The 60948-nt window shown below is 32.5% G+C and overlaps 4 protein-coding genes, 1 long non-coding RNA gene and 1 pseudogene across 16 annotated transcripts; 4 read left to right on the top strand and 2 right to left on the bottom strand.

Annotated features, from left to right (window-relative positions):
• The first annotated feature begins 6698 nt into the window (after positions 1-6698).
• LOC112275455 (vacuolar protein sorting-associated protein 2 homolog 3) lies at positions 6699-11166 on the top strand. 3 transcript variants are annotated; one of them, XM_024505780.2, is made up of 12 exons: positions 6699-7106; positions 7413-7528; positions 8090-8134; positions 8510-8544; positions 8717-8767; positions 9158-9262; positions 9399-9470; positions 9667-9738; positions 9939-10019; positions 10153-10188; positions 10426-10484; positions 10645-11166. In XM_024505780.2, exons 2-12 carry the CDS (start codon positions 7495-7497, stop codon positions 10694-10696), a joined length of 642 nt encoding a protein of 213 aa, XP_024361548.1. In that variant the 5' UTR covers positions 6699-7106; positions 7413-7494; the 3' UTR covers positions 10697-11166. The 3 variants fall into 3 exon arrangements, with proteins under 3 accessions (XP_024361548.1, XP_024361549.1, XP_073386818.1); XM_024505781.3 differs by having other exon boundaries at positions 6709-7005; XM_073530717.2 differs by having other exon boundaries at positions 6710-7106; positions 7420-7528.
• A 6829-nt stretch (positions 11167-17995) lies between these two features.
• LOC112275806 (germin-like protein 9-3) lies at positions 17996-19677 on the top strand. The gene is made up of 2 exons (XM_024506461.2): positions 17996-18136; positions 18681-19677. Exon 2 carries the CDS (start codon positions 18694-18696, stop codon positions 19309-19311), a length of 618 nt encoding a protein of 205 aa, XP_024362229.1. The 5' UTR covers positions 17996-18136; positions 18681-18693; the 3' UTR covers positions 19312-19677.
• A 1854-nt stretch (positions 19678-21531) lies between these two features.
• Positions 21532-23157, bottom strand: LOC149986527 (uncharacterized). The gene is made up of 2 exons (XR_016500179.1): positions 22637-23157; positions 21532-22214 (listed from the first exon to the last, which is right to left on the bottom strand). It is a non-coding gene; the product is annotated as an uncharacterized LOC149986527 (long non-coding RNA).
• A 163-nt stretch (positions 23158-23320) lies between these two features.
• LOC112275807 (uncharacterized) lies at positions 23321-25369 on the top strand. Of its 4 annotated transcripts, none has more exons than XM_024506464.3 (4): positions 23321-24321; positions 24434-24540; positions 24916-25044; positions 25233-25369. In XM_024506464.3, exons 1-4 carry the CDS (start codon positions 24318-24320, stop codon positions 25296-25298), a joined length of 306 nt encoding a protein of 101 aa, XP_024362232.1. In that variant the 5' UTR covers positions 23321-24317; the 3' UTR covers positions 25299-25369. The 4 variants fall into 4 exon arrangements, with proteins under 4 accessions (XP_024362232.1, XP_024362233.1, XP_073386619.1 ...); XM_024506465.3 differs by having other exon boundaries at positions 24916-25049; XM_073530518.2 differs by having other exon boundaries at positions 23338-23474; positions 24709-25044.
• Positions 25370-26821: 1452 nt separating this feature from the next.
• On the bottom strand, positions 26822-31411 carry LOC112275804 (lipid phosphate phosphatase 2). 6 transcript variants are annotated; one of them, XM_024506455.3, is made up of 9 exons: positions 31018-31411; positions 30164-30279; positions 29374-29681; positions 29079-29166; positions 28764-28879; positions 28440-28533; positions 28082-28270; positions 27564-27623; positions 26822-27252 (listed from the first exon to the last, which is right to left on the bottom strand). In XM_024506455.3, the coding sequence occupies exons 1-9, from the start codon at positions 31113-31115 to the stop codon at positions 27077-27079; spliced, it is 1245 nt and encodes a 414-aa protein (XP_024362223.1). In that variant the 5' UTR covers positions 31116-31411; the 3' UTR covers positions 26822-27076. The 6 variants fall into 6 exon arrangements, with proteins under 6 accessions (XP_024362223.1, XP_024362225.1, XP_024362227.1 ...); XM_024506457.3 differs by having other exon boundaries at positions 29374-29742; positions 31018-31400; XM_024506459.3 differs by having other exon boundaries at positions 29374-29742; positions 30884-31018.
• LOC149986526 (ABC transporter G family member 35 pseudogene) lies at positions 31360-32669 on the top strand (annotated as a pseudogene). Its single transcript, XR_016500274.1, has 3 exons — positions 31360-31439; positions 31654-32334; positions 32477-32669. The product of XR_016500274.1 is annotated as an ABC transporter G family member 35 pseudogene (transcript).
• The last annotated feature ends 28279 nt before the right edge of the window (positions 32670-60948 follow it).

Below are 60948 nucleotides of genomic sequence, written 5' to 3'. Positions count from 1 at the left end.
GATATGTGGTCCAATCGTCTTGCTGATAGTTGATGCTGCATCGTAAGTATTGTTTCAAGACTTGGTTCATCCGTTTCGTTTGGCCGTCAGTTTGAGGATAAAAAGCCGAAGAAAGCATGATATCCACCTTCAATATCTCAAAGAGAGATCTCCAAAACTTTGATAAGAACTGGGTTCCTCGATCTGATAGGATATCATCTGGTAGTCCATGATATCGATACACATTATCAAAAAAGAGCCTTGCTGTGACTTCACTGGACGATGTCTTCTTGCAAGGGACAAAGTGTGCCATCTTTGTAAGCCGATCTACCACGACAAAGATGCTGTCAAATGAGTTCGATGATGGCAGGTACGTGATGAAGTCCATGGAAACTGAAGACCATGGTCGACGTGGAATCGACAATGGCTGTAGGAGTCCATAACGGCGATGCCGAGGGTTCTTGAATCTTAAACAGATGTCGCAGGAGAGGACAAAATCTTTCACATCCTTCCACATTTGGGGCCACCAAAAATCTTGAGAAATAAGCTCCAAGGTCTTGTTGAATCCAAAATATCCCGCAGCTGAAAAATCGTGGCGAGATTGAAGAACTCGGAGTTGTGCTGGTCCTTTTGGGATATACAACCATTCCTCAAAGTATAAAAGTTGTCCTTCCACCTTGAACTTGTCGTCATTGGTACGCTGCTTGATATTAATGGCTACTGAATCTTCAATGGTCACGGCACGTACCTGATTTAGAAAGTTAGCATCAATTGGTACAATAATAGTGCAAAGCCAAAAGTGCTCTGGCTTCAACAACGTCGTACATTGTTGATCAAACGCTGCTTCTCCAGCCTTTGGTACAAGATACGATCTCCTCGATAAGGCATCAGATAGTCCTTGCTGCTTTCCAGGTCGATAGGTGATAACAAAATCGAACCTAGATAACGACATATTCCACCGAGCTTGATGTTGATTTAGAACTTGAGCCGACATGAAATACTCCAAATTCTTGTGATCTGTGTATACGGTCACTAGATGTGCAGCTCCTTCAAGAAAGTGATGCCATTCTTGGAAAGAATCCACTATAGCAAGAAGTTTCTTATCGTGGATCTCATAATTGATTTCAATAGCAGAGAACTTTTGAGAATAGAATGCAACCGGATGGAGCTTCTTGTCTTCTCCCATTTGTGAAAGTATAACTCTCAAAGCAAAATCCGAAGCATCAGTTTCTAAATAAAAGGCCTTTGTAAAGTCTGGATGTACCAAGATTGGAGCTGTAGTAAATGCGATTTTCAGGTCTTGAAATGCCTTCTCTGCTAGAGGTCCCCATTCCAGCTTATCTTTGCATGTCAACCGAGTGACAGGAGAAGCAACTTGAGAGTAATTCTTGATAAAGATCCGATAGAAGTTGGCAAAACCAAGAAAGCATTGTACGTCTCTAACCGTCTTCAGAACCTCCCAGGACACGATTGCTTCCACTTTCATGGGGTCCATCTTCAAGCCTTCCATAGTCGCAACGAACCCCAAAAACTCCATCTCTATTTGGTGAAATAAATACTTCTCCAACTTGGCATATAGTCCTCGCTCGCGTAGTTTCTCCAAGACCAAACGAACGTACTTTTTATGCTCTTCCTCGTTTTTGGAGAATATCAAAATATCATCCAAATAGATGACAACAAAATCATCAAGGTGCTCTCGGAAAATATCATTCATCATATGTTGAAAGATCGCTGGAGCATTGGTAAGACCAAAGGGCATGACATTATACTCAAAATGGCCATACCTTGTACGGAACGCTGTCTTCCACTCATCTCCTTCTTTGATTTGTATGAGGTTTTAAGCTCCCCTTAGATCAATTTTTGTAAAGATCTTTGCACGTCCAAGTTGTTCTAAGAGACCAGAAATCAAAGGTAATGGGTAACGATTCTTCTTTGTTATCTTGTTGAGGCCTCGATAGTCTACGCTCATCCGCAACGAGCCACCTTTCTTCTTCACAAATAAGATGGGTGCTCCAATTGACGATATTGAATGACGGATGAAGTTCTTGGCTAGATTCTTGTCAATGTACTTTTGCAACTCCGCCAACTCCGTCTGCGATAGATTATAGATTGGGCCAAAAGGTGGTTGTGCTCCTTCTTGCAAGTCTATGGCGCAATCACATGGTCGGTGTTCCAGTAGCATGTCGGTATTCTTCTTTTGAAACACGTCTTTAAAATCCTTATATTGCTTAGGTATACTTGCTATCGAGATCTTCTCTCCGATAGTTGGAGCCGCATAAATGACAAACGGTGTGCCTTCCTTGGACGATCTTATAAATGCTCTTGCTCCAATGAATAAGGATTTCTCTATTCGGGGTTTTTTACTAGGCTTGCTCTTGGGTGGTTTTGTGGAAAAGGTCATCTTCTGCAACCTCCAATCTATAGATGGGTTATGCTTTTCCAACCAGGAAAGACCAAGAATAACAAGATTTGATGGGGTTCTAATAATATTGAAAATAATATGACTACTATGGCCCTTAAACGTCACTTCTATAGGTTTTGATTCATGGGTGACACTACCAGACAATAAAGGTCGCCCATCTATGACCTCAACATGAACAGGTTTGGATTTTTGTACTAAAGGGATCTTATGATGCTTCGCAAATTCTTCGTCTAAGAAACAAGCAAATGCTCCTGAATCTAATAATGCTAAGATTCTCAGTTTTTGAGGGCCAATAAGCAAAGGGATTGTAAAGCAAAGGGCAGGTTGAGCGGAAAGAAAAGAACCTGGTTGTTGTTGCGATATTTCACTGTCCAGGCGCACAGTTCTTATTGTGGCTGGGCATCCTCGTTTTCCTGAACAAATGCGCCCCTAGTCTTGACAATACGTCGATTTTGCTTCTTGGGGCAGTTTCCAACTTTATGGCCTTCTTTACTGCAATACAAGCATAGACCTTCCTCCATACGCCGCTTTTTTTCTTCTAGAGTAAGGGATTTGACACGTACCGCATCAATTTATATGTCTTCTACATCTAAATGTGAATTCACACTGCTTGCCGACATAGTTGGGACGTGGCAAACCGTATGTTGTCTTGAACGTTGGTCTTGGCGGCGTTAGAATAGGCGGTTATCGCACTTCACAGCTTAGCTAATAGCTTTGTTGAGCGTTTGCGGATCAGGAAGAGTTAACAGCAAATCCTTCACATTGTCCCTTAAATCCCAATAGAATTGACTCATCAATGCTTCTTCATCTCAATTGATGTCGCATGCTAATTGCCTGAAGTTCGATGCATAGATTGATGAAGAACGCATCCCTTGTTGTAGTGAACGGATCTTTGTTGTAGCCCATCGAACCTTGTCATGTTCACCAAATGCTTTCGCAAACGCCTCCAAAAAGATTTCAAAGTTGTTTAATATGGATGATCGTTTCTCAAACAAAAGAGCAAACCATGATAGAGCTTGCCCTGTAAGTAAGGTTCCAACAAGCCCAATACGTGACTCCTCCGTTGGATAGCGTTCGGGCTGTAAAATTGTTATCAACTTGATTTGGTTGACGAATCCTTGAAACTTGGAACGCGTACCATCGAACTTGTCTGGAAGGCTAACTCGAGGCTCCTTATGTTGTAGAACCAGCGGTGCTTGTCAAACATGAGGCAAAGTTGCTTCTCCAAGTGCAAAATTTTGAGGCTGGTGCAACCTACATTGTGCCATCCCAGATGCTCCATTATTATGAAGCCTTGCCACGACTCCTTCAATCTCTGTAATTCTTTGCGATAACGTAGCGAGGGCATTCATGATAGCATCCAACTTGGACTCCGAACTTTCCGTCATACTAATGTCTTGGCCTCCGACCATTCTAAGAGAAGGACATAAATGACTGTACAAGAAGACAATATTGGTTCAGAGGAGGGTATTCCGCAACCTCTAAAATGCCTTAAGAGCTTCAAGAAAAGGGGTAATCCACTCTCTCTAAGAAGAATAAGACTCCAATATTGTAACAAAAGAAGTATCAGTTTAGAGGAGGGTAATCCGCAACCTCTAAAATGCTAGTACACTTCCAAGCAGAGGGGTAATCTACACTCTAACGAGGAAGAAACTAGCTCTGATATCTGAGGTGAGTGAAGTCTCAACAAACTGTCACGGACACAAAAATACAGACTCGAGATCTAACAAGAAGTTCAAGAAGAACTAGCAAGAACTAGATTAATCCGATGAATACAAGAACAACACCAGAGAGATGAGCTAGAGCTCCAAGAGATGTATTGTCGAGACTAAAGAACTCTTCAGCCTCGATTCCAATATATACTCCTATTTAGGAAGCTTCTCAAGTGACTTCTACCAACTAGGAAGCTTCTAGAAGGTTTGAGAGACTTGCTTGTAGAAGATTCTAGAAACTTGTCTCTAGAAGGTTCTAAGGACTATGTCCCTAATATCTTCTATCAATTAGGAAGCTTCTAGAAGATTCCAGAGACTTGCTTCCAGAAGGTTCTAGAAACTTATCTCTAGAAGGTTCTAAGGACTATGTCCCTAACACTCTATCTTATTTGGTATCATCAAATTAATTATGTGAAATAACATGTGGACTTAAATATTATACCTAGAAATCTAAACTTCACTATCACTTCTATTTCTTGGACTATCACATTGTGTATCACTTGAGCCGTCATCAATAGGATCTTCTTCTTGATTAAAGAAGCCACTATCTTCATATGTACTTGATAATAAATCCAACAAATATGGATATATTTTTTTTTAACAATCCATCTTATAATCTACATGTATACATATGAAACCATAATTATTAAATTTACACCAATTGCAAGATAAATTAAAAATATACCATTTTATTAAAAAAATCTTAGTTTTTAAGGATAATTTCAATGTGGCATGTATTAAGAACTTCCAAATTTGATAATTAATCTTATTTTTATCATTTAACAAACTACTTTGTTATTTATTCTTAAATAGTATCTTTATTGGTAATACAAAATAAAAATAAAATTTACATTTCTAATCTTACTACACTGGAGTACATCCCAACATATAGTAAAATATTCTATTGATTGATCTTAAATGTTGAGTCTACAATCCATGACAAGTTTGACATAATATCTTTTGATCTTTTAAATATGTCTTTTATTTGCATTACCAATACAAATGGTTATTTCTTTGCTATTGGATTCTTTAGATCATAAGTTTAGTAATTTTTTTTATTTTTTTATTTTCTATCTATTTAGGAACCATTTTTCTTATCTTTTCATAGTTTTCTTCATTTCAACTTTCTATAAAAAGGTAAGAAAAATTTATAATAGATTTGATGCTTCTTTTATATCTAAAAAGAAACAGATTATTTGATGCTTATGCAATAGAATTTTTTGTTTTAAAATATCTTTGAATCTTCTAAAATAAACAAAGAAAAATTTGATGTTATTAAGATTATCTAACATCTCAACTTAATTATTAATTGTACTTTGATGAACATGTAAAAAAAATAGTACTCCTTTGATCTATGATCATGGCTATTATAACTTGCATTGACATAAACTTTAATATCTTCTCCTTCATCTTTAAAATATCTAATTTTTAAAAAGTACTTATATCCCTTATGTCTTTTAGAAGATCATTGTTTATGCTTACCAATATTGCTGACTAAATCAAAAGCCTAGTCGCAAATGTTTTGTCTTCAATAGCATACAAAGACTATCAACTTTAAAGTATAAAGTAATTTTTGGTGGCGTTGATGGATTAACTTTAATAACAATACATGTTGGGCCTTTAACTTATTTATAAATTCTTTTTCTTCAATACAAGGAATTGTGTGATGTTGGATGTATAGTCAAAATTTATAACTTTATAGACAAATCACTCCTTCAAATTTAAGTTTTTCAAACTCATAGTTAGTACAAGTCTTTATGGCTTTAGTGATGTAAGTCCTCAAAGTCCTATATTTGTTTCTTTCTACCATTCATTTCAAATTATAAAGGCTTGAAAGCATTTTTGCCTATATAAGATAAAGCCCTCCTCTCCAATGTTCATTCCAAACTATTGATGCATATTTGTCAATGTATAGAATAATAAATTCCTAATATAACTTATGTAGGCTTTTAATTATATGATTGAAACTGCAATCATCAAAAACAGAGATAAAAGTAGAAAAGAGGTCAATTTAATTTTCTTTATTTAATTATTTAAGAATCAATATTCAATATTTAAAATTTAGTTTTTTTATTTGTTATTTTTGTGAATTTATTTCCTTTTCTTTTATTCATAATAATTAGAAAATTTTAAAGTTTTACAAAATCTATGTAGAAAGAGCGTATATAAAACATGATTAAAAATGTAATTTTTTTCTATGTGATTAAAAACATTTAAACTTTGCAAAATCATCTTTATATATATATCTATATATATATATATATATGTTTTCAAAAACAAATTGCTATGTAAACTAAATTCACATTAAATAATACATACTTCCAAACTTCATGTTTCTCTTTAAGCTCTCAACTCCTCCTCCATTACCCATTCAACACACCCTCAACCGCGAAAAGTGAAAGTATATCTTTGAAGGAATGCATGTCGCTAGGAACCTAATCCACATGACGATTATCATATTGATACAGAAACTGCGGCGATTCGAACCCAAGATCAATCAATAGAGTCTGCAGGAGCGATCAGCAGTCGGGGACCAGAGGAGAGGGAAACCTAATGTTATGGGTTGCGGGGGGGGGGGGGGGTCAGTTACTGAAGCAGCGACGCGCCTTACAGTGTTGGATCCGCGCTATCGCCGAAGTTTTTCTGGCCTCGGTGAAGTGCGGGTGACCACCGGGACCAGTCGTGAGGTGTTGGATCTCTCGATTTGGTGCTGTGTGTGAGGAGATCGAATCGGTTCCGGGATTTGGAGCTGTACCCAGCAGTCGGTTTTGCTTCAGTGTATCTGCAACGGAACGGGAGTGCTGCTGCTGCCTGGGAGGCGATCGATCTGTGTCTTGGGAGGAGGAGGGGGAGGAGGAGGAGTCAATCGGATACCTATTTGTGATATTTGTGGTGAATTTGGATAATCTGACCGAAATTCACTTGATCGATGTTGTGGAGTTGTCTCTTTTGAACGCAAGGATTCATGTGGTTGAGCTGTCGGTAGCGCATCGGTGAGCCTTGGGCCGAGTGTAGGGTCGGGATGTAGCTGCTTCGTTGTTGTTTGCAGGTTGAAATTGCTAATGGAGCAGAGAGAATGAGAAATTGTTGTGGGTTGAGCTTGGTTTTGTGGATATTTGATGTTTTTGTGGAAGTGTTAGGAGATTCACTCGACGTTGCCCGTGGCAAGAGAACCAACTGCCTTGAGCGACATAGCTTGCTTCTATTATCTGTCTTGATGTATTTGTTTCATGCCGTAATTATATTTCAGGTTTTTTGATGCTTCTGCCTTTGTCCTTTCTGAATTTCGCTTTGTTCAGGTACCAGAGGTAAGAAATCACGTCAGTGGAAGTGTGCCAAGAGGGGTGACTTAAGAATTGAAGTGCCAGAGCCTCTTCGAAGATGAATATTTTTAAGAAGAAGCCGGACCCAAAAGGTTTGTAGATTGTAGACACTAGTCCTTTTTTGTGTTCCTTTTGATTCCAAACTTGCAACTACAACGGAGGAAGAATATGAGCATCAAAAAAAGCACAGGCATCTATATATATTTATTTACACACACCCACACACGTTATTTCCTTCTTCTGTTTTCGGTTTGTCATGCCCAGTAGTAACTAGTGTAGAGGATAACTGTAGCGATGTACACAGGGTTTTGTAAGTTTTGGCATTATTAACATGTTGCCTACATCTTTAGCGAGCTCGACAAGTTCACATTATTCAAATTTGGGATTAAATATCTTGGGAGAGGTTTCAATCAGTTTCTTTGCTTCTTATAAGTGCCATTTAATGCAATCAGCAACATTTGCACCTTGTATCAGTTGCAAAGTCATAATTTTGTACTCATTTGTCTGGTCCTTCCAGTCTAGGTTACAATCTTTTGAGAGATCGTATGAATGTCTACAATGAGTGATGCAAGCACTTCCTGGGTAGGGGTGGAATTGTCGAGCATGTGACATTTGTCTTGATATATTTACTTCACGCTGATTGTTGCCAACAGAGGTGCTCCGAGCCAGTAAACGTGAGATGTCCGTTGCCACGAGAGGTATATTGTCACATTTAATTGTTTTCAGTGTGTCCATTATACAAGCTGTGCCCTACTTATACAAGTGTATCATGCAGAGTTTGAATGATTGAAGATGGCTCGTCTTAGGATTGCTCCAACCGGATTCTGTACTTGAACTGTCTAGTTTAGCATAATGCAGGATCCCTTGTACTTGTTTTTTCTCCGTGGAACTCGCTTCGCCGTTTTGTCATGACTTGTCGTTCCTGTTTTTTTCAGTTCAGTCTTCTGCTTGGTGTTCTTCTTTAAGTCTAGTTCTTCTGGTGAACGACGACTTTCTGTTTTTCATAATTTGGGTGTGGCTGACTATTTTAAGACCTGACTGCATTGTTCGGGAATCGTTTGATTGATCATTAGGTTTTGACCGAGAGATTGGTGCTTTGCAGATTGAGGTATGGAACATCCTCACTTTGAGAAGTTTGTGAAGTAGACAGCCTTCATTTATGCTGGTATAACATGTGTTTTATAGACTGTTTCATGTTGGGGCTTTTGATTCGTCAAAGTTTTCGTTTTGCAACACTGAAGTCACTTCCTAGGAGTAACACAGGATTTTTCCGGATGCAGGAAAAGAAGCTAGTAGCTGAGATAAAAAAGACTGCAAAAACTGGAAATGATGTGAGTAAATTTTTGCCCAAGTGTAGTTAATGCTGACATCCGTTTGCATTGTGTTCCTGCAAGGGTTGTGAGATGTTGAGCTCAATCAAAACCGTTCTAAGCACTACAAATTTTAAACCAAATATCGGCTTCTGCAGTGCTTCTGAAAATTTAAGAAATTTTATGTCAGGAAGCACGTTTTTTCTTAGAATGTCATTGTAGGCATGGAGTGATTAGTTTGCTGTGGTTGCTTATTTTAGGGACGATCAAATTTCTTGGTGCTAGGATGTGAACATTTCACAGAAAGTGAGAAAAAAACTTGTTTCCTGGGTCTGGTGATGGTTTGGTATACAATTGTGTGTTTGTTTTTATAACGAGCCTGGCGTTCCCCTCCCATGCTGGTTCATGCAGGCAGCAACGAAGATTTTGGCTCGCCAATTAATTCGGCTGAGGCAGCAGATAGCTAAGCTGCAAGGCAGCAAGGCGCAACTGCGTGGTGTTGCCACTCATACACAGGTTGGACTGAGGGTTGTTTGTTACACGATGTTTATTACTTTTCTTGTTGTTTCTATGCCTGCTTACTTGAGGATCACGAATACCTTCGCATGAATTCAGTGGTCCTAAGCATGCATTTTCTTGTTGAAACTATCAGGCTATGCATGCAAATACGGCCGTGGCAGGTGCCATGAAGGGGGCGACCAAGGCTATGGCCAGTATGAACAAGGTAAAACAAACATTATTTCTCATATGTAGTATCATATGTTGCAGTGCGTTGAAGATATTTTTGCTGGATCTATACTTGTATTGTGTATCACAGCCGGAACCTAGTATCAACTATGACATTTGATTTCCAATCCAGCCCGTATGACTTGATTTGTGCGTTTTCATAACGATCTCACATTGTGGTTTCCATTGCACAGCAAATGGACCCTGCGAAGCAAGCTAAAATCATGCAGGAGTTTCAGCGGCAGTCAGCTCAAATGGATATGACGGTGAGTTTCGTGCTGGATTTTGCGACAATATCAATTTGTCGGATTAATTCAACAAAAAGATATATCATGAGTCTTCTTTACTCAATGTCCTCTAAACCTAAACTTGTTTTGGTGCTACGTACATGTATTTTTATGGGTTGGTATCTTTGAATAAAAATAGTCACTTAATGGAGAGACTCATTCATCTCATCATGTGACAGACGGAAATGATGTCGGATTCAATCGACGATGCTTTGGATGATGATGAAGCTGAGGAAGAGACTGAGGAGCTTACCAACCAGGTATACTTATGCTGAATTTCTGGTGAATCACTTCTGTAATTTTGTAAATCTTTGTTGGACCTAGCTGATTTTCTTGAAAATGCGGAATTTTTTTGATTGTTCTAACGTTTATGTTTACTTTTTCTTAATCCAGATCTTGGATGAAATCGGTGTTGACATCTCAGCCCAGGTATGCACTTGAAATGATGTGCTTTTTCTTCACTTTTTTTAGTGAACTTTTGTTTCTTGTGATTTGAAAGGAATGAAAATATGTGTTATCCTCTCAAACCTGACATTTGGTCACATTTTGCAAATGATTGTTAAGGTGTCGTTGCATTTGTAAAAGCGTCATTTGTTTCGCGGCTGTTCATATCTCTGGGAATCATTTTTGATCAAACTTGAGTTGTATTTCGAACTTTTTCTGTAGATGTCCGCTGCACCGAAGGGAGGACTTGCAAGCAAATCAGGAACTAAAGCGGCCAGCAGGTATGTGTAGCCCTGTATACTTTTTTGTCGTTTGTGGGTGCTGATTGTTGCCAGCCAACCACGATACTTACACCAGTATTTTACTTCCCACCTTACATTCATATCAATGTACACTACTTTCAATCTAACCAACATGTGGCATTCATATGCTAAAATGCAGCTCGAATATTGATGATCTGGAGTCGAGGTTAGCTGCTTTACGAAGTGGCTGAGGAGCAAATGTACCTCCAGTTTTGTGTGTATAACTGAAGCTGGTGCTGATAATTGTGCTCCATTTTGGGCAGTTGTATAAATTATCCAGCACATATGCAGATTGATTCTTGGGCCTCCTTTTGCTGCCTGAGTGTTGCAATTCAATTGCTAACTGTCTCTGTCCAACTCTTTCGTGGATCTGATCCTGCCCAAGCTGTGGTGTGCTGTGTTGGAGCAAAGGTTGCTGGTGTGCTGATTGGAGCTCTCAAACGGGTGTGGTTCTTGTAATATGATATTAGCAACTAAAACAGGTAATGAAGATGTATCAACCAAGTCGATCTGACTTCAAACATCAAGGTCTCTTTGGACTCGATCAACATAGGTCTTATTTAATTTTTATTAAATTTGTGTTTCACACAAAATTTATTTTATTTAGCTATTTTAATATTTTGTGTCTGTTTATTTATAATATATATATTTTTTAAGAGAATTGCTAGATGGACACTTCTTTTTAATTTGTGAACACCCCCCCCCTTCATGCCACATACCTTAACATATACATAATAAAATTCTTATTTATACTAAAAAAATTATAAAAAATTTATTTCTTGAATGTTTTTACTTTTGAAAAATAAGTAATTTTGTAATTCAACTTAAGTTGTTTTAATTTTCGTTTTCTTTTAACTACATCATATAAATATGTTTAACTTGTTAAAGAATCAAAATCTAGCAAAATGTATTTTTTATAAAATTTTAAAATTAATCATTACTTTTGGCATCAAAAAAAATAGTTGATTCAGTATTCAAGGACCAAATGAGTTAATCTATAAGATAGAATATTCTTATTAATAAAATTTTATTACTACTTATTGTAAAAAATAACTTAAGTATTATACAAAGAAACGAAGAAGTGTTTTCATTGGCCATGAAGAGAGTACAAAGAATGCAAGACATCAAGAAACAAATGAATTCTAAGAATGTAACAAATATAAGAGTAGAGAAACACAATGTGGTTGGAATCCTAAATATCTCTTTTGCATATTAGACACTCAAACATTTATCATAGAGTACAATCAATTCTTTGATTGAAAACTATTTGTGGGCATTTAATTGTCAATTTTTATCTTTTCAGAATCATTTGTTGCTATCTTGTATATGAACATCTTTGAATTAGAATAAAATTCACTACCACTTTGACATCTATTCCAACCATCATGCACATCCATACTATGATAGCACTATCTTGGTGATGATAATTACAAATATTTTTCTTTAATTCACATATTTTACCTTAAATTCTAAACCTTCTTATTCCATCATCATGATTTCAATCAATTCTATGATACATAGAGATGGAAGGATGGGAGGAGAAAAAGTGAGCAATGCACAAAGAACATTCTTTCTTTATTTTTTTTCAAACTTTTGGACCAATGCATTGATTTTGTTAAATTTTCCTATTTTGGAAATTTATCATTTTGGTTTTGTTTTCACATGCATATAGAGTAGAATAATAGAAATTATTTGAAGCATTTTTGAATGGATAATAAATGCCAAGAATTTTTAGTCAATGTATTGTAAGTGGATTTTGGAGATTTAGAGTTATGTATTAGGTGTTGGTAGGAATTGATCACAATTTAAACTATGATGTGGTTTTGAATTGATAATTTTTTTATAAGTAGAGAAGCACACAATAGCCTTGATGTAGCCTACTCTTAATCAAGCAACACATACTTTCATGGATCCCAAATATATATATAGTAATTGATTTTTTTCTTTGATTTACAATCTATCAATGCAAAGAGTGAAACTAATGATAGTAGAATTTAACCTTCTCTTCATTGCCTTATATGTTTATATTAGAAGTGCATATTGGATTTTTTTTTTTAAAAAAAAACTCTTCTTCTTTCTAAACTATTGTCTCAAAACTTATTCTATCACCATCTTACACCATTCAATACTTTTAGACATTGGAACTCAATTTAAAGTAGATGATAAGCAAAGAAATCCAAGCATAGAAACAACACTATATTTTAGTATAAATTAGCTAGCCTTTTTTTGCATACTTAGTACTTTACTAGAGCTTGAGAATTTGCAAACCTTTTATAGATACACAACATATGTTCTCACTTGTGTATTTGTAGTATCTTTGCCCTCAATGTAAGTAGTTATTAGTTGAAAATAATTTTTCAAAAAGCATTACATGATTATATTCATCTTGAAATAAAATCTATATTTCATTTATTATCACTGTTACTATTAAAAGATATTATCCAATAATTAAAAAAAACAAGTTTTTACATTTAATTCTATTATGAATTTAGGGCATGAAAAAGAAAAGCAAACTATTTAGAATAAAATTAGTAGATTTTTTTTTAAAAGAAAGACATAACAAAGAATGATGGACCAATTAATTGCAATCATAGAAACCTTTTCAAAAGCAATCTCAAGGCTATAGATAATCAAGCTATTTGACAAAAAAGACAAAGAGCTCATGAACATGTTGAGCAACATATGCATATAGATGAAGAACAAGGGAAGAGAGGATTATAAGTTTTAAATGAAGAAATAAATAATTTGAATAGTGTTGCCTCTATATGCAATCATTGTACAATTGGACAACTAAGATAGAAGACACGTGAATATACTAAAGAAAAAATGAATAAGAAGTAGAAGAACATGATATTATAATTAATCAAAATAATAGTAATGATAAAAACATTATTCAACCTATGAATCTTCAAAAAAATTGACAACAAAGGCAAAAGGAACAAAAAAAAACAACCTTATGTGTACAACATCAAGAAGAAGCAAAAGAATCTAATAGAGTTGAAGAAATTTGTGAACAAGTTGAACAATTTGCTTTCAAATATTAAAATGAAAGAGAAGAATTCAATGGTTGTAATAAAATTGGAAATATGAATGTTTAATGCTCATATAGCAATACACTCTATTGAATGGATGAACAAATCATACCATTATCAAAAAAAATCTGTGATTTGGTACATGTTGTCTTAATAAAAAAGTTGAGCTTTTCCTTATTAAAGATTCCATGTTGTTAATTAGATAGCTATTTAATGGAAAAAATGGAAAAAAAATAAAAATAAAAATAAAAAATAATTTAGAAGACTATTTGATAATATAATATAATACATGTATTTAAATTTCTTAGTATAAAAGTTGATATAACTTTCTTGCATGGATATGATTTGTGTAGCTTTTACATACTTAGAAAACTTTGGTATCAAATAGGTAGTTTTTTATTAGAATAAGATATTAAAAAAAATCTAATACAACTTTACATTTATAATCTCAACATTGTACATGAAGCAAGGATGGCACACAATCTCAATTTGTCAACTTAGATAATGTAGGAGCTTTCAAACATCTAAGAAAGCATCACGTATTTTTGCCATTTTATCAACAAGTCCATGAAATATCATCTAAAGTAAGAGAAAGAAGAGAGAGTGGTAATGATATATATATGTATATCTTTACTTTACTAAAGATCTTGACAAAAGACATTACAATCTTTCAACTTCTAATAAGATTGGTATTATTTCTAAAAATAGAAAAAAACTAAAAAAATAAAAGATATAGTTGTTTAACACAAAAAAATCCATTGCAATAAATTCATAAATAAAAGCTTGTATATTTGCCACTCTATAATATTGTTGTTGTTATTGTTGTTGTTGTTGTTGTTGTTATTTTTTTTATTTTTTTTTTATTTTTTTTATTTTTTTTTATAGAGAACAAAAATAGCATGACCAAATGAAACATTAAGATATAAATGCCAATGAAGATGGAAGTATAAATATGCAACTTGCACATATTATTTAAATGGTGTTTTATTTGTATTGATTTTTTTTTTAATATTACGAGTATTTAACCATCTTACAATATATGAAGTTGCCACAAGAATTTATTGTGGATGCTTGATTATTAACAAAGAAAAATCAGTTGAAATAATTGAATATGAATAAAAATAAGTAATGTGCAGATTTATATCAAAGACTTGCAAATTTTATTAGAGATGTGTAAAACCAAGAAGTTGACATACAAAATCTATTGCAAAAGATAATTCTCTCATCATCTTATATTGGATCTTTAAAGAATATGTGAACATTACTTGATACTTTCAACATCTAAATATATTTATAATCATAATTGCAAATCCTTTGTTGCCAAAAATATCAACTGCATTCTTTTAGGACAAAGACCTAAAGATTGTGCCAACTTTATATCAAGAATATTCGAACTCAAGCATTGCACATTAATTGATGGATATGTTATTTTGTGTGTTCCTTCATTTGAAATTGCACCACAATTTTAAAGTAGTAGACAGATTGTACTCTCTATGTTTAAATTTTGTTCAAATTCTATGAAGATTTGTTTTACAATTTTGCAAATTACTTACCATATCAGATGTATTAAAAAAATGATTATTATCATCTAAGATGAGATATCAATTCAACATTACCATTGCATTGAGGCAACTAATAAAATTTTCTAAAACACAATTAAAATTGACAAGATATTTGATAAAATAATTATAGACTTTGGTAGAGATTTTCAATATATTCCTCATGTTGTTGTTAAAGGCTTTCAAAAAGAGACTATTGATGCTTTTTTGCAAAAATCAAAGATTTGGGCTTATATTAAAATATATAAGTTGACCAAAAATATGTATTTGAAAGGTAAATTTGATGAAAATCAATTATTTTTTAGAAAGCTCTTAAAAATATGCATTATACATGTTTTTATTTTTAAGATTTTTTTTAATATTATAATGTTTATATTTAATATATCTTAGAAAGATTTTATTAGTAGATCGAAAATAGATAAACAATTGTAGATCCACTAAAAAGTATAGTGATTCTTCCAAAACATATGAAAGTAGGTTCAATATCAAATGATTTGATTTAAACTATCTATTTGGGACTAAATAAAGATGGGATATTTAAAAATGGATATTTCATTGACATATCAATTTTATTTGCATAAAATTATGATGTCAATGATCTAAACTTGTATATTATAGAGATATTTTAAAGTTTTACATGTTTATTTTAATATAGATATAGCAATTATAGGAGATGGTGCTATCAATGATAATTTTTATTTGGTCAAGTATTTAAATAGATTTAATTCCACTTGGATTGTCACCATTTAATTTGGAGCTAAAAGTTGGATATTCAATTATGTTATTACAAAAAATTGCTTTATATTAAAGACTTTGTAATGGATCACACTTGGTTATTATGCAATTGGCTGATTGGATTATGGATAAAGACTATTATTTGAGGGCTACAAGAAATAGTTGGTTTTTCTTCCAAAGATCATATTATGTCTATTATTTGCAAAGATTCCATTTAAGTTGTAGCAAAGGCAGTTTTTAATAAATATAGCATTGGCAATGATCATTAACAAATTTCAAAGATAATAATTAAAGAATGTAGGAATAGATCTTAGAACTCTCATATTTGCATATAAATAGTTGTATTTTATCCTTTCACAATGCATTTTTAAAAATATAATCAAGATCTTTTATCCTAAAAATAATGAAGGCAAAAGCACTATTATAAATATAATTTATCTCTTCTTCTTTTATTTTATTTTTTTATTTTATTTTTTTGTGATCAACATTTCTTCAGGAGTTGTTAATTTACAACCGAGAAACTACAAATTAAAATTTTATAACTTATCTATATTCAATGCCACATATTTCCACTAGTATGCAATATAGCTTTATTTATTTTTTATTGTTTGATGAACGAGTCATATTTGAATCTTGTTTTAATCAATAAAAGGCCATTGCATGCCTCTTTAAATGCAATAGGAACATGTCTAAATTCTTTTGTAATTCAAGATATATTAAAAATCAATACAACTCTTAGAAAGACCCTTATCATTTATATATGGTTTTCTACATAATTACGTTGGCTAATTAAAATAATTTCTAAATAAATATTTATCATAACCATGGATTGTTTTTGAACCATATAAATGTCAAGGTGTAATCCACAACAACGACAACAACAAGGAAGTTCATTTGCAACAGAATCAAACAACTCAAACACCACACTGCCCCCAAAACCATGTTGCAACATTACACATAAAACTTGACATGTTTAATGTTGCAACCAACAACAAAACAACATCCATTCTATTACTTTTTTAACTGATACACAAAGTTCCCCATCGCATAGTAAAACTGTTAAATGCAAATTCATTACAACCATTTATACTGTGAGCAGTCAAACTAGGCTTTTATAATAACAAAAACCCCAACACCAACACTGCAAAAGTGGAAACAAATGCAGTGAAAATTGTACGTCAGTGTCGAAACGATTGGATCAGAAAACGGCGATCGACGCCAGATTTTAACGCCAGGTGTTAGAGCTAGAATAACGTTAGATGCGATGCGATGAATGTGAGGGATGCGATGGATCCGTGTCGGAGTTCCGGAGGGATCGGCGAAGCAGGATCGCGTGGCGGAGTGTGTCGGAGTGTGGGCTTTGCGAGTGCAGCAGCGCAGAAGAAGCTGTTTTCTAGGTGAGAGCACATGCTAGATTCGTGCACCAGCGTGCTTGCGGTTGCGGATCGCCCTGCTGGGCCATAGAGCACCAGTGCGTGATCGTCTCTGCATGCGGTGTGCGCATGCGCCTCCTCGATGGCTCAATGGGTGCTGTTGCTGCTGCTTCACAACCCAACCTTGGCTACGTCACTGTGGACCTGGTGACGTGCTGCGGTGCGTGATTCACTCGCTTTCCTTTGTGTCTCCACCTGAAGCCTGTGCGCCGCATTTGACGCGTTCCGTTACGTGAATCGGAATGTGAGTATCACTGTGATGTAGGTTCCGATCGAGCTGAATGCCTGGCCGTGGATGTACAGACCTCTGAGGCTATTTGGGGTCGCAACGCAGACCAGACTTGGGTTGTCTTGCAGGAAGACGAGATTCTTTCAAAGGTCGTCGCCACAGCTTCTAAGTAACCTCTGCATAGCAGCCTTGTGCTGCATAGCAAACTTTTTTCCACTCATCGACGTACTTACTCGGATCCTGTTCGGGGGGATAAAAGTTTCTCTTACTTTGTAGAACCGAGGAAATGACTCTCGGTACTTGATATCTATTCATTTGTGGAAATGGGGAAAAAGAAATTATCGCACTGCAGCGAAAAATCTATTGTTATGCTCGAAAGTGACGTTGTAGATGCATGAAGCATTTCACCCAAGGGCGACGAGGGAATATTTCTTGAACGTGGAGAGTGAACATGGGGTCATCCATGCTGGTATTAAACCCATGATATCTATAGTTGGTCTGGATTGTAAGCGCTTTTCCTTGCCGCCAAATGTTAGAGGCGAGCTCAGTGAAGAGTATTTATTAGCCCCTTGGCCTCAACAAGGTCCAGCAGAACATCCCACACAATTCCATCCACCTTCTCCAAGTTGCCTTGTGACGTCAGGTACGATATTCCACCGCTCCTTTTCAGCTTAGCAGATGTCAAGGTAAGGAAGCGTACGATTGCATTTGAGGTTTTCTGAAACGAGACCTAGTAGGTAGGGTTTAACGTTTTTTCTTATATAATTTCGATTGATGAACGAAGCGCTGAGGGCAGCCGTGAAGATTCTTCTCCGGTGATCAGAAGAAGCATTAGTGACTGAGTGTTACTAGCTCAGGACCGAACATTGATTTTTCTCATGGCAATCCAAACACTAACAGTTTCAAGCAACATGTAGTCGTGGGTTTTCAAACATCAATATCTTCTAGTTAGAAATTTGTGTTTGCTAGAATTGCCACAAAGCTACTGCGATGTAATGTTAGGATACCAAGTGAATCCGTCCAAACACAGCACTTGACGACAAATTTGGTCACGCAAATCCGACAGTTGTGAGCTAGTTTCAACAATAATCAATTTGAATGCCGACTCGGAACGACGTCAAGATTGTTAAATCAAGTGTGGCTCATGTCATCTGATACTAACAGAACTAGCTCTTTCTCATGGGCAGAAGCTCCTGCAAGATGGCAATTCCTATAGCTCTCGTCACCGTGACCACTTTGGCTGCAATGATCCTCACACAGGCATCTGACCCTGAGCTCACCACCGATTACTACGTCAACAGCACTACCGACAAGACCACTGTCACCAGTGATTACTTCACCTCCGAGGTATTTCGGGGAGGTATTACCATCCCAGAAGGTGCTACGGTGTTCACGAAGAGGATAACTTCGGAGCCTGACAGCCTTCCTTCGCTCACTGGCCTGGGAGTGTCGGTTGCTATGATCAAGTACCTGCCCGGCGGCACCAACCCCCACCACACGCACCCCAGAGGCACCGAGGTTCTGTACGTGATGGAAGGGAAGCTCACTGTGGGGCTGGTGGACACCACCAACAAGCTCTTCACCCAGGTGCTTAGCGTCGGCGATGTGTTCGTGTTTCCCAAGGGACTGGTGCACTACCAGATCAACCTGGGCAGTAAGCCTGTGGTGGCTTACATCTCCTTCAGCAGCTCTAATCCTGGCACTGTGTCACTTCCAGCGACCTTGTTCGGCAGCGGCATCCCCGACAAAGTGCACAAGGTCGCATTCAAGGTGGATGGACATGTGGTGGACAAGCTACAAGAGCCATTCAACATGTAGGTCGGGTGTTCATGACACTAGGAAGATATTTCTTTATGGACTGGAGCATATCCTAGACTGGTTGAGATAATTACAGAAATAAACTGAAATCTCTATCAGCCCACTATGGAGGTCTCCATTCTGGGTTTGAACTCTTGCTGTGCTGAGTGGACGATTGTCACTCATTTGATTTCGAGCATCGCACTTTCAACTGTCAACTGTAGGATTCGTCTTGATATCGACGATGAAGTAGGTCTTGTTTTAGTCGATGCTTGCAGTTGAACCCACATTCTCTGTTAATGTGGTTGTGGACAAAGTTGAGAAAACGTCCATCGATGAAGGAGTTTGTATTCAGAAGAGCCCTATCCACACTCATTTTCTCTTTCACTCATCGCCGCTTTCTTCTTTTCAAAAGGAAATAAGTTCCTGTTGCATCACTCTGCAACACAATCACAACGGCAACCCAAAAAACTTAAATCGGTAAAACAACGTTGACAGTAAATAACTGAAATCAACAGTCATTTCCTCAAACTTGAAAAAATGTGAAAAAGAATCTGTTCTGTTATGAAGTGCACACAATCCCTTGCAAGCTGCCTGCAATGAATAATGGATAAAGTACTACCCATTTTAATCAATTCAAATACCAAAGGGAAATAAGAAGCATTGAAATGCGATCACTTCAAACCTTGAATTCATGTACTCAACAGAGCATACAGGTGAGAAATGAACGAACTAGGCTCAAAATTCCACCTTCACATGGATGGAATGAAGATATTTATCCATTCACGTAGGCCAAATCTCGTGTTGGGTCAGTGTGGACGCAGAATGGACTACCGACACTTGTGCGTGACTGATGCTAGACTGCCTGCGTTTCGGAGTATTTCGAAAGCGTCGCCGCGCTGCGACACGCGGCATCGCGCAGTTGTTTCCACATCCCCGCCTCAAGGCCCACCTGATTCGGTTCATCATTGCCAATTACAAGGCCCGGAACAGTTTGAACTACTGTCAGCAAGACCAGCCTCGAAAAATCCCGTCCAGTAACGGCGAAACGAGGATCAGAGAAACGCTGATGCCCTCATTAGAAAGGGTCACTGATTGAACCTTGGTCGTGATTCTCCTCATGTTGAAGGTTGCACACCTTGATCATGCGCCAGGAAAGCGCGCCATGGAACCTGGTTGCTTGATGCGAAGCAAGCTCACTTCATCTAGTGACCCCTGCTGGAATAGATCACAATTTGAGAGTCCGGTCTGCCGCCACAAGCAGTAAGACAATCGAAGCTTCATCTGCCTATACCAATGACACTTTGTGTGAGGTGCAACGATGTTTGAGCAATCTGTCGGATTCAGAGGGCTCTTTCAGCGCATCAGGGAACTTGTTTTAGAATCCAATTCAGGAGGCTAGTTTCTACTCACTGTAAGAAGACACGAAAGATCTGTGTTTGGACGCGTGCAATGCGAACCTCGATGACCCCTCACCTCCAGTGTCTACATTCTTTCCGCATCGGGTATTCATCTCATTCCCTAAAATATGAGATTTTGCCGTGTACATTTTTCGATTGAATCGTTAAGAGCTGTGGGTGCGCGATACTGGAGATTAATTGATAACTGATTCCGTGGTCAGTTCGATGCTTTCGAGGACCCCCTTGTCTTTGAAGGTTCTTTGCATTCAAACCACTACAAAGACGAAAAAGGTTCAAGAGGTAAAGAGTAGAGCGAGTAATGGTATATTTGCTATACTTTTCGATTGGCAACAAAGCACTGAGTCCAACTGGACCTTCAAAGTTAGGCGGTAAATGAAGCAACCACGTAGATATTCTTAATTCACGAGAGCAAAATTTGAAAGGGTCGCTTCTAAAACGGGCTTTGATCCATAGTTTATTACTCTGACTCGCTGTCTAATCCATTGTCACATTTGTGAACTGATTTACCCAACATTCTATGGTTGTGTAAATCCCTAGTGTTCAATACTTTTCTGCTTATGGGCATGAATTGAGTACCCTTGGTGGCGTTTGACTGATACTCCAATGACATAATGTCCCTAGAGCAGTCAGACTTTGATTATCTATCAAGAGCAGTGTAAAACACTTGGTTTTTCCACATCAAAATAGAAAACATTATGGCAGCACATCATTCTTCTAGTTTGATCTTTCTTCAATCTGGTATATCTAAACATTCTCACTTATTGCCTTAGCAGCACTGCCCCTGAAACTTTGAGGAAGAATCCATGCAAATGCAACACGCTTCATTAAAAGTACCCAGACTTTCTGTGGCTCAGAAGCCAATTTTACATGCTAAAGTACTGATATACAATGTTGACAGAGTATCATACAAATATATCAAACAAGAACAGATCTCGGCGTCTAATCCTCTACTCTCCAGGTGTTGATAGTACAAAACCTGAATATCGTAGAGAACCATCATGTGCAGAAAAGTCTGCTATCTCACCAACCTATGTGAGGCTATTCAAAGACATTAACCTACTGATAAAATTTCCGCAAATTTGCAAACCTTCAACCTGCCACAAGCACAATGACGCTCAATATCGTTCACACAGTCAAATGGCTACATCTGTTCAACTTCGATATATTGTTGACTCCACAATTAATCACTCTAATTAGTTGATCCTTCATATTGGCAACTGCACATGATCTATTGATTTGTACAGACGTCACGACATGAAAGCAACACAGTGCTCTTGATTATCCATTTGCAGCAGAGCTGTTTATCCTACAGGAAAAGGATGTTCAATGACAGGAGCTTCGAAGGTATCGCAACAACAAATCTTGCCGACCGATCGATATTATGACCCGCCTTTAATTTGTTTGCAAACGTTTCAGTCGAGGTTTGATGATCAATTTCTGTTGCCTATATTGTGAGTATTGTTCAGCATTAGGGTTTGAAGAATACATTTGGATTTAAATTCCCTGTCACAAGGTGCACTGATTCATTAGTATGTCCAATCTCAAATAACATCCATGTGAAATATTAGACAGTTTCAAAGTTGAAAGAATTTGTTCACTGCAAGACTCTAGCTGGTACTATTGCAGATTCTAAAGCGAACGGGGTTAATCTACTATCTTCGTGAAAATCTCTTCAACAAGAATCTGCAGGACTTCCTTGCATATCGCTCCGCGTACAATTTGAGCCTTGTAAACCTGCTTAAATTAGAAGCGACTCTCAGAAGACCTAGACCTTTCTCTAAATTTTCGTTCTTTTATCTTTGTCTCAAATGGAAGGCAAATGAAGGTTGCTGTGGAAATCCTTGCAGGTGGATTGTAACAAAAGAAATTTCACGAATAGTGCATACATTCACGATCCAAACTCGACACAGGAGGGAGAAACTCACAGGGTCCTCAACCTTGAAGAACTCCAGAGGCGCGCGATCCACGCTTCCTCTCACACGTCGTATCTATTGTTAACACTTGCAGAGTGCTTCACAATAATCAGCATGATCAAGACACCTTGTGCACGTTTAACAACTGTACCCCTCTCACGATGCAAAGAAGGCGGGTACATGGATTTGCTAGGACGTGTTTACGCGTCTAATTGAACCAACTTGACACCACTTCAAGCAGCCCAGCAGGAACCCAATTCCGAGTTCCTTCCAATCCACAAGTTTATGCAAAGCTGAAGAAGTAAAATCCTAGAATCTCTGTAGTACTTGCTCCTCTGCAATTCTTAGCTCTTCCACTATCGTCTCTACAAGCGAGAAACCCCCAGAGGACAATCCTTCCGCTTAGTTCCTCGCCTTTACGTGGTCTCTATGCATTCCAATAAATAACACGATTTATCAATATGGATGTTAATTGAGAAACGCGGAGACACTTTCATGTAGTCAGGGTGTGAGGTACTTCGCCCCTGTGGACAAAGGTTTGGATAAACGCAGAAAACCCTCCAAAAAATTACTATTCACAATCGGAGGAGCGGGACTTGGACTGCCCCACTCCGCATGCCAAGTGGATGTTTGCATGGAACCTCCTCGTAGAGCCATCTGTTCACCACTTTCATGTTTCTGCTCATTTTCGGGTCTGATTAGGTTTTGAAATTTAAGTTTTGTGACCTTAAATCTAAGCGCAAGACGATCCTGTCAGCCCGTTGAGATCCTGCAGAGCTTAAGGATCGACTTCGGAGTGGCTTCGACACTCAGGGGAGAGAATTTGCGGGGAGCTTTTCGCATACTTCAGGTACTCGAGGAATTGCCAGGATTCCGAAGCTGTTTAGCCCTGCACCTGAACGATAATCCTGTTTCGTCAACGTTAGGGGGCTGCCTGTGTAGAATTGCTCCTCAGAGTTCATTTCAGAAGGTGGGATTCGCACTTGGTGTGATGTCTTCCTTACAATTCTGCATCTGGTTTCCGGCTCTTGCTGATTTTGTTACTTTCGTGTAACGACTTGTTTCTTGATCTTTAGCTTGAGAGCGATCATCGCGACACAGACCTTAGTACCTGTGCTCAAGGATGAGTGGACTAGGCTTTAGATTGTTGAATGCCCTAGAGTTGGGTTATGCTAGGTCGTGAATTATGTGTTCTTAATGTGTGTAGTTTTATCGTATGAACATTGCGAGGCTGCATGTTTGGGAGTACTTCTTCACCTTTGGGGCTTCATATATGTCATATTCACGTGAGATGTAGGAAGGGTGTACTCAGTGTTCGTGTCATTTGTTGCCAGGGTTGCGGATTCCCATTTTAACACAAACGTCAAACGTTGGAGGCAATAGGCAGAGTGTCCCTGTCGGGGAGAAATGGGTCGTAACTGATCACTTTGTCTTGCAGCAATACGATTAGGGTGTCGGAAATTGTTGGCTCAGAGGTCTATGAGTTAGAACAAAGAACTAGGATGGAATGGTGTTGATGTCCCGTAGAAGGCCATGATTCTGTTCACTTTAGTCACTCGTTTGTTCAAGGGCTACTGTTCGCTTCTGTTCCGTTTCTTAGTTGAAGCTGTACGAGAATCACCGATTGACCCGCGTGTCCGACATCTCATCCTGAGAAGACTCTTGCATAGTCCTCTGGAATTGCCGGCTGAATATGAGTACGTTCTTCAAACTAATCAAATTTGTTGAGCGCCGTAGCCATTCCGCAGTGTCTGGATGAAGAAGATAGATTATTGTGCTTTCACTGATTCCACGTCTACAAATCCGCAGGTCTGAATAGCGCAGAGTTGGGTGGCCAAGCCAATCAAGGGCTGTCCCAGCAAGCTCTGCAAGAACCATCGTACGGTTCAAATGTTTACGTCACTGAGCAGGAACAGGTCAGGCTCCATTTCAACTCTACGCTCGAATTTGTTCCAATGCCCAATTGCCTACTCATGTACAGCCTATCGTCACTGTTCCTCCTCATTCGGACAATCCTGGGTTTTTTTCTGCTCATACTGATACATGGCTAAATTGCCTGATTTAGACAAAGCTCGTACCTGCAGAAGCACTGGAAGTGCAACAAGAAGCTTAGGAGGCCATCAAGCGGGTGTACATTAAGCTTATGTCTGCTAAGGAGAAAACAGATCTAGCATCTGAACAGGCATATTTTTGAGTTCATGTTGCAGCCCAGTATTTTACAAAAGTTGCTACAAGATAATTCTGGAAAGAGATTAATGGTAGCTCAAATCTCGTCAAATGGCTGGCTTCAGGTCATGGCTGAGCAGGAAATGGACAAAAGAGTTGCGATGCAAGCAGCTGTAGAGGCTACTGAGAAGGTTACAAGTGAAAAGAAAGAAAGAGCATGGAGCGCGTTGCACTATGCATTGGAGGCCAAGCGGGTAATGTAGGAACACATGAACACACGAACTTCATTTTGTCGTCGAGAAGCTAATTTTGATATTTGCAGCATTTGGATTTCCAATTTAAGTTAGGAACCAGCCGGCTAAGTCTCAAGTCCCTAATCAATTTGCATTAATACCAGACTGTTTAACAAAATACTGTACATGTGTTTTCACAACTATTTCAGATTCCTCAGAGGGTGTTCCTTCATGTACAGACAGCTCATCTAGACACATGGGTCAATGGAACGTGAAGCTTCCAACCTTCCGATGTAATCGGCGATATTTGTTAGTAGCGTTTCTGATAATAAATGAAATTGTCTCAGTGGAAGTTGTGTGATAATTTTATTGTTGTCTCAATCATTAGGTCGAAGCTTTCTCCGATAATAGCACGTATTTGGGATTATCTCGTTCCAACGTTGAAGTCCCAGTTTCATAAATCATCATTTTATTTCCAGAATCAATCCTGAGGAAATGATCGACCAAGTTATCTGTGCCCATTTAATGAAACTACCTAAACATGCATGTTTGTTGAATGACTAACCTTGTTCATTACGTGAATCCCAGGATACATAGACAACATTGAAAAAATAACACCAAAATAAACTGTACAACTGGAGAGAAAATTTGTATCACGTGAGCCTTATTCACTTGTATTATCGATAATGAACCAAGACAAAGATTCATTCATCCTACAAATACATCTACAAAAACATCAATCAGAAATTTAGAGACAAACGAGAGACTCTTTCACCATAACCAGGCAGAACACAAACCAGCATCTGTAATTATCAGTTAGGGGAGTCATGTTTGCATTTAGGAATTCACTTGGTACCTTACACAAGCGGTCCAAGAATGTATTCTCCTGACATACTCAAAGCTTAATAAGTTTGAAAGAAGTACAAGTGTGCGATCTATCAAGCACACAATATGGAATAATTAAATTTACAGAGGTATAATGTTTACCGTCAATTGTTGATTACACAAAGAATATTTTGCACAAAATAAAAGCCAAAACTTACCAGACGTACTAATTTAGTCGGCATTGGTAGTAACCATGGTAAATACATTATCCAGCTTGATTATTTGGATTAGTTGTGATTTACAAATTGTTGCAAAAAGTATAGAATTTTAGTTAAATGAAGGGGAATAATACATGGAAAATAATACTTGAAAGCTGTTTACTGCATTGTATTTCTGTCAATGCTCCTTTCGGCAATTACCAATGAACTACACCTTGCATTGCTTTCTTCTAAGCTAACAATTCATATATACAAATAGTTCTTAAAAACATAGAAAAGTATAAATACACCTTTACATTGCTGTTGATAAGATTTATCAAAAAATAAAAATAAAATAAAATAAAAACATTTACAGCGTGTTTGATTAACTTATGAGTTAATAAAACCTTCTTATTGACAAAATATTTCAAATGCTGACTTGAATTGCCAGTGTCCACAACACTCCTTAAAAAAAAAGTGCATAACACTACACCAAATTCAAATCACAAGTTCTGTTCCTATGATTTACCCTTTTTTTTTCAATTATTTGATTTTCAACCTATATATTAAAAAACAAAAAATAAAACAAACAAACAAACAGATACAAGACTCTTCTCAAAAAATCTAGATGAATATGTTTCAAACAGAAAGTCTAAGGAACATTGTCACAACAATCTGAAGAACATTATACGTAACTTCAACATCGTCACTACAAAACCTCTGTAGGAAGCATCTGTTGCATCAATTCACTACATTACTGACAGGTATGCAAAACATTACGAATATTACCGAAAATTTTAAGACGCTAAACTCAATGTTTAGTCACCAGTACTGTACAGTTGGGTGTGGGTCCAAACCCCACTGGTGACTTACATATCTCCGTTTTTTCTTCAAATATGTTCACACTCTTACATGAAGGAGAAATGAAATCAAAAGAACATCTCAACTGAAACGGAACAATTCGACTCCGCAAAATACGTTGTACCACACCGCCATTGCCACTAGGAAACTCTTTGTTTCATTGGCAGCACCTACTTATGATCGAATGAATCTGTCACTCTACCTTGCTCAACGTCGTAAGAAGTTTTGTCATAAGAAGAATTGTCGAAAGAAGAATTCTCGGGAGGAGCTGATACTGACCGCTTGGATTTAATTTGAGTGGCACGGGGAACAGAGCCAACAGGAATGTAGTCATAAGTGGAGTGAGCTACAAAACCATAAAACTATGTGAGTACTGTTTGAAAACAGTTTGCGGCACAGAAAAATGCTCCAAAGCCTCTGGCATTTGAACGGCCAATTATGCAAACGTAGAAAAGTCTAAATTATCTTAAGTTAAAACTTTTATGGACATGGACCAAACCAACCACTAAAACCAATAAAGATAGAGATTTACATGCAATATTCAAGCAACACCTCAAATGTCTGTCGATAAACCCAAGTTGTCTAGACCCTCACACTAATGTGAGCTATCCCTGTAGCAGCAACAAACAAGCTAGAGAGAGCATGAGAGAAGCTTACGTAAATCATCGAATAAGCTTCGGAAGTGTTGGCGATAGCAGAAGTAAGCCGTCAAAGTTCCTGCAGGAAAATATAAGCAAGAGGTGAGAAAAGAGAGCATTTCAAAGCATACAACTCCTGGTTGTCCACTATTCGTGGGTGGGGTACCAAACCGTGTCCACGTCACATAGATGAGTTACTAAACCTCAAAGTAAAAAAATAAAAAATAAAAAATAAAAAACTGTTGTCTCTCTTCAAAATATGAGTAACCATTGCCACTTACAAAACCCTAATCTCGTAGGAGGAGGATGTGCACAGAGCTCAACTGCTAATTTCATGGAATAGGTAAGGAATGCATGAAAGATCGTTGCAATCATCGTAAACACGGATCTAAAACAATGTCACCTCGTCTTCTTGGATAAACCGACTTGGGGGACGGACCATTTGAGATTAGAAAACCACTATGTGACCTACGATAAATTAAAATTAAGGGTTAATATGGGCCAGTAATGAGTTCATGAATGGCTGAAGGCACCTACCAATGGAGGCACCAGTGCAAACATCAGTCCAATGGTGCCAGTAGTCATCAATTCGGGTAACGCCAACAAAAGTGGCGCAGAGCATTACCACAATTATGGGTAAAACCTTCCATGAGTGACCCTTCCGGTCGAAGATACTGAGCTTACCGGCCATGTACATTGCCAGGTAACTCAGACCAGCAAAAGTCCCTGCAACAGGATATAAATTGTCAGATGTATGAAGCAGTGACATATCTAAAACTTCTATACCAAGGTAGGAAGTTCAGAAGTGCGTCAAATGTATCCACCTCAACACACAATTACGAGCACCACCAAGGTTACTTCACTAAAACAACCACAGTCAGTGAGGAGTGATTACATGAGGTATGTCCGCTTGGAAAACTCTTGTATGCTTCCTTCATTTCTTTAGCAGTTGCAACACAGATGACGTTCCCGGTTACTGGATCGTAATTCTGCAATCAATTCACGAGAGGCATTAGAATATAACAAGGTACCCAAAAATTAAATGAAAAACCTTCCAGAAGCATCTTGTGGTTAGTAGATTGATGAGCGATTGTGTAGAACAAGCCCGAGTTAGTAGAAGCAGATATTAGTGTTCTTGTCTTTCTCTGAATCTGGTGGATCCAAATTGTCTGCTAATGATGGGTTAGAGAGATCAAGTAAAGAGTAAAAGCCAACATACAGGTTGGGCGAGAGTGCCCCCAAAGCATCGAGCATAAAAGTGAGGACGAGGTCGTCCGATCCCAACTTTCACGGCATCTGTTATCAGTGCTGTGAGCGCAACAGCGGTTAACAGACCTACAGCCAAAAGAGCAAAAGGAAAAAAAAATATTTAAAATGTCATTCCAGCAGGCAAGTGTCCACATCCTCGCAGAAAGCGAAGGATAAGTATACTTACACAAAAAGATAGAAATTATATATTTTTTTTAAATTAATTGGGATTGAATATCAGAAGTATAGTGTTAGACATGCCAGGTCTAAGCTTAAAGAGACGAACCCAATAGAGCATGATGCAAATCTCGAAAATTCCTCCTTTTGATGAAGATTCCCACGATAACAACCAAAGGTACAAATACGGCAATCACCTGCTCAGAACACTCCGAGCTTAGAACGACTAGGTTCATTCTACTGCAAATAATATAATCCCATCCAAAGGGAAAGAAAAAAGAATAAAAGTAAACATAAAAAAGGGTGAAGAAGAGAAAGGGGGGTGAGCTATATGTATATGGAGGGAGCGATAAAGAAAACCAACATAAATCCGCGGGGAAAAAAGAGGAGATCGGCATCATTACCGGCACAGCTTGGAAAGGAATAGTGTTAGATTTAAACGGATATCTTAACTCCGGAGTTGCGAAGTTCTTTTCTCCTACATGACGTTGGAATGGAGGAACCAAAAAGCAAAGAAGCCAAAGTAGAATGACAAGCACAATCTGCAGCCAATCATTCAAGTGGTATCTAAATAATGCAGCGGGTCCCAACTCGGCAAGAATCGGAATTTCTTCCTCTATCAGATCCTCTGAATCCTTAAGTTCTTCATGATTTCTTTGTACAGCATTTGATATAGTTCTCGAAGCGCTGGTAAAAAACTTCTTCATATTTTCTGCAGCACCAAACACAAGCGTCTTCATTTGTTGGAAGGTATAACGGATGCAAGGTTGACTCTGTCCAAGATCGCAACTATATATATTAAAAATTAAAATTAGAAATTAAAAAAAAAAAATGGCTTCATTACACCTAATTATACTCAAAAGAATAGGAGAACGAGAAGAAACTCATGCATCTAGATTCAACTCGCAAATTTGCGCTCTCTTGATGTACTTCATATCAAAAGCTACCAAGATGAGAGCGGATGCCTCACAATGCTTGGTTATCAAGTAAGAGGGAGAAAACCCTAGAGACAACTTCGCATGAAACAAAATGGCCGAGACGTATCACCAGCTGCTTCAACATTCCCTACTTAACATTCGGTTCAATCCATGATTGCAAGTTTCATATCCTCACAAATGAATTCCTAAGCTCACAAGAGCCTGAGTGTCAGAATCTTAGAGGTACATAAGTACAGCTCATGCCACAATCACTAACCTTGTGCACGGGAGGTAGATGAAAGCCTTCTGGTGAGAGGAGGGGCCATCGGTGAGTCATCACTTTCAGGAGAGTCGTCCATTATTATCTCCCCTATCTCGGACGTATCGGTTAATCTGGGAGCATCAACATGATCCATTTTAGATCTCACAAGTAATGTATTGCTCTGTACACACGATAGGCAGCGAAAGAAAGTGGTAAACTGATCCCGACGATCTTATGAGGAAGAATTGGAATGTACAAGCATCCCTAAAGCTCTGTAACATAATTTCAATCGCTTACTCTATAACTTGGTTCCTCATTGCAATCTGTTAGCGACTAAAAATATATTTAAAAAAAAAAAAAAAAACACAAAAACACAAAAAAAAAACACAAAACAAAACATAAACACGTTGAAGATGCGGTAGAGAGACTGAAGGACACACAGCACAGCCTAAGTAGAGGATCGACAATTTATTGTCAGGAGCATAGACATGGATCCCTGGCCCAAAAACCAAACTTTAAACAGGAATCAAACGAAGAGAGAAGCCAGAGAAGTGAGATAATGACTATGTCGGAGGAAAGCATAGAGAAGGAAGAAGTAAAAACAAGGAAACTCGTGGCGCTTCTAGTCGACAGTACAGGAAGAAACTCAGCACTCGCTACCAAATTCCACGAAGACAGACAGAAATGGGAGGGTCTACACTAGAAACTGGTCACATATTGTTCAACTTCGGCGACCTGGGTGTCAACGCTAGCTAATCAAAGAAACCGCGTCTGGTCAAACCAAAGCGATCGAAACGAGATTTCCGCACTCCCACCCCAACGCCAAACCAGCTCGAGAGGAAACCAGGGAGAAAAGATTAGTTGCATACCTCGTTGAAGAAGTCCTCTCCTTCCAAGGCTTCCTGCACCCAGCTGAAGCGGTGATCCCATTCCTCGGCTCCACCCCACTTGCCCAATTAATCTCCATCTACCTTGTCCGATTCCACAGCCCTAATCAGGAGGATCTCTCGAAACCCGCTCAGGTGTGTTGTCCTGTGTTTCCGGGCCGAATCTCCGACTGAGCTATGATGCCCTGCTGCTGCAAGGTTCTCCGGTTCGACGAAAGTACAGCTCAGTAACAACAACAACACTGTAGCAGATGAGCCCCATTGGAAAGCAAACAGCTGCGCCCTAATCTCGTCTTCTCACACGGGAAATTAATGCAAAACAAAATGAGCAACAGAAAGAGAGTGTGGGGTTTCGGCAGCCACGAGTCCGCCGTCGTCGACCCAACAACTCTGAGCTCTGACTTGTAGCCCTTCTTCATGGATGGATGATAGATGACTCTCGTCAATGTTACCTCGCCTCCGTCCATCCAGTGCTCGTCACTCATATGAGGATGAATATATATATATATATATATATATATCGGGAATTGTTAAGATGTTATATATATATATATATATATAGATGTAGGGAATTGTTACATCGACATGCCCCTGAAATGAAACAATAAGATCTGACAGAGACGAAGTTGAAGCTGCTCAGCAACATTACAAGCTCCTTCAGACCTGGTGTGCTGACAGCTTTCGTGGGTGTGAGTGGAGCCGTGAAGACGACTCTCATGGACGTCTTGGCAGGGAAAGAAAAACAGGTGGATCCGTAGAAGGCGACATTAGAATCTCTGGGTATCCCAAAGTGCAGGAAACATTTGCCAGGATTTCGGGATGCTGCGAGCAGAATGACATCCGTTCCCCTCAACTCGACGTGCGCGAGTTGCTTGGGTATGCTTGGCTTCGTCTAGATCCCGACATCTCCAATGAAGACAAGCTGAAATTTGTGGACCAAGTGATGGAGCTTATGGAGCTGAGCCTTGTCGAGCATGCATTGGTGGGGTTGCCTGGAACTTCCAGGTTGTCGACAGAGCAAAGGAAACATCAGACCATTGCGGCGGAGTTGGTGGTAAACCCCTCCATCATCTTCATGGATGAGCCTACCAGGGGTCTCGACGCTCGATCCGCTGCATTGTGATGCGTACTGTGCGTACCACGGTGGACACGGGGAGGACTGATGTGTGGACCATTCATCAACCCAGCATTGACTTCTTCGAAGCTTTTGATGAGTTGCTTCTTCTGAAGCGTGGAGGACGGGTGATTTATAACGGGCCATTGGGACACAATTCTGAGAGGATTATCGAATACTTCTAGGTATGACAAGGGATTGAATCTCTCTTTCATGATCGAGATACACGCTTAGTTAATACTTCGGTTTCACTTGTTTATACATATGGTAATGTAGCATTAAGGTGCACGGGGATGATACTAAGTTTGGTCGTGCGGTACTTGATAGGCTATCCCTGGAGTTACCAAAATCAAAGAAGGGTACAACCCAGCTACATGGATGCTGGAAGTGACAAACAACAGAATTGAGGATCAACTTGGAGTGAACTTCGCGGAGCTTAGCTTGGCATCGGACCTTTACAAATTTGTATTCTTCCAGACATGTTCAGCCACTGTTTCTAATAATCAAAGCGTGTTTTCTATATATATATATATATATATATACATATAAAGCATGTTTTACATGTGTTTTACATGCTGCTCAATGTTTTCAATGTGTTTTTGATGTTTTCTTTCTGTTGGGTTTTATTTTCAAGTTAGATTTCTTCTTCTTCTTCTTCTTCTTCTTCTACAAAAGTTTTGTTGCCTTTACTTATTTGTTGTATCTTAAGTTTGTGTGGATGAGGTTCTACAATAAACATTGTTGTATGTATTTTTTTTTAGAGATTTTTATTTTTTTATTTTTGTTACCAATTAAAAAGAAAAAAGGTAGCCAATTATCTAATGCCACAATTAATAGTCAAAAATTGGTTTTGAAATCGGATAAATCAATCTTTGCACAAGAAATATGTTGGTATCCATGGATTTATTTCTTTGTACTACATTCTGAAAACATTGAAATTTGATTCTTTTGATGCAATTGATAAATGGTGTGTTTTCTCTTTTTTTTTTTAATTATATTGGATTGAAGTTATACAGGAGCTTTCTTTACTTTGATAATTTTTTGTATGTTTAAGGAATTTCAGATATTCTAAATACGTTTTGAATTAAATTGAAATGAATAGTCTAATTTTCAGACTAAGTTTATATTTTATTGAAAAATAATGTAGAAAAAAATTAAAAGAAAAAGAAAAATCCAAATTTTTGGTACATACTTTTGAAATAAAATAATTTTCAATAAAATAACGTGAAATTCTAAGTTTGTTTTAATAAATAAATTAATAATTACTTGCAAATCTACAGTACGATTCTCTAAAATTCACAGCAATGGTTTACTTGGTAAAGATTAATTTAAAGTCAAACTTCCATAAGACAACTAGTTTATTGATAATTTCATATTTTTAATTTATTCATTTAAAGTTACTATTTTAAAAATACATATTAAAAATGAAAATCACCTAAAACAGATTTTTAAAAATTAAATTAGCATAAATAATAATGCTTAATTATTGATCAGTCAAATAGAAATGTTAGTGTTAAAATTTTCATTTGTTTAAATTTGTACCAATTTTACATACCAACTTCATTTGAAAGTCATATACATGTTAAAATTAATATAAAATAATTTACTACCGTATAGGATCACTCCAAAATTTACAGAATATCCAACACAAGCTTTGAATAACATGTAAATGCATGATCTTTCAATATTAATTTTCATAAAATGGTTTCATTTGCTAACAAAAACTCTATTAATTATAACAACTTGATCCAGTAGGACCACAACCCAATAACCAACTTCATTATCTTTGCAAACATCAGAGAAAAATACAAATGGTCATCTGTAAACAAACAAGTTTGTATATTTACAATTGTTATTGCCTTTTTTAATATTATGACTACAAGAATGAGAAAAACGAAGAACAATAAACCTCAAGTTGGATTAAATAAAGTCTTCAGATGAATTTGATTGTTGAAATGGATAATTCAGAAAAGAATTATATCAAATCCTCTGCTTGAAAAATAAATTTTAAACACTCTCTTATTTATGTATTTATTTATTTATATACACACATACATCTTCAAATATTTGATTTTTTTTTAAAGGTCAACACAACTGTCAAGAGTCAAGATGTTACATCCTACAAGGAAACAGCCAAAATATATATTGCAACAAATAAAATCATATTGGCTAATAATATGGACCTTTGATTTAGATTCAAGGCAGCTTTTTCAACACCTCATAACAAAATACTTTTTCTTATTAAATTTACATGAAGCAATTTTAATATTCCAATGGACTTTATTTTTTATTTATTTATTTTTTAAATGTAATGATTTTCTAAAGAACATTAAAAAAATTTACATCATATTCAAAATAAATACTAAATATACAAACAAAATCTATTTATATTATATATATATATAGTTTAGTAGAAATCCATGCCATTGGCCACAAAAAAGTTATAAAATTCTAATTTGTGATTCTTAAGTCAAAAATTAACCATTCTTAAAGAAATATTAATGAAGAAGAAATATATATATATATATATATATATATATATATGCTTAAGAAGAGAACCATATATGTTTCTTCAATGTAATTGACAAACATAATTTTTATTTACTACAAATTTATATTCTCTAGCAAAAACCAATGTTGTTGGGTATTGCAATCTTTGGCACATCCATCTATTCTTTTATTTATCTATGTTTCTTTGTGCTCTTTGGTTCCCATATTCCTTCATTTCCTTGTTTGTTTACATGTTCTTCAAGTTTCTTACATTATACACACATATCTATTATATAAATCATATTGTGAGATAATCAATTATATTTTATTTTCATAGAAAAATAGTCAAAATTTTCCTTCTCAAATTATAAATTCCATTTATATCTTCTTATACCATTAAAATGTCCTCTTTGCACAATATGAATATCCAAAAAAATTGTCTTATAATACAACACATTTTAACCATAATAGGAGATATTGACCATGATTATATATCATGTATAAGCTTCAAGATGCTTTTGAGTGGTGTTTGTAACTTGAAATTACTATAGAATCCAAAATAAAAAAATGAACACTTCTATATACTTTAAGAAATATGATGTATTTTCTTGAGATGTTGATTACTTATTTTTCAAGTTGTGAATTAAATAAGCATGTTTAGTGCTTAAAAAAATAACCAATCAAACAAAGAATAAGTATAGGTCATATTATGTATTATTATTATTTTATTGAATTCTAAAATAAAAAATAAAATCCTAAAAACTTAAATAAATATTTTGATAGATGGGAGCAATTTTTTTTTTTTTTTTTTTTTTTTTTTTTTTTTGTAGATTAGCCTAAAACTCTAGCTCTTTTAATTTAAATTACATTAATTATATTAAAAAATTTCTCCCTTTGAATCTTGCTATGACTAAGTCAATATTTATTGGAAAGTTAGATATTTTCTTTTCTTATAATATTTGTTTAATAAAAAATATTGAATAAAAAATCTAATTAATCTTACATATATTTTCTAATTCTTTAGAATATTTGACTTCAAAGTACATTAATTGCACACATATTGTGTTTATTTTGTTTTGTATAGTTGCATATTTCTTTTCATATAAGCTATTACTACTTGCTTGTATATAATCCATATTAAATGAAATCTGGCATCTCCAATTGCTCCAATTCTTGTTCTTTATTTTCTTCTTTGATTTCTAATATCCTACATTCACTTATAAAAACACTCCTTTGTTGTGATTAAATAATGTGGTCTTCATTCCTATGTATACGTGTATTATTAATCTCTTTCTCATTCCATTTTGTTATTATCAAAGTATCACATATTAGTTTCATTATATTCAATTATAACTCCACAATTGAGATAGTGTGATGAAATCATTCTAAAGAGCCATACTAAAATAATTTGATCTTTCATCTGGTTGTATAACATAATAAGTGAAAATCTCTCAAACATTGTAATATACTTATACCAAAGTTCAAGCAATTGTGAATTTCATATATATAGAAGAAAAATCCATTGAAATAAAATCCTTGCATACAATGCAATTCTTTATAAGGATAGTGGACGAAAAGATCTCCTCTAAATTCTTAATTTATTACTACTAAATATATAAAATTATGGATATTTTTACTTATACAATTCCACTTCCTTTAACTATTAAAAACATGAAAAACATATTAGATCCATTCAAATTTACAATTTTTCCATCCATCTTTTATAATTCATGTAAGCTAATTATAAAAGTATGATATTTAAAAGATAGTAGTATAGATAATAATATGAAATGCAAATTTGTTACATGTCATATAAGCATATTCTACTACAATGACTTGAAGTAAAATTAAAAGCACTACTTACTCATAGAATTTACTATAAAGTCTCAAGACCCTTTAGCAAAATAATAATGAATAAAAAATTGTGTTTGAACAACTCACTAAATAAAAAATAAAATTTTAAAAATTACTTTAAATTAATAAAAAGAATTTGATGTAAAATTAGTATATATAATTAAATAATTAAAAACATCAAGTGAAACAAGACCAATCTATCTTGAAAATCTAAGACGCTTCTAATTTACAACAACATAAAATTTTATCACAAAATAAGACAAAATGGACTAGAATAAAATTAAACAAAAATAAATAGAATGGAACAGAAAAAAAAAATATATGCAAACGAAAATAGAATAAAATAGAACTGAATTGAAAGATGTAAAACCAAACTTTATTAAGAGACAAGGATTGAAGCTATATTTAACTAGATGCCTCAAAAGGCTCTAGCTAGTCTTATTAATACTTTCTTCTACTACCATGAACTTTCTAAGATATCTCTAGATGATGGATCATACTTAGATAATCATCCTAAATTTTTTTTAGAAGGTTTTATAGTAGACTCTACATAGATAACTGCCCTAAGCTCTTTCTAGAATGTTCTACGGTGAATCCTATATGGTCCATTAATCTAGTCCCAATTCTAGAAACTTCTATAACTTCTCAAATATAGTTTCAACTATCTATTCCTATATACCAACAATAAAAATATCTTATTTATATTTTTTAATAGTTAATTTCTTTCCACTAATGCAAAACGTCCTTGTTTTTTTTCTGATGGTATTTCCAAATTGTCTCTTGGCAATAGATGAGGTTTTGTATAGATTCCAACGTTGCATTGTAGATAGAATAACCTTTCTAAAGAACTTTATACTAAAGTTGTAGATATCTATTACCACGGCAAAGATAGCAATACTCCAAAATATTGTCTACTTCATATTCTTGTTGATCATCAACTACAACTAGTGGTTGTTATAGTTAGTATCAATCCAAAAAGTACTTTAGCTTGATATGAAATTCCTTCAATTTCAAAACATGAAAGAGTGGATGGATCTAATATATGGCAGAAGCTTGAGACGATATGTGACATCAAAAAATACTATAAAAATGTCGAAAGGTCCAAGCTACTGAGGTACTAGTTTATGGATTTGGATTGATGTAGCAAGTGACAAATTGACATTGGAGAATAAGACCTTCTCACCCTTCTCGTGTTGTTGGTGGTATTTCAAGAATCAGAATGTTTATTTTAAGATGGTTAGTGATAGGCTGAAGGTGGACAATACATAGTATCAAGATTATAGTCGTAGTGATGGCTTATTCTATTTCAAGAAGTACATTTATATAATTGACAATGCTATACTCCGGACATGCATACTTCAAGAGAGACATGACATCCTAATATCTGAACATCTAGGGCAATAAAAGATTCTAGAACGGATCTCATCATAATAACTAGGATGAATACTTGATGCCTTTAGAGTTTGCCTACAATGATATTATTCAAGTAAGTCTTAGTCATTCATTTTTTTTTTTTTTTTTAACTTTGATTAGCATCCAATTATGCCAAAATTTTTTTATCATCCCATTGATACCAACAAAATGACAATGGAGGAGTTTATACAATAACTTACAAGAGCCTTACAACAGACACAACACTGCCTCCGTACTGCACAAAATTAATAAACGCAGTATGCAGATAGCCACCAACAACACAAGATTTTTAGAGGCTAGGATCAGCAATTTTAGGTTTTTAGATATGGTTTGGATATAAATTTTGTGTGATTTGGAGTTTTTATGAAGGAGTTATAGGCATTTAAAGTTAAGGTATTAATTTTGCATCTATTATCACTCTTTAGGCATAACATATGCTTATGAAGAGCAATGAAGGATCAACAATTGGGATTGAAAAAAGTACTTTTTTAGCTATATTTTTCGTATATTATTTGATGAATTCTAAGTCTAAATAAAGAATTTATAGGGCATTGAAGACAACATATGTAATTCAAAGATAGTAAGTAAGTTGTTTTGTTGATAGTAATGGTTGGAGCCATATCTTGAGTTTCTAGACGAATTTTTGGCTCAAAATTTCTATAAGTATGTGTTATTAGGTTAAGAAGAAATAAATCAAAGTTTCATGGTATTTAAGTACTTAACTTATGAGATATGAAGAAAATTACATGCAAGTATATGTAAGAAAGGAGTTGAAGCTACTGTTAGGATTTTCGCAATATCTTAAGATCCGTAACAAATTTGTAGTAGAAATTTGTTTTAATAGTTGTTAAAATTATATCAATATTTCATATAAAATTTTAGTTTGTTTGGATAATCGAATTGTGATATATGAACTATCGAAGTTTGGAAAAAAAATTCCATAAAGAAATATAAGGTTTTAAGATATTTTATCATATATTTGAATACTTTTTTTTGTACTTAGGCTTATGTATTGATTTAATTGCCCTAATATATATATATATATATATATATATATATATATATATGTATAAATTTTGAACTTTAATATCTTAGATTTGATTGAGCATTTAATAGGAGCCAAAAGCTCAGCTCTTTCTTAAGGCAAATTCTTTCTACCCTGACAACATAATAAATTGTCTTACTTGATATATTGTCGTCCTTACTTATACTCAAGCTAGATATCAAAAAATTATAATACTGGAGTAGTAATGAGTGTCACCTTCAATATATCAAAGGTACTTTATTACTCTAGTTTCTATTCAAATGGAACACCCTTCTCAAATAAGTTTATCAATGAGGTAGCTATGTGCACAAATTATATAATAAAATGATGATAATATCCAATAAGGCCTAAAAATGAATGGACTTCAGAAATATCTTTGAAGGGAGGCTAATCTTCCACTACTTTTATCTTATCTTATGCCATGTGCATGCCTTTGGATGATATCACATGCCTAAAAAATGTGACTTTTAACTTTTAAAGTTCATATTTTGATTGCTTATAATAAAAGCGACTATCTTGTAGCCAACATAATATTTCTTATAGATTTTGCTCATGCTCCTCAAAGATTTTAGTATATACAAAGATACCATCAATGAAGATAACTATATACTTGTCTAAAGGTCTCAAAACAATATGTTTATGTGTCCTATAGAAGAAGTTGGAGTATTGGTGAGGCCAAAAGATAAAACAAACCATTCAAAATATCCATAGTGTGTACGAAATGTTGCCTTTTTATTATCCTCTCTTACAATAGATATCTATCAATATTTACTTCAAAGATCCAATTTACTAAAGATGGTCATATTTTGAAATTGATTAAGAAGATTATCTACACGTAGAAGTGGATATGTATTTTTAATAGTCTACTTATTGACGCCTCGATAATCAATACAAAGTCAAAGTCTACCATCCTTTTTGGGTGCAAGGAGTATAAGTACTGTTCATGGTGATATGCTTTCTTAAATGAGGCCCTTTTTGAAGAGTTTGTCTTATGTTTTTCATAGCTCTCCAAGTTCTTTTGGTGTCAAGCAATAAATTTTCAAATTTACTAGTTTGGCTTTAAACAATAGTTTTATTTGAAAGGAGGCACCTCAATCAAGAGGCATATTATTCAGTAGGTTGGTTGGAAAGACATTTTGATATTCTTGTATGAGTTGCTCTGCATGTTCTACTCCTTCGGTTGTCTTTTCTACCACTAATGCAAAATTTTGAACCACCATACATACCAATTGCATATATTATATTTGCTTCTTTGTAAAGGTCATTTTTAAGAATAAGTCTTTAGTTGCACATTATTTTTCTTCTTTACTTGATGCAAAGGTACAAAGAATCATCTTGTGTCTACTATCTTTAAAGATTATCCTTTCTATCCAATTAACTTATTTATTTTCTAAATTTAGCCATAGCATATCAAAGATAACATCATATCTTAGCTTTATTACTTTGAACATGTTTCTTAAGATGTATATGCCAGTTAACTTTAAGGTTTTTTCTTCACATGTTTCACTTAATATGTTCTCTCAATCATCTGTAAGGTATATACTTTCTTTCTTAATTATCTTAGTTTTAATTCTAAGTTGGTTGATAATTTTAGTCGAGATGTAATTTTTCATTGAGCCACAATCCACAAGCACTTGACATGGTTGTCTTTTTAGTAGTCTCGTTGTCATGATGTAATACGATTAATAGGTGAAAGAGTGTGGAGATTATTATAATTTAGGAGATCTTAGTTCAAAGTATTAGAACAAATTATCTTTGAAATATAGTTAATAGTCAAAGGGATAGAAAAATTAAAGGGTACCAATGCTGCCTTTTAGAAAGGTGACTTCTACTTACTTTGTAGTACCATAAGTAAGGCAAATCAAAGTAGATTGGGAAAATAAATGATATAGACATCTTTAGAAGAAAGTTAAGAGTAAATTCTAGAAAAAAGGTTAATTAGAAAAACTAGATATTGATACCCAGAGAGGGCCGGTTATGAACCAGGGTCGAAATCAGACCCTGGGGCACAAAACCGAGTCTCGACGATGACTCCAGGGTTCTTTTGGAAATCGGAAAGTGAAATTTGATAGCAGACTAAACAGATTTTTTATGAACATTGATTTTGGATGATTTGGAGTTGATATGACTTTGTAAGAGCTTTGCAAAGTGGAGGTTTGTTTTGGATGACTTAGGTTTTATGAATTAAAATAGGGTTTATGTTTTGAGTGATTTCGAGAGTTTTGTTGCAGATCTACAAGTGAAATTTTTTGGGTTCATGTTTATAGTTAAGTTAAATAAATTTTGTGAATTTGAGCTCGATCTAACGGTTTAAGTGAGAGATATTGAGGTTTAAGAGGGCCAAGGTCTCAAAAAATAGAATTTTAGGTCTGGTGAGGATTTTTAAGATTTCATGCAATCTACTAGTTGGATTGGAGTAAAACTTGTGTGAGAGGGTATAAGACTTGTTTTTCTATGTCCATGAGAAATTTGAAACCAATCGAACGGCAAAAAGAAGAAAAATTGACTCTGGAAGGTTGGCATCAAGATTGAAGAAGGAAGCCGGCTAACACCCGAACACAATTTTGAGGTTTTTGTCAATTTGGTAACTCCGATCCTTTTCAAAAAATTTTGTGCTTGTTTTAAACTTGATTTTTAAGAAGTATGCAAATTTTGAATTGAGATTGACGGTTTATTCATTAGATATTGAGGTTTAAATCTTTCATAGGAATTACTAGGATTTGGATTAGGGTTTGGCTAGGGTTCGATTTAGGGTTTGGATTAGGGTTTGGTTAGGATTTGATTTAGGATTTGGATTAGGATTTGGATTAGGGTTTAGAGTTTGATTAGGGTTTGATTTAGGATTTGGATTAGGATTTGGATTAGGATTTTGGATTTGGTTAGGGTTTAGGATTGGATTAGGATTTGGATTAGGGTTTAGGATTTGGTTAGGATTTGATTTAGGATTTGGATTAGGGTTTAGGATTTGTTTAGGGTTTGATTTAGGGTTTGGATTAGGATTTGGTTAGGATTTGATTTAAGGTTTGGTTTAGGATTTAGGATTTGGATTAGGGTTTAGAGTTGATTTAGGGTTTGAAATAGGGTTTGATTTAGAGTTTAATTTAGAATTTTACACATTACGACACCGTTACATGCATCAATTGGCCCTTTTTATAATTTTTTGAGGCCATGCCATTTGTCTCTAAGAGACAGTAGCTATCTCTAGTATTGGCCCTCAGTACCTTTACTTAGGAGTCTTTTTCTCTACTCTGTTTCATTATCAACTTGATGAGTTTCAAGATTGTGAATCCTTCTTGTTTTGCTAGTGATTAAATTTTGACATTTTGAACAACTTCCAATCAGATGGCTTAATTCTCGATAATAGAAACACAATCCCTTTTGCACTAGTATTTGTCATCTTTGTGGTGTCAATAATCCTTGTAGGGTATCAATCTCTATTAGCATTGGTTGTTGTGCCATAGTATTAGATAGTGGCATAAAACTTTGTATTATAGATCGTGCTCAACAATTTTGAAATCTATAGCGTCGACCCTCTCTGTAATTCTAATTGTCTCTTTAAATGTTTGTAGATTTTTTAGTTCTACCTCTTGCTGGATCTTAGGTTTCAAACTCCATAGAAATTCATCCATCATCTTTGCTTCTAAAATATTGCTAATTTGGAAACATAGAAACTTGAATTGAGAGACATAATCTTGCATTGATTTAGATTGTATAAGATTTGTCAATTGATTGTGTGCTATCTTTTCCATATTGATGGGCCAATATTGATTTTTGAGCTCAATCTCAAACTCCTCTAAATCACAAAATCTATCTTAAGCTCTACAAGTTTGAACTGAATGTCGCTACTAAATGGGTGCCATATCTCTCAAATAGTTGGCTGCGTATATAATTCCTTCAATGGTATTTATTTAAGATAGTTGGAGGTATTGTTGCATGTTGAAGAGCCATTAACATATATCTTCTTGTCTTGAAGTCCTAGAGTATGTACTAAGCTTATTCAATTTTAGCCTAGCAGATGTCAACTCTCTTATCTTAGAGGCTTCTATTTATCCTTACAAAGTAGTTATCTGACTTAAGAGGTGATATATTTAAGCATCTATCTAAGATTGCTCTTTCATATCTTCTATGATGTAATTTTCTCCTTAAATTCTATTATTATAATGCCTTTTCATCTTTTGATTGACTTTTTAAGAATAACTCATAGTAGCCTCAATATAGTAGCTAGTGTAACCATAATAATTAACCTTGAATTAGATGATGGCTATCGATATACTACCAAAAAACAATCTAATACTCCCTTTGATACCAACAAAACAGGACCAATCTATCTTGAAAGTCTAAGAATCTTCTAATCTATAGCAACATAAAATTTCATCACAAAGTAGGACAAAATGGATCAGAATAAAATTAAACAGAAGTAAATAGAATAGGACACAAAAGACAAAACTGTGCAAATAAAAATAGAATAAAATAGAATTAAACAAGAAGATGCAAAACCAAATTTTATTAAGAGAGAAAATTTGAATCCAAATGCCTAAAAAGGCCCTAGCCAATCCTATTTATACTTTGTTCTATCACCCTAGACTTTTTAAAATATTCCTAGATGATAGATCCCACTTTGATAACCATCCTAAACTTCTTCTAGAAAGTTTTACAGTAGATCCTATCTAGATAACCCCCCTAAGCTCTTTTTAGAATGTTCTAGAGTTGATCCTACATGATCTACTAATCTAGCCTTAATTCTAAAAACTTCTATAACTTCTCAAATATGGTTCTAAATATCTATGCCTATATGCCAAGAATACAAATATCTTATCTATACTTTGTTACATCAAGACAATCAAAACTTTATAAATTGATTTTAAATTTAAAAATATTAATCTTAAAACATGAAAATCTATTAATGAATAATGGTACCTTCAAAATCATATCCTTATATATAAACTATTATATACTTCAATATGAATGTGTAAGTACAAAATATGATGAGAAATTAATAGACATATTAAGTAAATGCATAGACAAAAGACATGAGATTTAAAATTATCTTATTTCATAATTAATTGTCTTAACACATTCCATTGCAAATTTTACAAAATACTATAACAAATTTCACAAATTCCAATTGCAAAGAATGATGGAAAAGCTAGAATTTGTTTATCTAATTTAATTAAAAGCATAGATATTCAAGGTGTGGACTTTTTAATTTTTCATTTATACCTTGATATACAAGACAAAAGATGCTTCTCTCAGATATAAATTTAATATTAATTCAACATCAATCTTATCCACCATCAATGCCATATGCAAAATTGTGAACATTTTGATGCATAATTTTTTGATACTTTAGCTTGTAACTTATAGTAAAAAGACTTATTTTAAGTTTTTTCTTTATAAAAAGCCATCTACTCTATCAAGTAGGTATTGTAAAAGACATAAAGAACTTACAAATTTTGAAATATTTTTGATGAATTTTCTAAAAATAGATATTTATAAATCAAAAATATGTTCATGAAAAATCTTTAATTTTCTTCATTTAAATACCATTAATTTCTTAAAAATTAATTTAATCATGCATTTAAAAAGATATAAAATTTATTATGCATTTAAAAATTTATTCTTCTCTTCTTTTGACTTATACAAATCATTTGCTCTGACTTTATATTTATTAGGAAAATAATATAATGATAATTTTTTTTTTCAATTCAAATTATAAGATAGCCTCAATTAAGAGTTGCTTGAAATTAGTGGTGTGAAGTGAAAGATAAAATAGATAAGAAAAGTAGAAAAAAAATTAAAAATAAATAAAATAAGTGCAATCAAGTAATTGCATACAACAAAAGTAATCCATAGTCTATTCACTAAGTCTTTATTTAATAAAAAGTAAAGTAAATATTTAAAAAAAATTGATTTGGTAATTTTATTATCTTTTTAATGACATTAAAAACATGTAAATCCGAATTAATATAAATAAATTATAAAAAAATTTAAGAAAAGAAGTAAATAATTAAAAAGTTAAGTAAAAATATTTTATCTCAAAGACAAATTGCTTATTGATAAAGGATTTGAACCTCACCAAAGCTACATGTAGTATATATGGATTGTGTAAAGAGGCTTCAAGGCCTAAGTCTTATCTTTCTACCTACATCTAAGGTGCTACAATCCATTTGTGACTTGTGCACCCTCTCTTCCTACAAAGACTAGACTAGTTGCTAGTCCTCCTATTTTCTACTGGTAGAATTCATATTTTTACATTTTTGAATTAATTATGGTATTTAAAAATAACCAAATATTCTAAGAACTTCAAATGGCCTCCAAATATTGTTCCATTTTTTCATAATGGCTCCCAAGGTGGTAGTACTTAATTTTATTAAAGTCTTAAAATCTTTTCTAAAACTTCTAAAAATAATTCTAAATAAAGTTTAAAAATTCTATAATATTTTTATAATACTAATATCTATTTAATATTATATTTTCTTATATTTTTGATTTTTTATAGTAATAAAATTAATTTAAATTCACTAAAAATCCTATTTTTCATATATTTAATTAAGAAGATATGAAATTCATTTTTATGCTTCTTTTAACTACTAATTAGTTATTAATAGGATTTTTATAAATAATACTTATAGATACAATGCCAATATAGACATTGATCTCAGTAGCTAATCATTAATATTTAATATTTAATAATAAATAAAAATACTAAATCAATTAAAATAATTACTTCTAAGGCTTTATAAGATTTAATTTTTTAAAATTTTCTTCAAATAAGTCTTTTTTAACTTATAAATATTTTTAAATTATAATAAATACTTAAATAATTTAAAAGAATTTTTAATTTTAATTTTTATATAATTAAATTATTTAAAATTATATTTTTAACCAATCTACCAATTAAAATACATTAGTAGAACTTATAAGCAATATTTTGACTTAGAAAAAGCTTTTGATGATAAATATAACAAATTTTTATCCAAAGAAATAAAGCATTGTAATCTTTTTTAAACATATATCAAATAAGAAAAAAATATATGTCGACTTCATGTTAATACAATTTCATGATCTTTCTTTTAGGTTCCATAGTAGAAATTGGTTTACTTTGGTTTCATAAGAATCTCTTGCCACAGTTCATTTATTTTCTAAACATGTTAAAACTTTGCTAGTATCACAAATATACATATTTATTCTAATATTTATCTATATAATTAAATAAAAATAAATAAAAATAGATTAATTTCATAATATTTTAGAAAAAAGCTTCTTAAAAGCTTTACAGATGTTGCTTTGATTTTACATGTATTTGTAGTTAATTGATAGGTTAGAAACTTGGTCAATAAGTTAATAACATATTGGTAGCTTGTAGAATAAGTTAATTATGTGGTGCATATATAAAAAAATTATCTTGCAAGTTAAGATATGTATCTTATAAAATCAATATGTATTTGGAGGTCTTGTAGGATATCACCATGTAGCTTGTAATTAAGAGTATATATAGAGGCAAGAGTGAAGCCTTCTTCACTCTTATCAATGCTTTTTTAGTTATAAGTCTTTTTTAAGACTTTTTAGTCTTCATATCTTTAATAATAGCTATTTTAGTTTAATACTATATCATCTTTAAGTAATTTTTTTAGTCTTTTGAATAATAGAAGAGTGTATTGAAAATTTCTTTTTTAAAGATTCATGTCTTTGATAGTTTGACAAGAATACGAATTCATATTTTTATCTTATTTTAGAAGTAAGTAGATTACTTCATTTCTATTTTTGTCTTTTGAAGATTATGGATTATCTACCTTTAAACAAATTACTTAGTTTTTTAATATTAATATCTTCTGTAAAGAGAGAAAATTCTCCCTCTTTATGAAAATTTTCATTTGATATTAGAGGCTATAAATTAACCTCATCTAATTTGTCTTATGGATATATTAAGTTATTTGAAATAGAAGAAAAAATCATGGATACTACACTTGGTAAAAGTGAAAATAGATTTGCAACTATTGTTGATCTTTAAGAACTTATCAATACTCTTAAGATGGAAATTTTATGCATCACAAATGCCAACCATGGAAATATTAGTCCTACACCTATAAAAAAAAAAATTAGAGTCTATATGAAGAAGTTGTGCAATTGAGAGAAGCAAGTAAATTGACCTCACAACTAAATCTAAGAAGTTTTGCTTCTACAAGTATAACAAAGACAAAGATTAGTATGCTTGAGAAGTTTGATGGAACAAAATCAAAATTTTGAGCATTTTTGCAACTAATGAAGCTCTATCTAAGGTTGCATCTCTTCCAATATCTTAATGGATTTACTCAAGTTGAATTCATAAGTGCACTTTTATCTAGAAGTACTCTTTTTTAGTTTGTATATTTGATGGAAAATGATTTATAACTCTTTCATGATTTGAATTCATTTTTAGAAGTATTTATAATTATATTTAGAAAAAATGATTGAAAAAGAGTAATAAAGACCAAGCTATTATCTTTATAATAATGATCAGAATTATCTACCATATATATTGCTGAATTCTAAAATCTTACTTGTAATATAGATTAAAATGACAAAGCTTTTATCAATTAATTTTAATATAGGTTGAAGGCTAACATCAAAGATTTGTTATTGACTATATCAAAAACAAAACCTATGGAATAATTTATTACTTAAGCCATTGCATACATCAATCAATTATTTAAAAGGCATTAAGAATAAAGATTTGATTGAAGAAGAACACGTCAGGTAATGACAACAGCTCTTAAGTTTTCAAAAACTTATTTATCAAGGCTGAAACTAATGTAAATTGATATGGTACATTTTAAATCTTTTACTAAGCAAAAAAATATTGAACATCGTCAAGAAGATTTGTGCTTATATTATGGAGAAACTAAGCATACTGCTTAACATTATCTAAAGAAGTAATTCAATCACAAAATAGAAAGCACAATTGCTAAAAAAGACAATATTTTGAAAAATAAGTTTCTTCACTATAATAGTGATGATGCGATATTGTATTACATAAAGTCTTACTTGAAAATGTACTGGGCACCTAGTTGTAGAAAATAGAATAGAAATTACAATGGAAAATTCTAATTCTAATAGAATACTAAATAAATTCAAAGTAAACCTTAATAATACTAAGCAAGCTTTAATAAAATTTAAAAGAAATCTTTAAAAAATTATATATAAAAAAAAATCTTAAAAGAATTTAAAATAAAATCTCCAATAAATCTTAAAAGAATTCCTAAGAAATCTTAATTTTTTTTCAAAATAAACACAAATATATCTTAAATAAATTTTAATAAAGTCCTAATTTAATCCTAGTTGAAATTCTAATGGATTTCAATCGAATCCTAGGATAAATCCTAAACTCTAAACCTTAAATAAATTTTAAATCCTAAATCTTAGTTTAATTTTAAATTCTAACCAAACTTTAACTAAATCCTAAATCCGAATCCAATCCTAACTCTAAATCAAACCCTAACCAAACTTTAACCAAACCCTAAATCCTAATTCAATTCTAACTCTAAATCAAATCCTAACCAAAATCTAATCAACTCAACCTAATAGAAATATAATTTAGAACCTCAATATCTATTGATTTAATTGTTGATCTTCTTTAAAATTTTATATACTTCTCAAAAACTAAATTAGCAATAAAAATATAAAATTTTAAGATAATTGCACTTACCAAATGGAAGAAAAATCCTAAAATCTGCTCAAGTGTTGGATGGCCAATCTAAATGTTGAACTTCTAGTGCCAATATCTCATTTTTAAACTATTTAATTGTTCTTAAATTTTACATATATATGGCAAATAAAACACTTTATTTTTATATAAAAATTTCACTTTGACCCAATGAATAGATTGCTAAAGATCTTAAAAATCCTAATTGCCCCTTAAAATCCAATTTTTAAGACTTCAACTTACTTAAAATTCAATTACCTTTAATTCAATTGTTTGATTAAGCTCAAACTTATAGCATATACTTTAGACAACTAATCACATAAGTCCTCAAAATTTGAATTATAAATCTACTACCAAACTCACAAAATTCTCCAAAATATAATACTCTTTTTATTTCACAAATTTTAAAATCACCTAAAACAATTGTTACTTTACAATGCTCTTACAAAATTATTACGTACTCAAATCACTCAAATTCAATGTCCAAAAAACCCTTTTCAAGTCAACTCCCAAATCCCATTCTTTCATTTGCTAAAGAATCCTTAAGTTGCTATAGGTGCTCAATTTTATACCTTAGGGTTTGTTTTCGATCTAAGTTAATAATTGGTCCTTTTTGGATATCAATTTTTTTTTTTGAGATAAATTTTATTCAAATTAACTCTTTACTTCCTCCTTCATATGCTCACATCTTTTATTTTTTTAATCTACCTTATTTTGTCTTATTTATGGCCATATAAAGTAAATAGAAGCTTATTTTATAAAAAAGTAGCATTTATACCTTTAATATTACTTTCTTTTGAACTATTGTCTATCTTCTAAGATAATTTTCTACAATATTTGAAATAAGATCTTCTATAAAAGAATAATTTTTTCATCTTTTTTATCTATTAATCATGTTATATTATCACAATAGCTGGAATCATATACAACACCTAATAATGGTCCTATTCCCTCTTCAAATTTTTCACCTTGTTTTATAATAAATGTTTATTAGGAAATAAAAAATATAAAACCTTTATATTATTAGATTTAAAAGCATTAGCTTATTTTATAAATAAATACTTAGTTAATAAATAAAAAATATCTTTAATCAAAAAAACTAAATCCTTACATGTAGAAGTCATAGATGGTCATTTTATATCTTTTGGAGACATTACTCATGAAATTATTCTTTTAGATATAGTAATTAAAGATTATAATAGTATAATAATATTTTATGTAATAAGATTTTTTTTAATCTAATTATTTTAGGATTATTGTGGTTAAAAAAATATATTTCTTAGATAGATTGGATTTCTTGTAATCTTAATTTTTCTTATAGTTTAATAAAAAATCTCAATAATGAAGTAAAAATAGATAAGCCTAGTACATCCAAACTCTTATTGATAGATGCAAGAACTTTCATGGATATAACAAAAGAATGAACATCTTTTGTTATATATACCATAGCCACTTTTGATGGTGAAATGATACCAATTAGTATTCTTAGCTAGTATCAAGATTTCTAGGATTTTTTTTAAAAAAATAATAGAGATATTTTTCTACAGTATCAACTCTAAGATTGTTCAATTGATCTATAAGAATGTATTCAACTACCATTCACACCAATCTACAACTTATTGCAAAATAAGTTGGCTAAACTAAAGAAATACATTGACAAGAACTTGGCTAAAAACTTTATACACTATTTAAAATTCCTAGCACAAGCTCTTATCTTATTTGTGAAGAAAAAAGATAGATCTCTATAAATGTATATAGACTATTAAAGAATTAACAAGATCACTATCAAGAATAGGTATCTTTTATCTTTGATTTTAAAACTTTTTGACCAACTCAATCAAGCAAAGATCTATACAAAAATAGATCTATAAGGAATATACAACTTAGTCCGCATTAAAGAAGGAGATGAATAGAAGATTGCTTTTCAAACTACGTATGGATATTTTAAATATAATATTATATTTTTTGGACTTATGAGTGTACTAATTACTTTTTAACATTTCATGAATGATGTCTTTTGTAAATTTCTTGATATTTTTTTATTTGATATTTAGATAATATTCTAATCTATTTTAAGAACATAGAAGAATATAAACTTTATATTTGTCATATATTATAAAAACTTACAGATACATGATTATATGCAAAGATGAAAAAGTATGTATTCTACACTACTCAAGTTGATTTCTTAGGATATATCATTTCCAATAAAAGATTAATGATGGATTCTAAAAAAATTCACACCATCATAAAATGGAAGTTTTCAAAAAAAATTAAAGATGTATAATATTTTTTGGGCTTTGCCAATTATTATCAAATCTTCATCAAGAACTTTTCTCAAGTTGCAATTTTTCTTACATGTCTGAAATATAAAGACAAACTTGATTGGAACAAAGAAATTAAAACACCTCTTGAAGTCTTGAAGATAACATTTATTTTTACACCAATTTTATATTGTGTCAATTTTTTTAAGGTATTCTTTATGGAAACAAATACATCAAACTTTACTATGGATGTTATTCTATGACAAATAAAAGGAAATAATGAGCTTGATTTGATAGCTTTTTATTCTAAGAAATTTTTAGTAATTAAGATAAACTACAAGATCCACAATTATGAGCTTCTTATAATTATAGATTTTATTCTAAAAAATAGCATCATTATCTTAAAGGTACTTTTAGTCTAGTTAGTATATATACAATTACAAGAATCTTAAGTATTTTATGTCAACATGTGTTTTGAATTATTGCCAAGCCTGTTGGAGTATGTTTTTATCAAGATTTGATTTCAAGATCACTTGTAGACCTTAGAAAATAATGAATTTTATCAAATGTCAATTTTAGATATTCTTAGCTTACATCAAAAGAAAAAAATATATTTTTTGATCAACAAAGAAGGATTCTCTTGAAGCTAGAGCATTTTCATCTCTAAGCAATAAAATCAACATTGACTTTTGATTCAATTTTTGTCAAAAAAATTCAATTAAATATATCTTTTGATATTCTTATTTATAATATCAAAAATAATTCTTCTAAATCTCATGATACTTTAAGTTTGAATTTAAGAGTAATCTATTCTATTTCAAGGATTGATTATACATTCTATAAGGCAAAGGATAACTATATGTTTTTCAAGCTCGTCATGATTTTTTAGCAATTGAATGTTTTAGATATAACAAGATTTTGGAGCTAATATTTAGAGATTTTTGGTGGCCTCAAATCTAGAAGGCAGTCAAAGACTTTGTATAATCCTGTGATATTTGTTTAAGATCTAAAATTCCTTGTCCTTGATCTTAAAGGTCTTCTTCAGCTATTACTTATTTTGAAATAACCATGGTCTTTTATTTCTATGGAGTTTATCATGAATCTTTTTATTTCAGGTTTGTATGATTCTATATTTATAATAATAGATCATTTTACCAAGATAGTACTTTTTGTATCATATACAAAATCTATCATAAATGAAGAAATGGCTAAATTTTTTATTTGTAACATTTATTGCTATTATAGATTTCTCAAAGATATTATATTGGATAAGAGAACTCAATTTATATCAAGATTTTAGAAAATTCTTTTTAAGAATTTAAATGTGAAAATAAAGCTCTATTTGACTTTTTTATCTTCCAATTGATAGACAAATAGAATAAGTGAATCAAATTTTGAAGTAGTATTTGAGCTAAACCATCAATTATCATCAAGATGATTGGACAACTCTTTTGCCATTGGCAAAGTTTACATATAGTAATTCAATACATTTTTCTACTTGACAAATATCTTTCTTTGTCAATTATGGTTATCATTTATGACTTAATATTTTTGTGCCATAGATATGATATTAGTGAATGTACATAGAAGTTAGCAAAGAATCTTATAAATGCAATAAAGAAAATTGAGGCTTTTCTTCAATGATATCCATTAAAATCAAGTTGAAGAATTATAAGATCCATAAAAGACGATGATTGCTTTTTATGAAAGACATTCCTAAAAGAAGAGGTAATGTCATAGATATACATATTTATTCTATTATTTATCTATGTCATTAAATAGAAGTAAGTAAAAATAAATTTATTTTATAATATTTTTTAGAAAAACTTCTTAAAAGCTTTAAAGATGTTTTTTTGACTTTATATGTATTTGTAGTTGATTGATAGATTAAAAACTTGGTCAATAAGTTAACCACATATTGATAGCTTGTGGAATAAGCTAATTATGTGGCCCACGTATAAAAACTTGTCTTGAAAGTTAAGATATGTATCTTGCAAAGTCAACACGTTTTGGAGGTCCAATAAAATATCGCATGTAATTCTTAGTTAAGAGTAAATATGGAAGCAAGAATGAAGCCTTTTTCACTCTTGTCAATATTTTTTTAGTCTTAAGTCTTGTTTCAAGACTTTTTAGTCTTCTTATCTTTAACAATAGCCATTCTAGTTTAATACTATATCATCTTTGAATGGTTTTTTAATTCTTTTGAGTGACACAAAAGTATATTCAGGATTTCTTTTCTTAAGATTCATATCTTTGATAGGTAGATATTGAGAGCATATCTTTAATTAAATTTATACCCAAAAATTGAAATGTTTGAAGAACCATTGTCATTACTTGTATATAATAGGATACAAACAATAGATTACAATGACTCTCTTATTAAAATAAGTAAGTAAGTAAAAATAAAAGTAAAATAAATTATCTTGTAAAAAATATTATCTTAAATAAACCGTTAATGTTTAAAGGATTGACTCTTGATGCATGAAAAATACATCCTACAGATATAAGACAATGTCAAGAGTGAAGAATTATAATTAAGAGGATAAAATATCAATTAAAGAATATCTAAAGACTAAATAAGATTAATTAATATTTGGCATAGGATTCTTTTATGATAAGTTAGATGCCAAAGGATCTAAAGACCATGTGTGTAGAAGTTAAAGAGCAGAAGTTTTCTATTAAGGCAACAACTACTATCTATAGGTAATAGATATTGGAAGTGAAAGACGTCTTACTCTATACTCTCTTAATATACAACCTTGTTGATGCTATGTATTGTGTCTTCAAAGTTCTATTTCTTTTTATAGGTTATGAATCTATTCTTTTAGTTGTGAATTTTGAAGTTCTTTAAAGTCTTCTTTCTTATGAAGAATAGATCTTATTGTTGTTGCTGATATTAGAATTTGATATTATCTAATCCCACTTTTTCATCTTATTATTGATGTAATTTTGCTCTTACTTGTTATTGAGTATATTCATGGTCTTGGAGATTGTTAAATACCTTTGAATGATATTTTAAAATATTAGTATTTTGTTTCTTTGCTAAGTTATACCATTAATATACTAACATTATACTTTCATGTGCTTAAGTTTTTAAAAGATCTTCTTATAGTAATAAGTAGTATTTTATGAAATTAAAAGTATTATATAAGATTAGAGGTGATTAAAGAATGGAAAATCTTATACAAGAGGCTTAGATAGAATATAAGATTTGTAAAAAGTCTTACAAGTGAAGTTGAAAGTAATTAAATAATAAAATTACTAATTTACTTATAAAGAAGGAAATTTAGATATCTAAGAAAATAATTTTTTTATCTTGATTTTGAGAGCTTTATTTCTTCTTTTTTTTGATTTTTTTGATATATCTCTTTTTAAGAAATGGCTTCAAGTGAAAGTGAAGGCTTGAGAATAATTGAGAAATTTAGAGGTGTTAACTTCTACCATTGGAAGAAAAAAATGAAGCTTTTATTAGCTTCATTGGATCTTTGAGACATTATTAATCAAAGTGAAGAGCCTTTAAAAGAAGATATTGATAACAAAGTGAAGAAAGAATACAAACATCATGAAAAAATGATTTTTGAAATAATTGCAATAAATCTTGATAATGCCAACTTTTTATATATAATTGATTATAATAAACTAGTAGAAATATAGAAGACTCTTTAAAACATCTATGAAAGTAGAAACCTTGTCAATATTTTATGGACAAAGAAGAAGTTTTTAATAATAAAAATAAAAAAAAACATGACTTCATGGATCATGTCAATAAAATAAAAGGACTTGCAAATCAACTAACAGTTGTTGACGTACCATTTAATAATAGAGAAATTATGTTGATATTATTTATGAATCTTTTAAAGTCCTATATCTACCTCATTGTAGCATTAGAATCTATTAATATAAAAGAACTTACCATGAATTATGTCATGTTAAGTCTTGCATATGAAATTATCAAGAGGCAAGAAAAAAAAATTCAAAGTAAAGATTTGGCTCTATTTTTAAGATAATACAAAGATAGATATTCAAAAATCAATATGAAAAATTGTTGTATTTGTAGGCAATCAGACTATTTTACAAGAGTTGCTATAAAGATAATGAAGGAATTAGAGAGCTTGTAAACAATGCTTGTGATAACTTTGGTAGAAATAATTATACTTTTATAGCAAGTAAAGGAACTTCCATGGCTGCCATATCTAAGTAGATTATAGATCTAGATGCCACCAAGTACATAACACCATATAAGTATTTATTTGATACTTATGAAGTAATTATAGTAACAAAAGTTTAGTTGACAGACAATGACATAGTGCAAGCTATTGGAATTAGGTCTATTATTATAGAAATTGTTATAAAGGACCAAATCAAGAAGATCAAATTGAAGAAAGTCTTACATGTGCCAAAGATGAAGAATAATCTCTTTTTGGTGAATAAACTTATATCACATGGTTGTAAGATTCAATTTGATATAAATGGATGTTTTGTAAAGACATTGGATGGATAAGATATTGTCAAAGGCCTTAGAAATAGCAACTTCTATTTCATCAATTATAAGAAGATGAATGAAATTGAAGTAATGATATTTGTTGATTTTTTACAAAATCAGGATAAGTTTGGAATTTGGCATTACTGACTTGGTCATTTGAATGCAAAAAGTATGAAAGAGCTCCAATCCATAGTAAGTGGCTTAGATCTTGGTCAATTTAGACACAATGCTATGACATTAGTTGTGAAGATTGTATTGAAAGAAAATAACAAAACACTTCATTTTCAAATGAAGTTGCAATACATGCTATCAAATTATTCAAGATTATGTATTTTGATATTTGTGGACCAATGAAGATTGGTATTAATTGGAGGAATTAGGTACTTTGTCACATTTATTGATGATTTTTTAAGAAATATGTAATTGTACATCCTTAAAATTAAGTATGAATATTTTTCAAGCTTTAATAAGTTTAAGGCACTTGTGGAGAAGTAATTTAAGTGCAAGATCAAAATGTTGTACGTAGATAATAGAAGTGAGTATATATCAAATTATTTTAATGAATTTTTGAATATTTAAGATATTGTAAGAAAAACCTCTATTTTTTACATTCCTCAATAAAATAGAATTACTGAAAGTGTAAATTATACTATTATTTAGATAGCAAAGAATATACTTTATGCACAAAAAAATTGGTATGAATATTGGATGGTAGCTCTTGTAAATATAATGTATACAAGGAATAAATGCCTTACAAGTACACTCACATCAATGATTCTATGAGAAGCTTGGAATGGTAAGAAACCTTATGTTTTATATATGAAGATTTTTAAATGTACAGCTTATGTAAAAATATTAGATTATATGAGGTCCAAACTTGATACAAAAAGTATAAAATTTGTATTTTTTTGATACTATGTAAGTATCAAGGTATATAGGCTAATATGTTTAGAAATCAAAAAGATTATCAAAAGTCGTGATGTAGAGTTTTTAGAATATAAGAGTGCTTATAAATACTTAGAAATATATTTGAATGAGAGTAATGGTGTGTGTATGGATATATCTCTAATTCCAATAAAAAATAATAAGAAGAAGATGATGACAATGGAAATGGTAGAAATACAAATCAAGATGAAAAGTCAAAGAAGTTAAATCAAAGTATGTCTATAATTGCTAGAATCAACAATAAAGATAATTAAGATGATAAAGATGATAATGATGAGGAGTTTTAATCTTTGAATGTGAAGAAATAATTTTTAAGAGAAAAAAAAGCTTGTAAGAAACCTTAGAGTGCATGAAGATAAATCTTCATTAAGTGAAATGAGAAATCTTATGAAAGATAGAAAATAACTTTATAAAAGAACATGGATAAGATATTTGTATTATTAACGCATATAAATAAGTATTTGAAGCAATGTTTAAAAAGTTTTTAGAAGTTTTTAGAAATTTCTAAGATTAGAGTTAGATTGATAGTCTATATAGGATTTACTATAGAATATTCTAAAAAGGACTTAAGATGGTTATCTAAATAGATTCTATTATTAAAAATATTCTAAAACTTTCCAAGATAATTAGATAAAGTATAAATAGGATTGATCAGGGTAATTTGAATATCCAATCAAGTATCGCTTTGGCTCCTTTTTCTTAGTAAAGTTTGATTTTGTACTTTTTTGTTTAATTCTATTCTATTCTCTTTTGTTCTATTTTACCTTTCATATTCTATTTTATTTAATTTTATTCAATTTTATTCTGATCTATATTATACTATATTATAACGAGATTTATATTGCTATAGATTAGAAAGATCTTAGATCTTAGAGATAATCCAATCTTATTTTATTGGTATTAGAGCAAGTGTTAATCTATTCTTTGGAAGAATGTTGATAGCCACCGTCTAGTTAAAAGTCAATTATTGTAGCTACATCAAGTAGTATTTTGAAACTATCACAAGCTACCTTTAAGAAGTCAGCTGGAAGGAGAGAAAGCATTATAAAATGACTCAAAAAATTATTTTAATATTGATATATTTTAGAAAGAATAGTGTATTATAGATAAATTATAATAAATAATAATACATGGTTTGTATAGTAAATAAAATATTCTTTTATAGCTACCAAATGAGTCTAAGTTGAAAAGAATCCATTAGATAATTGTAGAACTATGATTAATCTAATTTAGAATAGTATTAAAATATTTTTTTGATTGTGGTATCCAATTACATATCAGTACTTTGTAGGACCTCTTTTAGCCTTGATAACTGCTTTCAACCTCCTAAATATATTTTTTATTAATTTTTGGTACAAAACTACTTCAATATTATTCTATTTCATAGCTATTCTTTTCCATAATTCCTAAACTTTCTTTGATTTTATCTTTCAGGTATTGAGTTGCTATATGAAGTGCTCTCAAAGATGTTCAATAGAATTAAGATCAAAAGACTGAGCAGGCCAATTCATTACTTAAATTTCATAATGATCAAATCACTTCCATGCTAGTTTTGAGTTATGCTTAGGATCATTATCTTGCTAAAAAATCACCTCTTCTTTAAAAATACCAAATTCTTCAATGTTAGGGAGCAAGTTTTTTTCAAAAAATTCTACAAATTTTTTAGCATCCATCCTCTTCTCAATCTCTCCCATCTTTTTAATTCTATTCCATCTCATATAATCTCATACTATTATATTTCTACCTCCATGCTTAACTATTTTTTAGATCTTCTTATCAAGTGAAGACTGACCCTTTTATTTTCACACTCACTTTTTGCTATCTAGCCCAAATTTGTTGATTTTTATCTCATTTGATCAAATAACCCTCTTTCAATCCTCTACATTCCATTCCTTGTACTTTAGACCAAAATCCAAGGATTGTTTTTGATAGCAAGTCAATAATAATGTTTTTTTTTTTTTTTTTTTTTTTTTTTTTTTCACTGTGGCTTTTATATTCCATTTCTTGAGAATAATTTGAATGATTTGGATTGACACAATATTATTAAAAATATCATTAAGATTTTTAACAACCTCAATAACATTTTCTACCTTTTCACTATTGATTTGGTAAATAATTTTTTTTTCATCTATTACAGTGAGTTTCTTTGGTTTATCTAATTTAAGATTCTTCTTATTAAAAGTGATCTTTTTTGCTAACTTAGATATAGTAACTTTACTACAATCAAGTTTAAAAGTAATTTGGCCATAAGATTTTTGAAAATAAAAAAGAACAGAGGTGATGTTTTGAAAAGAGTAGAGAATGGATTTCATAGTTATTCAAGGAATTGTGAAGGATATAAGAATCTTACATAGAAATATGTCAAGATTAAAGACAAAGAATGAGTTTGATAGTAAAAGTGGTTCTAAAGACTCCTATTTATACTATAATGAAGGTTACGGAAGTTTATGGTACTTTTTATGGAAGTTTTTAGAAGTCTAAAGAGGCTTCTAAAAGCCTATAGAACTTTCTAAAAGATTATGGAAGATTCTATAAATATCTAAAAGATATTAGAAATATACAAAAGATTCTAAAAGGTCCTAAAATATGGTAATTTAAAATATATTTGTGCCAGAAATTATAATTAAGAATGGTACTTTTATAGCTACTAGTAAGTATTAATGATGTCATTAGATTAGTAATAATATTGTCATAGTAAATTGATGATGATAGAATGCTATAATGTTGATTAATTGATAAAATCTAAAAATTAGATACTACATTCAAAAATTTGTTTAAATACTTCTCCAAATTAGATTGGTCATAGCTCCATAATTTTTTAATGGATTCTTTTCAATTTGGGCTCATTTGGTAGCTGTAAAGGAGTACTTTATTTGCTATACAAACCACATGTCATTATTCATTATAATTTATCTGCAATATACCATTCTTTTTAAAATATGTCAATATTGAAATAGTTTTTTGAGTCACTATAGTAGCAAAGTTCAGTTTGAAAATCATAGCATAGAAAATATGGTATAGCAATTCCAAATAGAGATTCAAATACAACACCTCTTAGACTAGATAGCTACTCTAAAGGAATAAATGAAAGCCTCTAAGACAAAAGAGTTGACATCTACTAGACTAAAATTTAATAAGCTCGATACATACTTTGGAACTTTAAGGTAAGAAGATATATGCTAATGGAACTTTAGTATACAACAATACCTCCAGTTATTTGGAGCAAATACCACCAAAGGAATTATACATACTATTAGCTATTTGAAAGGTATGGCAGTCATTTGGTGGCAATATTGAATTCAAAGCTATAAAATTTAAGATGAATTTTGTAACTACAAGGAGTTTAAGATTGAGTTTAGGAGTCAATTTTGGCTCATCAATGTAGAAAAGATAGCACACAATTAATTTTTTAACCTTACACAATCTACATGAGCAAGTTTATGTCTTTTGATTGAAATTTTTATGTCTCCAAATTAGTAATATTTCAAGAGCAAAGATGATGGATTGATTTATACGAGAGTTGAAACTTTTGGTCCAACAAGAGATGGAATTAAGCTATCCACAAATATTTGAAGACACAATTAAGATGATAGAGAGGATAAAAGCTATAGATTTCAAAAATCATGAAGCATAACCTATGATGCCGCTATCTAATATTATAGCTTAACAATCAATACTGATAGAAATTAATACTTTATAAAGATTATTAATACTACAAAGATAAAAAAAATATTAGTGCTAAAAAGATTGTATTTCTATTGTTGAGAGCTAGGCTACAAAATTGAAGGTTGTCTAAAACATCAAAATTTAGGCACCAAGAAATCAAGGCAGGTTCACAATCTTAAAATTCACCAAGTTGATAATGAAATGGAGTAAAAAAATGAGACTTAGTATTAAGAATAACTATTATCTCTCAAAGACAAACGACATAGCCTTGGACAACTATGAAAAGAGTCAACTGGTGTATCTAACAAGTTAACTAAGAAGACAGCTATGTCAAGTGCTTATGGATTGTAGCTCCACAAAAAATTATATTTCGATTGGGATTGCCAACCAACTTGGAATTAAAACCAAGGTGATCAAAAGAAGGAGTATATAACTAAAAAATGACTAAGAAAACATATTGAATTAGACATGTGATGAAGAAATCTTGAGGTTGAGTAATACTTATATCTTAAGAAAGAAGTTTAAGATAAAAAAGCTTAGATATGATATTATTCTTGTTATGCCATGGCTAAAAGTAGAAAATAAATAAGTTAATTAGCTAGTAAGGATAAATTTTTTCAAAAATAGTAGATGCAAGATAATTTTTTGTATCTCTACGTTGACTGAAGTAAAAAAAACAATGTGTGACTAAAAGCTTATTTATAGGAATGACCTTTATGAAGAAACAAATACAATATACGTAATCGATATATATAGTGGTTTCAAATTATACTTTGGTGGTGGAAAAGATAATTGAAAGCACAAAATGAGTAAAGCAATTTATATGTGAATATTAAGATGTCTTTTCAATTGACTTACCTAGTGGCATACTACTTGATAGAAGTGAATCCTTCCAAATAGAATTATTTCCTAAGATCAAATTGGCAAGTTGGCCAATTTATTATCTAGCACTAAATA

This window comes from Physcomitrium patens, chromosome 23, assembly GCF_059467195.1.
Source record: "Physcomitrium patens ecotype Gransden chromosome 23, ASM5946719v1, whole genome shotgun sequence".
NCBI lineage: Eukaryota > Viridiplantae > Streptophyta > Bryopsida > Funariales > Funariaceae > Physcomitrium > Physcomitrium patens.
Note: the sequence above shows the minus strand (reverse complement) of the source record. Positions and strands in the feature narration are given on the sequence as shown.

Bases quoted from the DNA above. Each gene is read 5' to 3' on its own strand.
- LOC112275455 (XM_024505780.2), top strand. From the start codon at position 7,495: ATGAATATTTTTAAGAAGAAGCCGGACCCAAAAG. The intron at 9,263-9,398 runs GTTGGACTGAGG...TGAAACTATCAG, and splicing joins GTGTTGCCACTCATACACAG to GCTATGCATGCAAATACGGC. The intron at 10,485-10,644 runs GTATGTGTAGCC...GCTAAAATGCAG, and splicing joins GGAACTAAAGCGGCCAGCAG to CTCGAATATTGATGATCTGG.
- LOC112275806 (XM_024506461.2), top strand. From the start codon at position 18,694: ATGGCAATTCCTATAGCTCTCGTCACCGTGACCACTTTGGCTGCAATG.
- LOC112275807 (XM_024506464.3), top strand. The intron at 24,541-24,915 runs GTCAGGCTCCAT...GGCTGGCTTCAG, and splicing joins ACGTCACTGAGCAGGAACAG to GTCATGGCTGAGCAGGAAAT. The intron at 25,045-25,232 runs GTAATGTAGGAA...CAACTATTTCAG, and splicing joins ATGCATTGGAGGCCAAGCGG to ATTCCTCAGAGGGTGTTCCT.
- LOC112275804 (XM_024506455.3), bottom strand. From the start codon at position 31,115: ATGGAGATTAATTGGGCAAGTGGGGTGGAGCCGAGGAATGGGATCACC. The intron at 28,880-29,078 runs GTTCGTCTCTTT...TTTTGGCTGTAG, and splicing joins TTTGCATCATGCTCTATTGG to GTCTGTTAACCGCTGTTGCG. The intron at 27,624-28,081 runs GTAGGTGCCTTC...ATTTTCCTGCAG, and splicing joins TTGCACTGGTGCCTCCATTG to GAACTTTGACGGCTTACTTC.